The 59,471-nt window shown below is 39.7% G+C and overlaps 5 protein-coding genes, 1 long non-coding RNA gene and 1 pseudogene across 7 annotated transcripts in view; 1 reads left to right on the plus strand and 6 right to left on the minus strand.

Annotated features, from left to right (window-relative positions):
• The first annotated feature begins 406 nt into the window (after nucleotides 1-406).
• On the plus strand, nucleotides 407-3,598 carry LOC143848520 (cytochrome P450 71AU50-like). The gene is made up of 3 exons (XM_077357474.1): nucleotides 407-1,018; nucleotides 1,772-2,131; nucleotides 2,854-3,598. Exons 1-3 carry the CDS (start codon nucleotides 497-499, stop codon nucleotides 3,475-3,477), a joined length of 1,506 nt encoding a protein of 501 aa, XP_077213589.1. The 5' UTR covers nucleotides 407-496; the 3' UTR covers nucleotides 3,478-3,598.
• A 168-nt stretch (nucleotides 3,599-3,766) lies between these two features.
• On the minus strand, nucleotides 3,767-22,532 carry LOC143848521 (uncharacterized). 2 transcript variants are annotated; one of them, XR_013235406.1, is made up of 2 exons: nucleotides 21,887-22,532; nucleotides 3,767-4,143 (listed from the first exon to the last, which is right to left on the minus strand). It is a non-coding gene; the product is annotated as an uncharacterized LOC143848521 (long non-coding RNA). The 2 variants fall into 2 exon arrangements; XR_013235405.1 differs by having other exon boundaries at nucleotides 21,874-22,532.
• A 5,368-nt stretch (nucleotides 22,533-27,900) lies between these two features.
• Nucleotides 27,901-28,311, minus strand: LOC143847931 (UDP-glycosyltransferase 85A7 pseudogene; annotated as a pseudogene).
• Nucleotides 28,312-30,097: 1,786 nt separating this feature from the next.
• On the minus strand, nucleotides 30,098-30,595 carry LOC143847932 (uncharacterized). The gene has a single exon (XM_077356709.1). It carries the CDS (start codon nucleotides 30,593-30,595, stop codon nucleotides 30,098-30,100), a length of 498 nt encoding a protein of 165 aa, XP_077212824.1.
• Nucleotides 30,596-39,174: 8,579 nt separating this feature from the next.
• LOC143849053 (7-deoxyloganetin glucosyltransferase-like) lies at nucleotides 39,175-42,026 on the minus strand. The gene is made up of 2 exons (XM_077358103.1): nucleotides 41,384-42,026; nucleotides 39,175-40,242 (listed from the first exon to the last, which is right to left on the minus strand). Exons 1-2 carry the CDS (start codon nucleotides 41,889-41,891, stop codon nucleotides 39,317-39,319), a joined length of 1,434 nt encoding a protein of 477 aa, XP_077214218.1. The 5' UTR covers nucleotides 41,892-42,026; the 3' UTR covers nucleotides 39,175-39,316.
• Nucleotides 42,027-47,572: 5,546 nt separating this feature from the next.
• On the minus strand, nucleotides 47,573-51,212 carry LOC143848446 (phenylalanine N-monooxygenase-like). Its single transcript, XM_077357392.1, has 2 exons — nucleotides 50,097-51,212; nucleotides 47,573-48,338 (listed from the first exon to the last, which is right to left on the minus strand). The coding sequence occupies exons 1-2, from the start codon at nucleotides 51,132-51,134 to the stop codon at nucleotides 47,706-47,708; spliced, it is 1,671 nt and encodes a 556-aa protein (XP_077213507.1). The 5' UTR covers nucleotides 51,135-51,212; the 3' UTR covers nucleotides 47,573-47,705.
• Nucleotides 51,213-58,295: 7,083 nt separating this feature from the next.
• The window catches only part of LOC143848431 (tryptophan N-monooxygenase CYP79A68-like), a 3,126-nt gene continuing 1,950 nt past the window's right edge, over nucleotides 58,296-59,471 (minus strand). Inside the window, exon 2 of the mRNA XM_077357378.1 lies at nucleotides 58,296-59,017. Within this exon, the coding sequence (XP_077213493.1) occupies nucleotides 58,385-59,017 (633 nt within the window). The 3' untranslated portion in view covers nucleotides 58,296-58,384. The remainder of the gene's footprint in view (nucleotides 59,018-59,471) is intronic.

Here is a 59,471-nt window from a genome sequence, read left to right on the forward strand (position 1 = left end):
GTAATTCCCTCCACATATATATATATATATATATATATATATAGAGAGAGAGAGAGAGAGAGAGGATGTTGGCACTAGCATATTTTAATAATTGCACAACCTCGGCTTGCCGGCTTGCCTTGTCTGTTTTATTTGGCTTTGAGAGCATTTTGAAACCATAATAACTTTGACAGGCACTACCCTATTTTAATAACTGCACAAACTCAGCCTGTCTTGTCTTTCATATTTGGCTTTGAGAGCTTTTTGGAACCGTAACATTGACAGCTCTTTAAATAATAAAAGACAAGATTAGTTGGTGCAATTAATAAAACCTGGTAGTGTCAATATCACTATATCAGTAGCCATGTCAAAATCAAGCATGACTAGGTGGAAGGTGGAGAATACCCTTTAAATAGGCTTCTCCCTCTCTTCATTCCATATAAGAAGAGGAAGGAGGAAACAGAGAAGAAAAAAAATAGTCTGCGTGTAGAGTTTTTCTTTGCTTGGTTGTGAAACCATGGATACAATATTTCAGTGGCCCTCTCTTCTTCTCCTACCTTTAGGGCTCTTATCCTTTACCTATCTTCTTCGTGCCATTAGAAGGAGAGGAAAGACCCCTCTTCCTCTGGGTCCTCGAGGGATACCATTGTTAGGCAATCTACTAATGTTGGGTGACCTCCCTCATCGTAACCTTCAAAAGCTAGCCCAACAATATGGGCCCATCATGTACATGCAGTTTGGTTTCGTTCCAACCGTGGTGGTCTCGACCCCTAAAGCAGGCATACAATTTCTCAAGACTCATGACTCAGTCTTCGCGACTCGACCTATTACTGAGTTTGGGAAGTACCTCTTCTATGATCGGAAGGGACTCAGTTTCTCTGAGTTTGGCCCATATTGGAGAAATGCAAGGAAATTTTGTACACTTGAATTGCTTAGTAATACCAAAATTGAATCCTTCAAATCTATGCGAGGAGAAGAGTTGGGTCTCTTGGTCCAATCTCTCAAAGAAAAGCATGATATCGTTGACCTTACTGCCAAGGTATTGAGTAATGAGTTAATGAGTTTTAGCACTTAGCCCTTGTTTATTTTGGATTTTGATAATAGATTGTGAAATTAGAACTGATTATTGGGATCAAAATTAGAGGTTAATTTGAGTCCAATAATCTGTTACTCAGAATCGGTTCTAAAATTCCAAAACAAACAGAGCCTTAGGGCCTCTTTGGATTCCTCCTAAAGTTATTTGCATTTGATCTTAAATGGAAAATATGGTTACTTGCATCCAATGGTTCTGATAGTTTTAGATGAAATAGTTAGGCTAGTGATATTGGCACTATCATGTTTTGATAAATGTACAAACTCAGCTTATCTTATCTTTTTTTATTGTCTTCTGAGAGCTTTTTGGGGAACCCTAATAACCTTTGACAGCTGTTTAGCCACAATCATGTGTTTTACCAAACTTTTCTAGAAAAGTCCTGCAAACCAAACAGGGCCTAAAAGTTATTTGCATATATTCTTCTGTGCAAATGGTATAGTAAATGGCTTTCAAAGAGGCCCCCCCTTAATGTCTCATGTGCAAGATTAGTCTAAAATAACCTTATATGCAAACAAGAACCAAATTTCATGGCCCATAAACTAATACAAATGTAAGATTTAGGCCCCCTTTTTGTTTGAATTTTGAGAACCGATTGTAAGTACAAAACTGATTATCGGACTCAAATTTATCTTAGAGAGTCGTAATCTAATAATAATCAAGAGGGTCATCACAATATTTCCATGTTTCATTGTTTTTCAGGTGTCACAATTGATTGTTGACATGTCATGCCGAATGCTATTTGGGAGGAAGTACATGGACGAGACCATAGATAAGAGGGGTTTCAAAGCTGTGGTTGATGAAACAATGAATTTGGCTGGATCATTCAATGTGGCGGATTATATACCTTTTGTGAGTGGATTGGATCTTCAAGGATTGGAGACTAGAATGAAGAAACTTAGCAAGGTTTATGATAATTTCTTTGAGAAGATCATTGATGAACACATTAAGACTAAGGGGAATGGGCCTCCGAGGGACTTTGTTGATGCAATGCTAGCATTTATGGAGTCAAAGAACAGTGAATTTCAAGTGGATCGCAACGAAATCAAAGGGATCCTCCTGGTGAGGAAACATATAACAACTTCCTCTTCTTCTTTTTTTCCTCTAGTTATGATTTTTACATGGCAAATCATTACCATAGGATGATCCAAACCCTCTGATCTATAGAGGGACTGCACATTATGGAGACCTCTATGGAGAGGGCTAGAATCATGCTATGGAAATGATTTTTGGGGCACAACCTATTTGGGAAATGGGTTGTAGCCCAACAAATGAACGGTTCGGATCATCCCAAAAAGTTGGAAGTATAGTGCTTTTTAAAATATAGGTTACACCCTATAAAATCTCAGTAAGTGGGTGACTCCAAAATTGTAAAAAACATAAAGTGAGAAGTAGCGTGGGTATGAATGCCCTTAGCAGCTAAAAACACAAAAATAAAATAAAAAGGGTAATGATATTTACACCCACTTTTCTCGTCATTTTACTCCCTTTAATATCTCTTTTCCAAAAAAATGATTGCATATAATTAATATCATTTTCCACAGAATAAGAATATTAATAGGGAAGTGATATCAGCACAACCATGTTTTAATATTTGCACAAACCCAGCTTGTCTTTTATTTTTATTTACTTGGGAGTTGGGAGAGCTTTTTGGGAACTGTGATAACCTTTAACAGCTCTTTCAATAATAAAAGACAAGCTGCACTAGTGCAATTGTCAAAACATGGTCGTGCTGATATCATTGAGATTGACGAACTCAATTACTAGGGTTTCCTCCTTCGCAGGACATGCTCATTGGTGCTGTGAATACATCAGCAGCAACATCAGAGTGGGCCCTCTCTGAGCTCCTCCGAAACCCTAGCGTAATGCAAAAGCTCCAAAACGAGCTATCCAAAGTAGTGGGCATGGACCGGATGGTGGAAGAGTCCGACCTACCTAGCCTAGACTACTTGGACCTGGTCCTCAAAGAAAGCATGAGGTTGCACCCAGTGGCCCCACTACTCATCCCCCGTGAGGCGATGGAGGACATAACAATAGATGGGTACTTCATTCCTAGGAAGAGCAGAGTCATCATCAACGCGTGGGCCATATCGCAGGACCCCAATTCATGGCCTAACCCTGAAGAATTCAACCCTGAGAGGTTCAAAGGCAACAATGCCGACATGCGGGGGAGCGATTGCCTGTTCCTCTCGTTTGGTGCGGGCCGCCGGAGTTGCCCCGGCATCTCTTTGGGGCTGTTGGTCGTGCGGCTCATTGTGGCGCAGCTGGTACATTGCTTCAGATGGGAGCTTCCGGGTGGGGTCAAGCCAAGTGAGTTGGACATGATGGAGAGGTTCAGTTTGGTGGTTCCTAGGGCCAATTATCTTACGGCGATTCCATCTTATCGCCTAAGTAAGGATGTTTGGTAAAAGGTTTTCATACATGTGATCTTTGTTCTGCTAATTATGTTTATGAGTGTGGACGCTCTTTTTTTTTGTGGTTTGATTTGAATTATGGTTTATATAAATGTTAATTTAGTTTTTGCTTGTAGATATTGATGAGTGAAAAGTGTCATTCGAAATCGATCAGTCTAACTAATAACTATCTTAGCAAGGAAAATAAAAGAGAAACAACTACAATTGATAAGGGTGCCTACATGTGGCACGTGGCATGTCGCATGATGCACGGGTGCGAAGTTATTTCCTCTTGAAAAGAAACTGCCAGAAAATGCATATTATAAAATCAAGACAATTTGTGTTACAAGAGGTCCCATGATCTACAGTGATGGATAAAAAAGGGAGTCCAGATATTAGCATAATCATTACAGAAAATAACCCAACATTAGAAAAAAAAATGGAAAACCTTGATTCTAACTCTAACAATTTGTTCTCTCCTCTCTTGCCATCATCCAATTCTAACTACTGTCTGTGATTCCACGGCAATTCAGGATGATCGGGCACTCTCTGAGGGGCTATGGAGTGATTCTCTGCCACTTTGGAATCTACGAACCCTAGATCTTGGAACGATCGGCTCTGCGACCTCAATCACGGCATCAGGAGACAATTCTGAGACGGAAACTGGAGAAGAACTGTGGACTGAGAGAGAATCGAAAACAGTAACTGTGTGTTAGCCCTTTCTCTTAGGATTAATCACTGATTTATATTATACAATTACCATTAGAATTAGATTAGGAGACAAAATGCCTCTTTGAATACATCTAAAAGATATTTGCATATATGCAGATTCCTTTATGTAAATGGTTTTGAAATTAAATATGATTATTTTTTAAATAATCTCCTAGAAATTATATAGTTGGAGGCTTCCAAAGAGGGCTTAATGTACCACATGAAAGAAGATAATAATAAAATAAGGGAAATGATATTTACGCCCCTTTTATCACCAGGGACACCCATTTGCCAGTGTACTTTGCAATCAAAGCCACTGGATTTTTTGACATAAAGTACAACAACCCCCTTTTTGCCATTGATACACTGATGCTGGGTGTCCCTAGTGATCAAAAGGGGCGTAAATATCACTTCCCATAAAATAATCTTATTTGTAATTAGGAATTAATTTTAGTGGGCAGGAAAGAGGCACGTATTGTAGACACCCCATTTTGACCGTGCCCTTCACCTTCCAATTTTATGCAAAACCCCATCAAATGAATGAATTAGGGTCCCAAACTTCACCCTAAGTTAGGTTAGGGTCTCATCTAAGTCCCTGCAAAATTTTCGTCAGAATCCGAGCGCGTTTGCCTAGCGATTGAGCTGAGGCGGTGTCGTAGTGTAAACCAGAAAAGGGGGTGAATTTATCATGAAGGGGGGGCGAATTTATCCTGGAAAGGACGCGGCCTGGGGCAGAAAAGACACTATTTCTTCGTGCGCCCATCAACTTTTTACGCAACCGCCCGTTAATCAAAAATGGTAGTGCTAATATCGGTATACTCCCATTCTTATAAAAAGCAGAAAGCTCTCATTAAAGAAAGGGGGACAAAAAGAAAAAAAAGAGAAAAAAATTCGTTTGAGAGAGAGAGAGAGAGAGAGAGATTTTCCCCCAAATCCTAAACCCAATTTCTCTTTTCTGATCGAGATTTTCCTCTTCCGATCATCTTCTCCGGCGGATTCCGACCGGATTTTAATAACCTCTGGTAGCATGCTTACTTTTTTCTTTCTTTGATAGATTTTTCTGTTGATTTCTCTTTTCTTACAGCCATTAAATCTCATTTTTCAAGCATAAAACCCTAGGTTTAATCTTGTTTACTTAGAAAATCTTGTGTTAGAGGTTCTAATACTCAAATCCGAGCATCTCATTTTTGGATCTAGATTTTTCCTAATTTTCTAGAAAGAGAAGCTCTCGGTTTTCTAGAGAGAGAAACTAGATCTCATTTTTCATTTTTCCGATCGTTCTTCATTTTCTCCGGTCGAGCTCCGGTGAGATTCCGGCTAATATTCCGTTTGATCCTTTTTCTCCACTTGGATTTGTCTTTTTCTATTTCCTTTGAGCTCAAATCTCAAGCTTCTTCATCCAAACCCTAATTCCTTTGCTCTTTTCGTCGATCTTCTCTACAAGTTGATTCTCAGATCTTCTCTAGAAGCTGATTATTTGAGGTTAAATGCTTGATTCTATCTTGTTTTCCTCATCTGTAAACCCTAAATTCATGTCTCTAAGCTCTAGAACCGAATTCATAAGTGACAGCCCATAGATCTTAGGTTTAGCTTTAGCAATTTTATAGATCTGAAAAGGAGGAGCTGCAATTCCAATATAAGCTTTTGTCATTGGCAAGATCAGAGATCTCATTGTTGCTAAGAAGTGGATCGAGGAGCTCTAATTTTATCTGATCAAAACCCTTGCTGGAGAAACAAGATTTAATTTCTCTGATTTTGGAATTAAAAGAGCGAAGGTTGGAACAAAGGTGAGATTAGAAGTTCTACTTAAAAATCAGGTATTTTCTTTGTTTATCCTACTTTCTATTTATGTTATAGCTTTTTACTTTGAATATGCTTTCAATTCCTATGGTTTTAGTCCAAATTTAGTTAGTTGGTTTGGAGCTTTTATATTAATATCTTATATAGTGCTTTGGCTTAGGTTCTGATCTAATTTTTGATACAGATTTTTCTCTTGCATAATGATTTGGTATTTTCCCCTTGCTTTTTGGTTCAAATCAAATGAGAAAATTTCTCCTTTACATTTGAGAATGATGTTAGGATAATCCTATTTATCCGATGTATAAATTTGGTTTCATTTTTATTTTGTATCACTTAGTTTGAGTTTTCTTCAGTGATAGAGAAGACATTGTAGGATCTGTAGTGGTACTTGGAGAGTTTCTAAAGATGCTAAAACCTATCATGGCAAAGGCTCTTTTATATTTTTGTATAAGTGACTGAATTGGTTGAAATTTGTGTTGTATTTTATACATGCCCTGTATTTTAGCAACAAAAAGTTCTCTCTACATGATTAAGGCGCATGCATAGGGGTTCAAGTTAACTCCAAGGTGTAGTATGCTTAAGGTAATAACAACAGGGAGCCATTTTCAGACTATTCTTGGTTAAGTTTTCATCAGTTACACAACGCTTATCCGCGATTTGTTCATTCAGTGTCATAGCATGGGATGTGTTCTTATTATTTGATCTGTTGTGCTCAATGCCCCGACATCCTTTGGTTCATTACTCACCTCTGCCACGCAGTTCAGGTAATGTTCTACTTATCATTTGGTTTATGATTTGAGTGGGAAATATTTCATCTGTGGATAATCAATAGCAGCCCCCTCACCTTGATACGTGTAGCCCTCTTCTCACTTGGATTTTGGCAGCCCTATTCATTTTTCATTAGCATCATATTCTCTGGATATATACATCGATGGTTCAATGTGTAAGTGCATATGAATAGGTGTGTTTCAAGTCCATGGTTCAATCCCTGTTAGCACATTTCAATCTATGGTTTAGCACCCTATTTTATACACAATCCGGTCCATGTTGCTGCCCCAGGTTTGCACCCAATCCTGCCCCTGTTTTAGCATAGATGATGTCCATGTTGCTGCCCCAGGTTTGCACCCAATCCTGCCCCTGTTTTAGCATAGATGATGTCCATGTTGCTGCCCCAGGTTTGCACCCAATCCTGCCCCTGTTTTAGCATAGATTTTGTCCGTGTCACTGCCCTGTTTAGCACTTAAATTCAGCCCCTGAATCTGGCCCAGTTCTTCCACAGTGCAGTCCATGAATCAGCCCTCGTTAGCTCGATATTCCGCTCATATTTCTTTTAGCTCAGATTTAGATTTGAATTTTGTAAATGGATTTCATGGGTTATGAAAATTATGTTTGTGTCTGTGTGCAATTGATTACAAGGTAGCGGCATGTCCGTGTGTGCGTAAGAGTGTGTGAACTCTATGGATAGCAGTTTTAAGTGTTAGAAATTGGCATAGGACGGAATCCGGAAAATTTCTAACTTCTGTTGGTGGATGCTCTGCAGTGATGACTTCTCAAAGCAGATATCATGCTGCTGCTTAACTAGGGAAGTCATGTTTGAAAGATTATATTTTGGGTGAGGCGTTTCAGACTCTGCATTTGGAAATCAGTAAAAGTAGTTGAGCCTCTTTCCCTAGGCCAATAGCCTATATCTATCACCCTATCATGGGCTTAACCCAGAAAGTGAGTACTGGAGCTGCTATTTGATTGTAAGTTTACTAGTTATAGATTTATAGCTAGAGGAAGGAACCATTGCAAAGGCGATGAAGGCGCTAGCCCAAGCTCATCTTTAGGGGACTTGCTCAGTCCAAGTAGCACTCCCTTCCTTTGTATATAGGAGACTTGCCCAGTCTCATCAGAACCCTTGTTTACGTCATTTGTGTCTCAGAGACAAGCCTTGTCTCATATAGAGAGTTTCCCCTTTAAGAGGCTTACCTAGCCTCATGTTAGAGTGGCCTCCTCTTTTAGAGCGAGTCTTTAACTTGGTATTGTTATTAGAGAGTCTCTGACTCATTTGTACTCCCTCCCTAGTGTTTTTAGTTAGGAGTTTTTCCATTAGAGACTAACTCAGTCATATAGAGCCTTCCCTCCTTAGGATCTTAGATTGTTTTCTCTGTTCTTGGGGCACTAACTTTCTTGTTGTGGTTTGTCTCTTTGAGACGCTAGTTGCTTGTTCGGGGTTTCCCCTTTAGCTTTAGGGCTTTGGCCTAGTTTGTGGTTGTACTTGCGTATTCCCTTTAAGAGTGAAAACATTTAAACGTTCGAAACATTGGAAAAGCTTTAAAATCCAAAAACATTTGAAATATCTTAAAATTCAAAAACATATGAAAACTTTAAAAAATATCAAAAGCTTTAAATCATTTGGAGTGCTAAGTTTTTTAGTGGTAATTAGGAGAGTTCGTTTTCGAACTACGTTGGCTTGATCCTCTTCCATGAGGTATGTAGTGCAGCTTGGGATCCACATCCCAAGTCCAGCCAAACCTTTCAAAAATAAACATTTCAAACCTTCCAAAAATACAAAACTTCTTCAAAACCTTTTTTCAAAAAGATCTTCCCATAGAGTTAGGAGTCTGTCATAGCCGTTTGGGGTGTTTTAGAGTTAGGAGTCTGTTTTGTTTGTATTGATATGGTGTGTCCTGTCGTGTGAGTGTCCCTAGAGTTAGGAGGCCTCAAGTTGATCGGTTAGACATTTAGTCGAACTGATGGCTAGACTAGGAAGCATATAGTCAGCCCATGGTTTTCATTAGGTTGCACAGCCTAGTTATATATAGGATATAGGGCCCACCTGCATTAGCTTAAGGCTAATCAACTTGCATTAATTAGGGCATATAGAGAGTCCTAAAAATTACAATTCACATGAACTTAAGCAATCGTACAAAAAGCTTTAAAAATCAGCCGAGTCTAGGATAGCGGTTCTAGATGGTTAGGCATTTTAGTTTAGAATAGGTCATCGAACTACGTTGACTCCGATTCTTCCCGAGGCCGGGATACGTAGAGCAGCTGGGATGGACGGCCATCTTGGTTCGAGTCAAGTATTGCATTAGAGTTTTAGGATTTGTCTTGTCCAGTTATGTATAGAATTGATTTGTGTTTGTGTGTTTTGCTGTGTTTTCTTACTTTCATGTACAGACCTTATACCTTTAGCTGTAGCATGCATGTGTTTGTACACCAGAATTTAGACACCAATTAGGTATGACACTCATAACCTAGCTATTCTCAGGTGACACTTATTTCATTTCTTTTATGTGTGCTTATTATTCCTCCGAGACATGCATGATTAGATAGACGTCTTCTCGGAGATATGTGTTCCCATTTCACATGACTTTCGCCCAAAACTCTTCAAAATTAATAAGTAAATGGCATAAGAGACCAGGTGTTTGCACTTGGGCGGATGAGGTGCTCTTCGGACCTTCCAAATTCGTAACCAGGCACGAACATTTCTTTTATAATCTCTGGTTATCCGTTGCAACAGAGCATAGTATGGGATCTAGGGCCCACTTCCTTCGATGGCGACTCTTCTTTGTTTAAGGTACGCCTCGAATCTGGGCTAGTCTCCAAATCGAGAGGTATCTCACCTTTTATCGCCACTCATGCTGTGAGAGGCACTTCTTTTGAGAGTTCCTTGGTAGAGCTCTCCATTCACGTGGATGATCTGTAGAGAGATACTTCTCCGTAGGGGCTCGTCCCCCACCTCTCTCTCGGATCGGGGTCCACACGTATATACATATATCACTGTACTAAACATATAGTACAGTGAAATAAACAAGAGGGGGGTGAATTGATTTTAACACTTAATTAGCCCTTTTGAAAATTAATTATAAACCCTAATTTGAATTTTCTTCTCTTGATTGAATTTTTGGTTAGTGCAAGTAAGATTAAGAGACAAAGTGAAATTCTAAACCAAAAAGAATGAAAGTGCAAGATAATGGAAGAGACACACCGATGTATAGTGGTTCGGGCAAAGCCCTACTCCACTCTTCTTAAGATCGTCCTTAAGGATTTCCACTATGCGAGACCTCCACGATGCCCGGCTCCGACGCGGTTACACTTCCAAGGGATATTAAATGAGGATGCCCTTACACCTTTACAATGACTCTCCTTCTTTGCTGAGTTCTAAGCGGCTTCTCTCTAGGGAATTAAAATAGGATGCCCTTACACCTTTACAAGAAATGAAAGTTGAAAAGCTTAGCTTCTTCTTGAAAGCTTGATGCTCTTTGAAGTCCCTTGATTGCTCTTCAATGATGATTGCAAGTGAAAGCTCTAAACCCAAACTCAATAGATTTGCAAGTGCAAGGCAAGTTTGGAAAAATCAAAATCTTAAGCTTGAAAGGGTTGCAAGTTTGCTTGAATGCTTAAGAAGGTTTTTCAAATGATCAAGAGAGAGGAAATAATCATCTAGATGTTGTATAAATAGTCTCTCCTCAAAATATGACCGTTTGGGGGTGGAAATAACAAAAACCACAAATTAATTCAAATCCCAACGGCTCTTATTTGAGCTGTCGCAAGGTTCTCGGAGTTCCGAGAACCATTCTCGGAGTTCCGAGAAATTCTCGGAGTTTCGAGAAATATTCTCGGAGTTCCGAGAGAACGGCTAGAAAATGGAATTTTTCTACTGGACCATTTCTCGGAGTTCCGAGAAAATGGCCAGAAGCTACTGGACCATTTCTCGGAGTTCCGAGGGAACTCTCGGAGTTCCGAGCTCGGAGCTCCGAGAAAAATCTCGGAGTTCCGAGAAGCCTAAAAATCTGTATATTTTGAGATTTTATTTCTTGTTTGATTTTTGGCTTTTGGAACTCAACTCCTACGATAATTTTGGAATGTTTATGAGGGTCCCAACATGTTGGTCCACCACATAACCATTCACTAAACCTTTAAAGTTCTTTAAGTGTTTTTGAAAACTATTTTAAAAACACTTTGCCTTGACTTGGAAATCTAAAGAGACAGGATGTACAATGATACCTATGTAGCTTTTAACTTCTCTTTAGTCTTGGTCTTCCATCTTGTGTATGCTTGCTTGAGAGATGAGGTGAGCTTCACTTAGCTCCTTTGACTCTTGTATGGGATATCTCCAAGCATGACCATGTTGTGTGTTGGTTCCTTCAATGATCAATCCTATCTTAAACACAACACTTCAAAGCAAATTGATTAGTATTCAAAAACACAATCAATTATGTTTAGAATCATCAAAACAAGATAGGAGAGTAGACCTTTGGGCTTACAATCTCCCCCTTTTTTATGATGACAAACAAAATTGATTATGAGGTGTGTGTGGAGTGACATAGTAGGCAAGTGAATGCTAGAACTCCCCCTCAACATATGCACAAAAAAAATGATAGCAATTAAAAGCATATGGTGCATATAATCAATTGAATAGATAATCAATTTCAAACTTCTCCCCCTTTTGTCATCGACAGAAAAGGGTGTAAAAAATAAAGCAATTTAGGAGTAGATAAAGATTGAGTTAGGTACTCCCCCTAAATCAATGCTTATGGTATAAAAATATATAAAAATATATATAACCAAGTAATGCACATATACCTGTTCATGATCGAGATGTTGACATATATCAAAATGTTAGGTATTTTAATTAAAGTGAAAGTACCTCTCCAACTTAGAAAATTAAGAAGGCTAAGAGTACCAATTGAGTGATTTTTAAGATTAATATTTGACATCTCATTCATGCAGATACTACCAAACAAAGATGATATATATAAATACTATATAGATAAGCTGGTGAAAGGCACAAAGTATTTATTTGGCAATTTCTTTGACTTGATCCGCACTCCAAATGTTTAAGGCACTTCGGATATAACAAATTCTATCATCACTAAGGGGTTTTGTAAAGATATCCGCTAATTGATCTTCAGTGTTGATATATTTTAAGCAAATATCCCATTTTTGTGAGTGATCTCTAATGAAGTGGTGCCTAATCTCAATATGTTTTGTTCTTGAGTGTTGTATGGGGTTCTTTGTCAAGCTTATAGCACTAGTGTTGTCACATTGGATGGGAATATTTTCCATTTTAATTGCATAGTCCATCAATGTGCTTTTCATCCATAGGACTTGAGCACAGCAGGCTCCAACTGCCACATATTCTGCTTCTGTTGTGGACAGAGCTACTAAATTTTGCTTCTTGCTAAACCATGAAACAAGTGATTTACCCAAGAATTGACAAGTTCCACTAGTGCTTTTCCTATCTACTCTACATCCGGCGAAGTCTGCATCTGAATATCCGATGAGAGTAAAGGAAGATGATCTTTCATACCATAGTCCTAGACTTTGTGTTCCTCGTAACTACTTGAAGATCTTCTTGACTGCCGATAGGTGAGACTCCTTTGGATCCGATTGAAATCGAGCACAGAGACATACAGTAAACATAATGTCTGGTCTGCTGGCTGTCAAATAGAGTAAGCTACCTATCATACCCCTATACATCTTCTGATCCACAGATTTGCCAAATTCATCCTTTTCTAGCTTAGCAGTAGTACTCATGGGAATTCTTGATGTCTTACTGCTATCCATGCCATACTTCTTTAATAACTCCTTTGTATATTTTTCTTGATTTAAAAATATTCCATTTTTGTATTGTTTAATTTGGAGTCCTAAGAAATTGGTTAACTCACCCATCATGCTCATTTCAAATTCATTTTTCATTAAAGTTGCAAATTCATCACACAATTTTTGATTAGTTGAGCCACATAAGGTATCATCCACATATATCTGGACAAAGAGAATATCTTGATTTTCTCTTTTGATAAATAATGTTTTATCCACCTTTCCCATCTCAAATCCTTTTTCAACCAAGAAAGTGCAAAGCCTCTCATACCAAGCTCTAGGAGCTTGCTTTAACCCATACAAAGCTTTATCAAGCCTGAAGACATGATTTGGATGTTTGAAGTCTTCAAAACCTGGAGGTTGCTCAACATACACTTCCTCTTGGATATAGTCATTTAGGAAGACACTTTTGACATCCATTTGATATAATTTAAATCCTTTATGAGATGCATATGCCAAGAGTATCCTAATAGCCTCCATACGGGCAACAGGAGCAAATGTCTCATCATAGTCTATTCCCTCCTCCTGATTGTACCCTTGGGCTACAAGCCTAGCTTTATTTCTAGTGATAATTCCATTTTCATCCAATTTGTTTCTATACACCCATCTCGTGCCAATGACTGGATGATCACTAGGTCTAGGCACTAGCCTCCACACCTTGTTCCTTTCGAATTGACTTAGTTCTTCTTGCATAGCCATCAACCAATATTCATCCTTTTCGGCTTCCTTGATGGACTTAGGCTCTAATTCGGATAGGAACGCCAAGTTATTGCTCACACTACGATAGTATGATCTAGTTCTTACCGGCGATGTGGCATCACCTAAGATTTGGGATTCAGGATGATCTACCAATGTTCTCCTATCCCTAGGCAATGAGTCATCATTTTCATTTTCTACTTCCTCACTAGGTAATGTATGACTTGTAGATGCATGGGGAGGAGCACTTAATTTAGGTAAAAGATGGTCAATGGGTTCATCCTCATCATGTGGCATTTCTTGAGGTGTTGGCTCTCTCTCATCAAATGTCACGTGCATGGATTCTTCGACAACTAGGGTTCTTCTATTAAATACTCTATATGCCTTGCTATGTGAAGAGTACCCTAAGAATATTCCATCATCCGACTTCTTATCAAATTTGTGTAAATTATCTTTAATGTTTAAAATGAAACATTTACATCAAAACACTCTAAAATAGCTTATATTTGGTTTCAAGTTTTTCCAAAGCTCATAAAGTGTTTTCTTAGAAATTGGCCTTAAATATACCCTGTTTATGATATAGCAAGCGGTGCTAACCGCTTCCGCCCAAAAATATCTAGGGAGATCATTTTCATGCAACATAGTTCTAGCCATTTCTTGGAGAGTACGATTCTTTCTTTCTACAACTCCATTTTGTTGAGGTGTTCTAGGTGCGGAAAAATTATGTTTTATACCATGTTCATTACAGTAAGTGTCAAAATGTACATTTTCAAATTCCGTTCCATGATCACTTCTAATGTAAGAGATAGCAACACCTTTTTCATTTTGTATTTGATTGCACAATGTAAGGAAGTTTTCATAAGTTTCATCTTTGTGTGCTAGAAATATGACCCATGTAAATCGTGAGTAGTCATCCACAACTACAAACACGTACCTCTTTCCACCTAGGCTACTTGTCTTCATTGGTCCAAAAAGATCCATATGAAGTAGCTCCAAGGGGTAGGAAGTTGAAATCATATTTTTAGGTGCAAATGAGCTCTTCAATTGTTTTCCTAATTGACAAGTTCTACAAATGTGATCTTTGGTGTATTTGAACTTAGGCAATCCTCTAACAATTTCTTTTGAGGAGAGGGTCGAAATGAGTTTCATTCCGGCATGACCCAACCTCCTATGCCATAGCCAAGAATCCTCACTAATGGCATTAAGACAAGTCACATTTTGGAGTCTAAGATCATCTAGTCCAATTGTGTAAATGTTATTGTCTCTAGAACTTATGAATTTTACTTTTCCATCTATCTTATTTTTAACAATGCATTTATCGGGACTGAAGACTACTTCAAACCCATTATCACATAATTGACTAATGCTAATAAGATTATGGGACAAGCCATCAACAAATAGTACATCATGTATGGGAGAGGTAAAGTTACCTATGGTGCCTTCACCTTTGACTTTTCCTTTCTTATCATCTCCAAAGGTAACGTCTCCACCATCCTTGAGTGATAGGGATGCGAATTGAATAAGGTCTCCTGTCATGTGTCTAGAGCATCCACTATCAAGGTACCATGTGTTCTTCTTGTTATGGCTTTTAAGGCATACCTACATATGAATAGGCAAGTGAGATCCCTTAGGTACCCAAATCTTCCTAATCTTGCTATGTTCATTTATTTTCACTTTAGAGTTCAATTTGATTTTATCTTGTTTAGCATGCAAGCAAGAAACCTTGTAATGACCTTCTAGACCACAATAAAAACAAATCTTGGTACTACTAGAAGAAGCCTTTTCAAGTTTGTTTTTATAGTTAGATATTGTAGTATTCCATTTATGTCCAAGTCCACTTTTGTCACTTGACATTCTTTGTATATTAACAAGCTTATCCAATTTCAATGAACTATTTTCAAATTTTTCAAAAAGTTTCTTTAGTTCATCATATTCAAAAGATAGTTTACCATTTTCATGATGTAGCTTGTTGTTTTCATTAGAAAGTTTTTGTCGGTTTTCATTTAAGATTTTGATAGAAGCATTTAACTCATGAATTTCTACTTTGTATTTTTCATTTTTATCATCTAAAAATTCATGATCTTTCTTTAACCAACCAAATTCTTTTGTCATGTTAGCAAGAGAATTTTCAAGTGATGCAATTTTATCGAATTGAATTTCAAGTTCATCATTTGCATTTTGTAAGGAATCTAGAACTTCTTTTAAGACAATGACATCATTTAAAGTGTTTACCTCGTTATTGTCGTTTGTTGAGGCCATGAAGCACACGTTCCTTGCTATCAAGCAATCTTCGCCATCATTTTGTTCGCCTTCGCTTTCAATTTCCTCATCCCAAGTGGCGGTCATTCCTTTATTGCCTTCTCTTCTCTTGAAGCGGTTGGTTGAAGAAGGCTCATTGTTGAGTGGACAATCCGGGCGAATGTGTCCAAGCTTCTTGCAACCGTAGCATCGGGGTTGAGAAGATCCATCACCAAGTTCTTCTTTCTTCTTGAATGGAGGATTTGTCCTTCTATTTCTCATGCCTCCCATATTCCTTTGCAAGAATTTGATCCTTCTTGTTAAGAGGGCAACTTCATCTTCCATGTCTTCCTTTGTATCTTCATTTTCACCTGCATTACAAGCAAAAGAAACTCCTTTTCCTTTTTCAATTTTAGTTTCAATTTCGGGTGCTTTTGTTTTGAAAATCATCTCATGGGTGATCAAGGACCATATTAGTTCATCTAGGTTTAATGTATTCATGTCTTTGGCTTCCGTGATTGTGGAGGTTTTGGATTTCCATGACAAAGGTAGGGACCTAAGGATTTTGGTCACTAAATCTCTATTAGAAAATTGTTTTCCAAGACCTCTTAGTCCATTTACAAGGTTGGTGAATCTAGTGTGCATGTCGGCAATTGTTTCATCGGGTGTCATTTGAAAGAGTTCATATTGCCGAAAAAGATGATTCATTTTAGATTCTTTGACTTGATTGGTTCCTTCATGGGTGACCTCTAAGGTATCCCAAATTTTCTTAGCCGAATTCAAATTTGATACTCTATTGAATTCTAAGGGAATTCATAGCTTTGGCATTATAATTTGAAGCTTGTTGTTCGGCTTCGGTCCAATCATATAGATTTCTTGTGGGTAATGTGTATTCATTATTAATTGCTCTCCACATTTGATAATCTTGGGTTAAAAAGATTTTCATTTTAGTTTTCCAAAAACCATAGTTTGTTCCATCAAAATAGGGTGGCCTAGTGTTTGAGTAACCTTCATGGTGTTGAGGATGGTTTGCCATTTTATTTTATTTTTTGAATCTTTACTCTAGACCGGTTAGGGTTTTAAAAAATTAGAGACGAGGCTCTGATACCAATTGAAATAAACAAGAGGGGGGTGAATTGATTTTAACACTTAATTAGCCCTTTTGAAAATTAATTATAAACCCTAATTTGAATTTTCTTCTCTTGATTGAATTTTTGGTTAGTGCAAGTAAGATTAAGAGACAAAGTGAAATGTTAAACCAAAAAGAATGAAAGTGCAAGATAATGAAAGAGACACACCGATGTATAGTGGTTCGGGCAAAGCCCTACTCCACTCTTCTTAAGATCGTCCTTAAGGATTTCCACTATGCGAGACCTCCACGATGCCCGGCTCCGAGGCGGTTACACTTCCAAGGGATATTAAATGAGGATGCCCTTACACCTTTACAATGACTCTCCTTCTTCGCCGAGTTCTAAGCGGCTTCTCTCTAGGGAATTAAAATAGGATGCCCTTACACCTTTACAAGAAATGAAAGTTGAAAAGCTTAGCTTCTTCTTGAAAGCTTGATGCTCTTTGAAGTCCCTTGATTGCTCTTCAATGATGATTGCAAGTGAAAGCTCTAAACCCAAACTCAATAGATTTGCAAGTGCAGGCAAGTTTGGAAAAATCAAAATCTTAAGCTTGAAAGGGTTGCAAGTTTGCTCGAATGCTTAAGAATGTTTTTCAAATGATCAAGAGAGAGGAAATAATCCTCTAGATGTTGTATAAATAGTCTCTCCTCAAAATATGACCGTTTGGGGGTGGAAATAACAAAAACCACAAATTAATTCAAATCCCAACGGCTCTTTTTGAGATGTCGCAAGGTTCTCGGAGCTCCGAGAAATTCTCGGAGTTCCGAGAGAACGGCCAGAAAATGGAATTTTTCTACTGGACCATTTCTTGGAGTTCCGAGAAAATGGCCAGAAGCTACTGGACCATTTCTCGGAGTTCCGAGAAGCCTAAAAATCTGTATATTTTGAGATTTTATTTCTTGTTTGATTTTTGGCTTTTGGAACTCAACTCCTACGATAATTTTGAAATGTTTATGAGGGTCCCAACATGTTGGTCCACCACATAACCATTCACTAAACCTTTAAAGTTCCTTAAGTGTTTTTGAAAACTATTTTTAAAACACTTTGCCTTGACTTGGAAATCTAAAGAGACAGGATGTACAATGATACCTATGTAGCTTTTAACTTCTCTTTAGTCTTGGTCTTCCATCTTGTGTATGCTTGCTTGAGAGATGAGGTGAGCTTCACTTAGCTCCTTAGACTCTTGTATGGGATATCTCCAAGCATGACCATGTTGTGTGTTGGTTTCTTCAATGATCAATCCTATCTTAAACACAACACTTCAAAGCAAATTGATTAGTATTCAAAAACACAATCAATTATGTTTAGAATCATCAAAACAAGATAGGAGAGTAGACCCTTGGGCTTACATACAGTGATATATGTTTCTAAATCAGAAGCCTTTGTTTCTCTTTCAGCAACAATCTTTTCAACCTTTTCGAAAATGGGTTACTTGCAAATGCAAACACACCCCACCAAAAAATATACACGATCATCATTACATTATAGGCACTCAACAAAGAAAACCCAATTAAAATCAGCTTCCAAATCAACATAAAAAGGATCAAATAATAAATAAACTATTACAATTCTCAATTAGTTAAGTAACCAAAGCTTGCTATATGTAACAACTTCTAGAAAGGGTGAAGGGTCTGTTCGTCGGATTTTGAAAAGATGGAGCGGTTTTGGGCTCTTTTCTTTTTGAATTTTGAGAACAAAGTGCCTAGGACTCAAATCGGGTTTGGACCGTCTAGTTTACTCCCATATGGTTCTCAAAATCCAAAATGAACATGGCTTGCTTGTTCTACTCCCAATGAGTTTAGAGAGCAAATGAGTGATATGGGTTGAGAATGAGAGAGAGAGTGAGAGCATACCTTTGGGCCTTTGGCAACTTGCGCAAAAAGGGATAAAAATGTTGAGATGGATAAGAGAGAGACCTAAATTATAAAAAAAATGCAATTTAAAAACCTTAAATTTAAATTATGAGATTAATTTAACCTGCTAATCGGGATGAAGCCGAAAGGCAAGGTACAATATATAGAGAGGGAGTTAAAAGGGGGAGGGGAATCATTGAATCCTAATCTTTAGACATAAATTAATAGATTAATTAGCATGTAAAACCGTTTATTAACTATCATGTAAAGGGATTCTATGGTGTAAACCGGTTGCTATAGTGTAAAACGGTTGTGGACCCCGATCCGAGATAGAGGCGAGCGAGGGAACGGGTCTCTAGCACCCCCTGGATCATCCACGTGTGAAGGAGAGCTCTGCCAAGGAACTCTTAAAACGGATGCCACCCTCATAGCATAGCACGAGTGGCGATATAAAAAGAAAGAGATATGTCTCGATCCGGAGCCAAGGCTCGAATCGAAGACATACCTAAAATAAACTCAGAGTCGCCATCCATGGATATGCCATGGAACCCCAAAATCAAATCCTCTGTGCAATGGATAACCAGAAATATATATGGGTTCGTGCCTGGTTACGAATGGAGAAGGTTTGAGAGCACCTCCAATTCGTCCGAATGCAAGCACTTGGTCTCTTATGCCATTTATTATTAACTCCAAAGAAGTTTGGGTTAAAATCATGTGAAATGGGAACAATCCTCAGGAGTCGTCTACCTAAGCATGCATTTCCTGAGGATAAAGTAATAAGCACACATAAAATAAAATGAAAGATGTGTCATCTAAGCATAGCTAGGTTATGAGTGACATGCCTAATGGGTGTCTAAGTTCTGATGTGCAAACACATGCAAGCTATAGCTAAAGGTATAGGATCAGTACGAGAAAGTAAGAAAACATATCAAAACATATAATAACAACACGATAAATCCTAAAACTCTAAAACATTTGCCCGAATCTTCGGATGGTCTGGTATTCATCCAAAGAAGCATACGTATCCCCGCCTCCATGAGAATCAAGGCAACGTAGTTCTTCACGCCTATTCTAAGCTAGGATGCCTAAGACACCTAGACCTCTATCCTAGACTCGATCTAAAAGACCGGACTAGTTATTAAAATTTCTTGTTCGATTATTTAAATTCCCGTGAATGGTGGATTTTAGGACACCCTATATGCCCTAACTAAATGCAGATTAGCCCTAAGCTAATGCAGGTGATTCCTACAACCTATGTGTAACTAGGCTGTATTTCCTAAGAAAAAGCAAGGGTGGACTAGCGTATCCTACTCTAGTCATCACTTGGCGATGTGGATCGCCGACTGACCGGACGGATGCGCTCCTATAACTCTAGGACAAACCCCTAACTCTAAAACAAGCACACAACAAACAATCAAACAAACGACCTATCAAAAGAAAAGCCTAACTCTAAAACTCTTTATCTAGGAGAAACTCTTAACTCTAGAGGAAGATCTTTTGAAAATGAGGTTTTAAAGGTTTGCTTATTCAAAAAGATTTAAAATGTTATTTATAAAAGTTTGGCTGGACTTGGGATATAGATCCCAAGCTGCACTACGTACCTCGTGGAAGAGGATCAAGCCAACGTAGTTCGAATGGCGAACTCTCCTAATTAAAACCTAACAATCCAAAAGATTTAAGGTTTTTAATGTTTTTCAAATGTTTTTGATATTTTTAAAGTTTTCAATATTTTTGGATTTTAAAACTAACTTTTTCCAATGTTTTTGAAGTTTAAAGAGTTTTCATCCTTTTGGTCAAAGACCTAAGGGAATACACAGAGCAACACCCTAGGGCCAAACCCTAGGGTCAAAATAGGAGAAACTCCTAAACCAGGTAAACTAAAGTCAAAGATGAGGAAATGATCTAAGATCACAAATAAGAAAAAAAAACTCTAATGAGATTGTGCTAGTCTATAACAAAGAAGAACGACAACAATATTAAAGAGAAAATTCTAACTAAAAACACTGCCAAAAACGAAGGTAAATGAGCCAAAGACTCTCGAATAACACTCCTAAAAGGACAAATGAGTCAAGGACTCTCTAATAATACTACCAAAAGATGAATGAGTCAAAGACTCTCTAATAACATTGCTAAAGGACGAATGAGTCAAAGAATCCCTAATAAAGACAAATGAGTCAAAGACTCTCTAATAATACCAACTAAGAGACGAATGAGTCAAAGACTCTCTAATAATACCAACTGAGAAAATGAGTGAGTCAAAGACTCTCTAATAATATCAACTAAGAGACGAAAGCGTAAACAACTCTCTAATAATACCGACTAAGAGACGAAAGCGTCAAAGACGAATGAGTCAGAGACTCTCTAATAATACCGACTAAGAGACAAAAGCAGACTCTCTAAAGGGAGAGGCTCTAAGCAACGAGGCTTGTCCCCAGAGGAGAGCTGCCTAACGAGACAAAGCATGTCTTCTAAGCAAAGGAGGGGAGCGCTACTCGGACCGGAGAGGTCCCCTAAGGATGGGCTGCTACGGACACCATAATGTCTTATCATATATATATTTTTTTTATAATAGTAAAACAACCATGAAAATAAACAGCATGTCATGAACTTAGCTCCAAAACCTTTGCAAAATTAACACAAGAAATTTTTGTAGCCGCCCATAAAACAGAAATTGCAAATCGAACTGATGCAGAAAACTAATGCTATCATACTCATTCATGAAAAATTTTAAACTATGATGATGACCTACTCGGATAACAAAGAAACCATATCCTTATATAGCAGATTCACCTTGACCTGCTCTATTTTTTTCTTGAAAAACATTACGGCACCAAAATCCAAGATAAAAGGAGCTTAAACCAGCAAAGCAATTCAAACAAGAAATCACATCTTATTATCATAACATTTGAGATTAAGTATAGATGCATATGATCACAACTCACATGGGGATTATGGATAGCATCTCAATAATCGATTAACGAGCAATTAAGACTAAGGGAACAATAATAAAAGGAATGAGCAATATAACATTCAAGCTCTTTAGCTACAAAAGTGATCTAAACATTTTGGAAATTTTGCCACTGGATTTAGATATAGAAGGCAAAATGGAATGAACTTGCAACAGTTTTATGTCCGCACAACATTTATATCATCAACATAACCAAACACGGATTTCTATTAACCTCCAGATGCCAAGAAAGATGACGAAATCGATTAATTGAAAAGGAAACCATTGGATCAAAATAGGAATAAAGCAAGGACCAAAAGAAGAATTGCAGATCTATAAATTCCACATCGATTTGAAACCAGAATCAAAGCGTTAATCACGCACAAAGCATGTCAACAAAATCATCAACATGAATTTATAACAAGAAGATTAAAAGCAATTTTACCTCCGTGATTTACCTTTTCCCTTCGATTTCTAGCTTCCAGATTTATAATAAATTCCGACAAGATCGCCAAACTCCGGTCAGATCTGAGCTCTGGCGAGCTTAGCCGGATTTTGATCAGAAATATGATCAGAGAAGAAACAAAACGAAGTAGGGTTTGAAATTGGGGCTCTTCTCTCTCTCTCTCTCTCTCTCTCTCTCTCTCTCTCTCTCTCTCTCTCTGTGTGTGTGTGTATTTCTCCTCTTTTCTCAGATCTGAGATCTCAGATCTGAGATTTCTCTGTATTTCAGATCTAAAAACAAAATCAGATCTGAAAACCTACATGAAAATAAATAAAGGTTTTAATGGAGAAGGAATGGTGGATATGGTTGTAAAGCAGAGGGCGATTGAGATGGTAGTAATAGGGGTGATTGACGAAGAAAATGATCGGATTTGGTTCGGGTTGGCCGGAGATAGGCCGGAGAAGAAGGGCAGAGAATATGGGTTTTCTGGTTCGGGGTGGGTTTGATGGATGTGGTGATCGGAGGTGGTTGGGCAGTGATGGGGACAGTAATGGCCTCTCCTCCCCCTCTATGTCTTCTCCAAAATTGAAGAGAAAACCTCTCTTCCTGCAACTCTCTCGTTCTCCCTCTGCTCTCTTTCTCGAACGAAAAAATGAGAATCCTCCCTTTCTCTGTTCTTCATTTTTTTTTATATTAAAAATCTGGATGCTGATATCCGCACTACCCATTCGATGGGCGCACAAATGTTGATGGGCGTGCGAATCAAGCGCGGCCCGGACGGGATCATGTACCCCCCTTTTACATATAACTGATATATTTACCTCTTTTTTCCATTGGACAACCCTCTTTTCAGATGAATTCACTCCCCTTTTTGGTCTGCATTGCGCTCACTCTCCTGGCTCGTTCACTGAGCAAACGCGCTCGGATCTTGGCAAAATTTTATGGAGACCTACAGGGGACCTTAAGCTATGCTGGGGTTAAATTTGGGACACCCATTCACTCTTTGGACGGGGCTTCGCACAAATACAGCGAACTTGGGTCCGGTCAAAATGAGGTGTCTACAACGGTATATTAAGCATCGTGTAAAACGGGATGCAGTGAATCTGCAAGAAGATATTAATGCTGATTTTAAGGGATATTCTTTAAATACGAAAGGAAGTAATAACGTGGTGGGATACGAAAAGTCAGGAGAGACGTGGGGTGTATCTGCTAATTTAAAGGGGTGTTACTGCCCATTTAATTTAATCGATACGTAGAAGAAAGAGAAAGAAACGTATTTTTTTATTAAAGTTTTGAAGATTTAATAGCTTCCTTATTGGAGATTTATTTGGTGAGAGAGATTTATGAGAGGGAAAGAGATATTATAGGAGATTTAATAGCTTTAAAATAGCTATATGCAGGAGATTTAATAGCTTCCTTATTGGAGATTTATTTGGTGAGAGAGATTTATGAGAGGGAAAGAGATATTATAGGAGATTTAATAGCTTTAAAATAGCTATACGCTGAACTTGGGAGTATAGTAGGGTGCCACGTGGCACAACCACAGCTTAGAGGATTCTGCTTTACTTTTATATATATATATATATATATATATATGATGGGTGGCTCTCAAGTTGTTTGTGGGTACAAATGTACAATCAAATTAGGAAACTGATATTTTGAACGGTTTTAAAAACATTGTGACTAATCTCTATTAATTTTCTAGATTAACATGGAGAAATAGAAGGGGAAAAATGTAGTCCTCATATAAGAGGAGACAAGCACTGGATTTGCCTGGAATTACCTCATAGAGTGAAGAGTAGTGGCAAGTAGTGTTTGGTTGTGCTAGAGAGTACGTAATGGAATAAGTACGGGGTGTCATTACCAATATAGGTAGAGGAGAGAGGGGGATGGGAAGAGAGAAAGAAAAAAAACACTATTCCCATGAATTTTATAATCTGGATTGTAAAATCCTGAATTTACAACCTGAAACCTGGTTTTTACAACCCTATATTGAAAAGCGTTGTTTTAGCTTATAAAATCCAGAATTTTGCAAACTTGAATTATAAAATCCATGTATCCAAATGGCACCAGAGTGTTTTGAACTATTTTACCATGAGGCTTGTCTATTGTAAATTTTAGATTAAAGAGTAAAATTGAAATTTACGGCAAAAGCAAATATGTTGGAAATTTTAAATCAAAATCAATGTTTATTGTTTTATGAAAAGACTTTGTGATATTCTAGGATAGTTATAGTGTGTTGAAAATGCAACAGTACCCTTGTATGTTTTCTAGAGCTCTTAATGTCTAAGCTTGAATTTAGAAGAGTCAATGAAGAGTTTCTATATGTAGGATGCTTATAAGACTCATGGGGACTGTCACGCCCCGAACCCAGAATTTTAGGTATGGCGCACGTGACAGCCGCCGCACGCCCATAGGGTCGCCCCCACAAGCATGCAAGGCTCCTTACAATCAACTATTCTCAACATTCAGAGCGACTAATAATTGTGGAAATTTTAGTCTCAATTAAGGCTCAAAGGAAATACATATATAGGTCCATAAGTCTAAATCCAAACAATTCTTATTCGACGACAATCTCCTTAATAAAGTAACAAAAGTCTCTAACTGGAATAATGAAAGAAAGCAAGAAATTTCTTAAACTCCAATCCAAGTGCCTGAACTCAGTAAGTCTATTGCCGCTCGTCTGTATCTGAAAATTGTTAAACCACATAATGAGCTAACAGCCCAGCCGGTTTTCCAAATCTAAGCTAGCTAATAGGAAAACAAAAACAATGCTAGTGCGGAAAAGAAGTAACATGCCATAAAATTTTAGTCTATACAGAAATTGATAAGAAGCAAGAAAATCATTTCTACATAAGCTATATAAGAAAAATACATGCTTTTACAAAAACGGTTCCAATCGCTCGGTTATGCAGTTTTCCACTTTGGAAAAAATGACAAGAATATATATTTTCAACCACTTGGTTTTGCAGTTTTCCATTTAGAAAACAAATACTTAACAGTCTTCTCTATGGCGAATTTCCAACCTTATTGGCAAGTAGCGTAACTCAAGGAGAACACTCGTTCGCAGGACTCACAGGTCCTAAAGCGCGCAATGTAATATTATCAATAGCCAGAGGACTCCCTACTGGCCGCCCGAGATCAACCTTACGGGCAAATAAACTCGACCGGTCAACGTGATCACATCCAGTGTACTCACCCACTGGCAGGTTGAGCACTAGATCCCCACCAGAGATCAACCTTATTGGCAGCATCCATTCAATACTAAGACTGTATACAAATATAGAGAAAAGCAATTTAATGTTTTCAATACCATGCCATAAATTTTGAAGACGTTTCAAACAATTGGGGGCCCCCCCGTTCCAAACCATTGAAACCATATCATATGTAGAATGCTTTTCAATAGTGTTTCATGAATTTGAGTTTCCTAAATCATGTTAGTCACAAAGATCTTTTTTTGTATAAATAAGGAAGCATGTTAAGACTAAAGCATTTCATGGATAATGACAATTCAACCATTAGTATGACATGCTAAAAGAGATCAGTGAGAAACCTTTCCAAAACAAGTTCCATATAATGGACTGCAAATAAAGCTTGCAACAAATCTAAGTATATGGAATATATGTAATACACTGACATAGCGTAGGATCACCTACCTTATGCACTATCTCCAGAAATTTCCTTTGCAAGGTCAAGTCCCACGAAGATCTTCCTAGAGCGTAGAGAGATGTGATGTAAAGTAAGTGGCTGAAATGAAAGAAAAGCTTAGAGTTATATAGGACTGTTGGGGTAGAAGGTTACTCACCTCTCGTTACAAAGACCAAGCAATAGAAGGCTTTCTCCCGGTTGAGAAGGAACGACGACAACCAATTGTAGTCGTGTCAAAGGCGACTACAAGTATTTTATGGAGGGTCCCGAGACAACGAGCTTCCTCTTGCACTTTCCACCAAAGACGACACAGAACTTCCAAGGTATTTCAAAAGCCCAAGAAAGGAGGCTAAACGATGCAAATGAAGGGTGGATCGGGGCTGAAACAACTAGCAGTAATGGCTGTTTGTATTGAATTAGAATCCATTGGCATTGATTTTAGGGGATGATGTAGATGAGGGCACAAATACAAAGGATGGCTGCTGTCATTCAAGGAAGAGGAAAAATGATGCCTTCAAAGAGAACCGATCTAGTCTCTGATATAACCTTCACTTGAGGGAAAAGACCAACAATGGTCTCTCCACCAAATCCACCCCCTTCTAATAGATGATAAGAAAATGACTTATTTTCCATAAAGGCTTGATTTGTAAGAAAAGCTTGCCTTGATCGACCATGCAACAATTAAATTTGATTTGGCAAAATTTCCTTGCTTGTATATGACAAAAAGGTAAGCAATTTACTTGGTTTAGGTAACTTGCCTTCCTTGCCGATGGCCAACCCAACACACCAATCCAAATTGCCTTGCTTGCCCACCTTGCTATATTTAGTTAAGAAAATAATTGGCTAATCTTATTGCAACAAATCATGGCCATCCAAAATTCAAAGAAGGCACTAACGAATTTGGTCATTCTCTCCTACTTTCCCTTTATAAACAAGATTGATATGGGAATATCATTCTTCACACTTTCCTTTAAGAACTTCTATTTAGGATCGTACAGTACCTTACTAGTCCAATAATCATCATGGCCTAAAGAGCACAAAAAAATCTTATTCTTACTTTATTCAAGGCCTTTGCTTAAAAGCATAGCTACTTTTAGTAAAACATCAAATACCGGATTTTGATAATGACACCCTACTAAAAAAAATAACACTTTTAAAATTACCCTATTTTAGAGGCATGAGTTTTGGAAGGGACACTCATTTCCAAGCAAATATTCCTAATTTAGATTTTGGAACCGACGCTCATTCCAAAGACATTTCCAAGCAAATATTCCTAATTTCGATTTTGGTAACGACACTCATTCCAAGGAAATTAATCATAAGTCCATTTGATAATAACACCCATTACAAGTAGTTAAAACATGTTCAAGCATTGGGGCTGGGTGTTACAGGGACTACAACACAAAGCATTTAATATATTTTTAGAAAACTAGAATTAGTAGAATTCCCCATAAGGAAACAAGATCCTCTGAGAGAAAGACCGCCGGCAAATACGATTCGATCTTGCACAAATTAACAGAAAAGTAAAACATTAAAACAAGCTATAAGATGAACACCAGGATCTTCCGTGGGTCGGCCAAGCCTACATCCATTTCATCTTTCCGATGTGGGATTATTGCTTTTGCGTGGAACCCCCAACAATATCCCCTTCCACGCGGAAGCAATATTGTGGACAATCTCCCATATCCACGCTGCGGCGGGAACCACGAGATCTTCTCTAAGGGAACTTCACCCTCCTCAAAGGTACACTGGGGTTGCCGAGATCTTCCCCAAAGGACTTTTCTTTTCCATCCCCTGAGGAAACACCAGGGTTACTATGCCCTAGGTCTAATGCCACTTGTTAGGACTAGGTGAGAACTCCCCCTTGAAAGCTAGCGTTTAACCCATCCACATCCATTTCATCTTTCTGATGTGGGATATATGCTTTTGCGTGGAACCCCAACATTTTATTTGATGTATCATGATTCGTGAAGTCCAGTAGCATGTATAGTGGAGCACACTTCTTAGGATGATCCACACCGTTAATTTGATAGGCACAACATAAATAGGCTGTACCGTCCGAGCTGTAGAGGTTTCTATAATGTACATCCGGTCCCTCTACAGATCAGAAGGTTAGGATCATCCTATAAAGATGATTTAGGTGTACGGCCTATTTACATTTTAGCCCATCAAATGAACGTTTTGGATATCCAAATTAGTGATCGTCTATTTCACAGATCTAACAATTGGAATGAGAATAGAAAAACCAAAAAAGCATATTTATTATCACTCATCCAATACAACTCCAATACAATTAGGGCTACAAAAGGACTAGAAAGAGGCTTAAATTATAGGGAAATGATTTCCCCCCCTTCATTGCACACTTAATAATCTTATTTTTTAGAGACGTAACTCTTTGATCAGATTCTCCAAGTTCATGTAAGAAGAGCCTCCTTTCTTTGTAGCTCTCTCTGCACTCTCCTTCCACTCCCTAGCCTTCTTCCTCATCTCCTTCCCCTTCTCTCCTTGCATCAACTCCCTAACAAGACAGTCCACTTGCTCCCTCTTAACCTCTTGGCTAACCTCCATTCCAATCCCCCACTCACAGCAAGCGAATCGGCAATTCGTCGGTTGCTCCCCACAAAATGTCCAACAAATCATCGGCACCCTGCCACATATACTCTCTAGCAAAGAATTCCACCCACAATGCGTTAGAAACCCTCCAATTGAAGGGTGGGCAAGCACTTGCTCTTGTGGGCACCAACCCGGGAAGAAGCCCCTCCCTTCGACCTCCTTAAAGAAATCCTCCATTAGGACCGCGGATTCCCCCCTCACAAGATCAGGCCTAATGACCCACAAGAAGGATTGCTTACTTTTTTTTTTGAAGAAGGCAACAGAATATGAATATATAGATGAATAAGCAGAACCGAGATGGTCCTGAAGGAACAATGAGAAAAGAAAATAGCAATACAAGAATTCAAGGGGGGAGATAGTCAAAGCACTCCAACTCGGCCCGAGAAACACCGCTCTTAGCCAGGGAGTCGGCTGCCACATTGGCTGATCTCCGGACATGCTGAAAGACCATGGAGAAGCCCTTAACTCTATCCTCTATCTCCTCAAAGAAAGGCACAAGTCGCCAAGGGGGAGAAGCGGCTCCCGAAAGCCAGCGAATAACATTTACAGAGTCGCCTTCGACTATAAGTCTGTCGCACTCCAAGCACGGCATGGAGAGAATCCCGCTGTGTACGGCTCTAACCTCCGCCTCAGTCGAGTCTGCAAATCCAATAGGCCCCGAATAGGCCCAAATGATTTCCCCTTTGTAATTCCGACATAACCCCCCCACTCCTGCCGCTCCTGGATTGCCGATAGAGGAACCATCAAAATTGAGCTTCAGGGATCCCGGCGGAGGGGGAGACCAGGAAGGTCGAGTTTTCACTTTGGTAACTGATTCCATACAGATGGTTGGCCACCCTTCCCAGAGGGCATAAGCAGAAACAAACCGAAAAAGAGGAAGAGAACGGGCCCAGGAGATGACCGCTGCTACCACCTGAATATAAATCCAATATGGGGACCTGACCTTCCCTTCGAAGACACGCGCATTCCGCTCTTTCCACAAGAACCACCAGGAGGCTAATAGACACATCTTCCACAGAATTCTGCCTTTCCTCTTCCACGGAGCCCAGTCCCAACTCCGAATAAATTCAGCCATAGAATTGGAAGGAACCCAACTGACTCCGAACCGAGTAAAGAGAAGACCCCAAATATATGAAGCAAACTTGCAATGTATAAAGAGGTGGTCAATGGATTCTCCGGCGGAGAGACATAGAGGGCAGTGATCCACCAGCCACATTCCTCTCTTCCGCAAGAAATCCATCGTCTGAATTCGGCCCCAGCTTACCGACCACCCAAAGAAAGCAACTCTCGGAGGGCACGCTTGGCGCCAAACCGCGGAGGACGCATGTTCCACTAGATGGGGGATCAGATGGTGGTAAAAAGATTTGACGGAGAAAATCCCCGACGGATTCCAAATCCAAATTCGACGATCTACGCCCGAAGACTTGATGAAGCAAGAGTCCAATAAGGAGATGAGGGCGTTGTAAGCGCTTAACTCTCGAACAAAGAAGGCTCTTCGGAACTTAGGAGCCCACGCCACTTGCCCTTGGACCCGATCAAAACATTCTGATACCCAAGCCTCTTTCTGAGATGAAACAATAAATAAGTCAGGAAACAAAACTAGGAGAGAATCAGCCGAACACCAAGGGTCCTGCCAAAACCGAATTCGATCCCCCCTATAAACTCTGAAGCGAACTCCAGGGGCAAATAAAGACTTCAACTGCAAGATGTCCCTCCATACCGTGATCCCTTTGCTTTTAAAATTATCAACGGATTCCCAATTCCCAAGAGATGAACCATACTTACTGGCTATGACCCGGACCCACAAAGAGGAGTGTTCTTCGCCATATCTCCATAGCCACTTGCCCATAAGGGCCTGATTAAAGAGCTGGACCCTCCTGATACCCAAACCTCCATTTTTAATTGGCGAGCAGACTAGACTCCATTTAAGCAGGGAGACCCCCTTGGAAGACCTTGAACCACCTCACAGAAATCGTCTCTGAATTTGCTCTATGCGCTTAGCAACAGAAGCGGGACAGTGAAAAAGGGATAGAAAATAAATCGGCATATTAGAGAGAATGGCCTTTATTAGCACCAATCTACCTCCTTTGGAAACCAACCGGCGCTTCCAGGTGGCCAACCGACGCTCAATCCTTTGTATAATAGGAGCCCATAGGTTGTGCCTCGGACGGCCCACTCCGAGAGGAAGACCCAAATAGGTAGCGGGAAAGACATCTAGCCCACAGCCCATAATTCTGGCGAAGGAGGATGCATCGCTCTCAGAGACATTAATCGCATACAACCGAGATTTGCCAAAATTGGATCGTTGACCCGAGACCATCTCATAACAACGAAGCATGGCTTTAAGGTTGAGAAGCTGGGAGATGACCGGAGAACATAATAGAAGGGTGTCATCCGCAAACTGAAGTAGCGAGACTTCCACCTTACTATCTCCAATAAGGAACTCTTTATAGAGCCCCATGGCACTACCTTTTTTCAGTAAACTGCACAGGGATTCGGCCACGATCAGGAAAAGAAAAGGAGAGAGAGGGTCACCTTGCCGCAAGCCTCTAGAGGATTTGAAAAATCCTTTTGCTTAGCCGTTGATGAGAACAGAAAACCATGCGGATGATAAACAATTCCGGATCCACCCTCTCCACCTTGCCCCAAAACCCATTCGACCCATAAGATAATCTAAAGCGGCCCAATCCACACAGTCATATGCTTTCTCCATATCAAGCTTGCATAAGATGCCGCCTTCCCCTATCCTCCGGTAATAGTCAATGGCTTCATTTGCTGTTAATGAACAATCAAGAATTTGACGATTGCCTAGAAAAGCACTCTGATTTACCGAGATAATAGATGGAAGAACCACTTTGATACGGTCCGCCAGCACCTTCGCAAGCACTTTGTAGAGGCTGCCCACCAAGCTAATCGGGCGAAAATCTGATACTTTTGTGGCGCCATCAACTTTTGGAATAAGGACTAGAAAAGTTGCCCCCGTCCCTTTGTCGAGAAGAGCACCCTCAAAAAATTCTAGAAAAAAACGAACAAGATCCGATTTGACTGTTTCCCAACATGTCTGAAAGAATGCCAAGCAGAAACCGTCAGGGCCAGGGGCTTTATCCTGAGCCAGAGAGGACAGAGCGATTCGGATTTCCTCCTCAGAGAAGGGGATTTCCAATCCGGCAGAGGCTTCCAGGCTCAAACTTGTAAAACAAATGTCTTGGGGAATTGGGCGAACAAGCCCATCAGCGGAGTATAATGATCGATAGAAGGCAATAGTTTCTCCAATAATCCTCTCCCGGTCAGATACAACCGCCCCCTCCACTTCTAAAGACTCAATTCGGTTCCTTCGTCTGCGAGCACTGGCTATGGCATGGAAGAAGGCTGTATTTTTATCCCCCTCCAACAACCACTTGACTCGGGATTTTTGCCGCCAAGAGATTTCTTCAAGCATTAACAACTCTTTATGTTCTTGGCGGAATCTTCCTTGTTGCTCCCCTCCGCCGAGGCCAATCCACTATCAGCCAATGAATGAATCTCCATCAACCGGTCCTCAAGAATCTGCTTCCTGCCGAGTGCAATCTCTTTCTGCTCCTTAGCCCATGCTTTTAATTTCCCTTTGATGAACCTTAATTTTTTGCCAATAACGACATCACTGGGTCCCGTGAAGACACATTCCGACCACCATCGGACTAACTGAGCCTCCAAGAGGGGATTTTCCAGCCAAGCCAATTCAAACCGGAAGGGTGGGGGGGCCCAGGACTCCATTTTCGGGGACAAAAGAATAGGGCAATGGTCGGAGACAGAATGGGGTAATGCCTGCTGGTAAACTTCGGAGATAGCTGCCAACCAGTCGCCCGATAAAAGAAACCTGTCAAGCTGGCTCCGGTTCGAACCTCTTGCCCACGTGAAAGATGAACCACCCAAAGGTATATCAGCTAGCTCATTGATCGCGATAAAATCAGCAAAAGTTCTCATACCCACATTAATGCGCTGACCCCCAAGTCGATCTCTTGAATCTAGAACTTCATTGAAGTCCCCCCCAATGCACCAAGGAGCGGAACATAGGCCACGTATCTGATTTAATTCTTCCCAAAAAGAACACTTCTCAGAAGGGGACAAAGGACCATAGACTCCTGAGAATAACCAGACTGAATTATCATTACATTTTCGGAAGGCTACAGAGAGAGAGAAGACTCCTCGCCAAACATCCGAACTGGCCCACAAGACTGTATTCCATGCCACCAAGATACCCCCTGAAGCTCCTTTGGATGCTACGAAAGCAAAATTCCAATCAGAGTTGAACCCCATGCTTCTCATATCTATGGTACTGATTTGCTCCATCTTAGTTTCCTGAATACACACCACCTCGGGTCGCCGATGTTTAACTAATGCTTTTATTTGAATCTGTTTCTCCCGAGAGCCCAAGCCATTGAATTCGTTTCTCCCGAGAGCCCAAGCCTAGGATTGCTTACTTTTGGCCAGGCCCCACGCGAATTCTATCAACTGTTTGCCTGTCATAATCACAATGCTCCCAAAATTCACATAAATTACCGATCTTGGCGCTCTTTGATCCAACCAATCCAGACATTCTGTGTCTTCTTTCCATAAATTTGAACCGATGGATTTGGATCGACTGTCAGACATCTGATGATAGAGGTCCACAAGAGGGCCTATGGTAAAAATGTCAAGGGAAAACTTATTTTGGATTCCGTCGACAACTTTCCATTCCAAATCCTCGAATGTGTTGACAATCATACCCTTGGCTCTAAACGCATTCTTCGAATTCTCCAAATCATAATTAAGCATGATGTCGTCGTGATTTGTTGTTCTAATGAAAGTAGGAAGGTCCTTTAATCTAAAGCCTTCCATTCCTGGGATGAAGTCAATTGTGGTGTCCAGATATCCATTTGTGAAGCAATTTTCATCTGCAAAAACATGGCATTAGTGTATGAGAAAACGCATAAATTACTCATACAAACTGTAGAATTGAGCCAAATCAAACTAAGTTACAAATAAGATTACATGTTGCTATTATATCATGTGAAATTATATGTCCACCCCATATGTTTGTATTTTCTCTAACATGACTTGAACTTTCCCATCTCTGCTACTTTCAAGACATAGTTACCAAAACGTTGTTGGAACAAATGCACAAAATAAACAAATAAACCCTCATTTTGGGCATGTGGCGTTTAAAGCAATGAAGTGCCAAAAATGCGTTTAATGAAAGAAAACGATTAAAACGTCTAAAATCCTTTCCAGAGGTTGTTCCTAACCCCCTCTGATCTATTGATGGACTGAATATTAGAGTGTTGATCCGCACTTCTCACTTTATTAAATAGTATCGTATGGTCCGCACCATAGGATGATCCAAACAGTCCATTAGATGGGCCGCAGCTTAAATAGGTTGTGCCCTAAAATCATTTCCATAGGTTGTTCCTAACCCTCCGATCTATAGATGGACTGAATATTATAGGGTTAATCCTAAGGGTTTGGATCAACCTATGGAAATGGTTTTTGGGGCACAACCTATTTAAACTGTGGCCCATCTAATGGACGGTTTGGATCATCCTATGGTGCGGGCCATACCGTACTTTTTAATAAAGTGAGGAGTGCGGTCATCAGAACACCGTAGTGGTGAAATCATTTCCCTATTTGAAATTCTCATATTTGTCCATGATAAATTCCAAACAAAAAACAAAAGAAATAAAGATCCTTTCACCGGAAGTTAGATCTGCTCTATGTACCCCTCTTCACAGATATGGGAGAGGTTAATAAAAAAGATAAGACAATGAGAGTTCAGCCCATTATTAAAACTTAGTAGTGCGTAGTGGCAATATGAGTAGCATTCATGATTTCTCATTTAAACTAGCTTCTATATTTAGCTGGTAAAAGACCACAAAGTTTCTTTTTGAAAATTTCCAAACTCTTCCCAAAGAAACTGACTTTTGTGGATATATGCCCATTTCAAGACCCTCTTATTAAACATTTCTAACTATTGAAAACCAAAATTCCCTACAAATCTGAATGTCAGAGGCAATCCTTCTCTTGCAATATCCTTATCATCTTCAAACCATCGGGTTTGGAAAGAAGCTCAAGGTAATGGCCAAAGGAAATCGAAAAATTCTGAAATTAGCTACTTCATCAGGTAATTTAAACATGTTTACTTTTACATATCTCTAGCATTCCATTTTGATCTTATGATAGAAAATCTTCAGTTAAAGACTTGTTTGATTTTTCCTCTGTGTGAATTCACACCTTTAATATGAGCTGATGTTTAAGCTTAGCGATTTTGTGCAAAATAGGGCAGTGATATGGTGTGAGTGTATCTGTATAGGTGTGTGTATGTAGATGAACGAACATATGTGTGCATATGAATATATGTATCTGTTTGTGCTCAACAATTGAGATTTTTGGTTTCGTTTGAAGCACTTAGTTGCTGATTTTGTGGATATATGCACTCACAGTTATGGATTTTACCTGATTGAAAGCACCTAGCTGCTATCTTATTGATGTATACACTGGTTTGGTTCTTCATAGATTCAGTCCTTCACTATTTTAGTTTCACTGGTTTATGCAATTCATACATTGGTTTGGTCCCTCAATGATTCAGCTTTTAATTGGTTCAGTTTCTCGCTGATTTGTATGGTTTACACTGTTTTGGTTAGTATCTGTTGGTTCAAGCATCATTAGAATCTTGGCAATCTGATGGTCAATGGACATGTTATTACCTGCTTGTTTTGTTTGTAATCGTCAAGCGTTATATCCTTTGGATTGCACCTTTGTTGTTACCATCATGTTAATCAGGTACTTTAGCACGGTTCATATCAGATTTTGTACCTTTGCATCTTAAGTGTCACTTTAGTAACCTGTTGGTTTGTATATCTCCTATTCTTCTCTTATGGTCTTCCCATACCCAACTTCTGTAGCTATATTTGTTTTTCTGCAATGTTCTAAAATAAGTACAGATAAGCTGGGTTTAAATATAGCATTCATTTGGCATATGAAAAGAATATCAGATTGAGCATGCTGGGCTATATATAATGATTATCTCGATTTTTCTTCTTTATTGATGAATGAGAAAGGATGATAGGTAGAACATGCTTGAATGTACAACTTATGTCTCAATGGAAAGGTCAATCCTTTAGGAGACTATCTTGGTCTCATTAGAGAAGTCCACTCCTAGGAGACAGGCTTTGTCTCTAGAAATTCCCCCTCTTGGGAGGCTTGTATAGCCTCATTTGTGGGGCGCCCTTATAGGTAGAAGACTAACATAGTCTTTTTAGTCGCCCTGTCCTTGCCTATCATTGCTAGGGCGATGAAGGTGCTAGCCCAAGCCCATCCTTAGGAGACTTGCTCAGTCCAAGTAGCGCTCCCCTGCTTTGTATATAGGAGACTTGCCCAGTCTCATCAGAACCCTTGTTTACGTCATTTGTGTCTCAGAGACAAGCCTTGTCTCATATAGAGAGTTTCCCCTTTAGGAGGCTTACCTAGCCTCATGTTAGAGTGGCCTCCTCTTTTAGAGCGAGTCTTTGACTTGGTAGTGTTATTAGAGAGTCTCTGACTCATTTGTACTCCCTCCCTAGTGTTATTAGTTATGAGTTTTTCCATTAGAGACTAACTCAGTCATATAGAGCCTTCCCTGCTTGGGATCTTAGATTGTTTTCTCTGTTCTTTGGACACTAACTTTCTTGTTCTGGTTTGTCTCTTTGAGACGCTAGTTGCTTGTTCGGGGTTTCCCCCTTAGCTTTAGGGCTTTGTCCTAGTTTGTGGTCGTACTTGCGTGTTCCTTTTAAGAGTGAAAACATTTAAAGGTCCAAAAGTATTAGAATATTTGAAAACTCAAAAACATTAGAAATTTAAAACATCAAAAACATTTGAAAACATAAAAAACCTTAAAAAAATCTAAAGTGTTGAGTGTTTTTAGTAGTGTAGTTAGAAAGTTTGTTTCGAACTATGTTGGCTTGATCCTCTTCCACGAGGTACGTAGTGCAGCTTGGAATCTTCATCCCAAGTCCTGCCAAACTTTATAAATAAATACTTTAACCCTTTTTCAAAACCTTGTTTTCAACAAGATCTTCCTTTAGAGTTAGGAGTTTGTCCTAGATAGAGAGTTTTAGAGTTAGGAGTTTGTCTTTGATTTGTTGTGTGATTGTTTGTGTTTGTTTTAGAGTTAGGGGTTTGTCCTAGAGTTATGGGAGCGCCTCCGTCCAGTCAGTCGGTGATCCACATCGCTGAGTGATGACTAGAGTAGGATACATTAGTCCACCATTTGTTTTTTTAGGGCATACAGCCTAGTTACGCATAGGTTGTAGGAACCACCTGCATTAGCTTAGGGCTAACCTGCATTTAGTTAGGGCATATAGGGTGTCCTAAAATTCACAATTCACTGAAATCTAAATGATCGCTCAAGAAGCTTTAAGAACTAGTCCGGTCTTTTAGGTCGAGTATATGATAGAGGTTTAGGTGTCTGGAGCATCCTAGCTTAGAATAGGCACGAAGAACTACGTTGCTCTGATTCTCGTGGAGGCGAGGATACGTAGGCTTCTTTGGATGAATATCAGACCATCTGAGGACTCAGGCTAAATCGTTTAGAGTCTTAGGATTTGTTGTTTTGTTATGTTGTGTGTTTTGCTATGTTTTCTTACTTTCATGCGCAGACCTTATGCCTTTAGCTGTAGCATGCATGTGTTTGCCCACCAGAACTTAGACACCCATTAGGCATGTCACACATAACCTAGCGATGCTTAGGTGACACACTTCTTTCATTTATGTTGTGTATGCTTATTATTTCATCCCCGAGTCATGCATGATTAGTCAGACGTCCACTCGGGGATATTTGTTCTCATTTCACATGATTTTCGCCCAAAACTCTTCGAGGTTAATAATAAATGGCATAAGAGATTAAGTGCTTGCACTCGGACGAATTTGGGGTGCTCTTCGGACCTTCCCCATTAGTAATCAGGCACGGACCTTTTGTATCTCTGGTTATCCGTTGCAGACAGAGCATTTGTTTTGGTTCCATGGCGTATCCATGGATGGCGACTCTGAGTTATTTTTAGGTACATCTTGGTTTCGAGCCCTGGCTCCGGATCAGGATGTATCTCATTCGTTATGTATCGCCACTCATGCTATGCTGTGAGAGTGGCACTTATTTTGAGAGTTCCTTGGTAGAGCTCTCCTTCACATGTGGAGATCTTTGAGGATTGCAGGGGGATCTCGCATCCCTCGCCGCACTCGTCCTCTCAGGATCGGGGTCCACAGCTACCCGAGCCGAACAGGCGGAGCAAGAAAGAAAAAGAAAAAGGGAGAGAAAGCGAGAGTAAAAGTGAAATGTGAAAAGTGAAAACTCCCTTTTATAAGCCTTGGCTTAAGGCGGTTCGCATTTACGGAAGGCACGCACTTCGAGGGCCCTTGTATGGTGCCACGTGTCTTTCATTAATGACAGACACACACTTCGAGGCAAGGGCATGAGTAAATACGCGCGTATCTCCAAGGGGCCAAGCAACATCCGTAACGTGCTCGTGTACGGGATAATTTTTAAAGCGATTGTGCCCGTCAAGAAAATCTGTCCGGCCCAAGCCGGACATAATATGGCGCATCCGCTAAGCGACAAAAAACTGTCTGGCCCAAGCCGGACAGAATATGGCGCATCCGCTACGCGACAAATATCTGTCCGGCCCAAGCCGAACAGAATATGGCGCATTCGCTAAACGACAAAAATCTGTCCGGCTCAAGTCGGACAGAATATGGCGCATCCGCTGCGCGACAAAAATCTGTCTGGCCCAAGCCGGACAGAATATGACGCATTTGCTAAACGACAAAAATCTGTCCGGCTCAAGCCGGACAGAATATGGCGCATCCGCTACGCGACAAAAAATTGTCTGGCCCAAGCCGGACAGAATATGGCACATTCGCTACGAGACAAAAATCTGTCCGGCCCAAACCGGACAGAATATGGCGCATCCGTTACGCGACAAAAATCTGTCCGACTTGGGCCGGACAGAATATGGCGCATCCACTAAGCGACAAAAATCTGTCCGGCCCAAGCCGGACAGAATATGGCGCATCCGTTACGCGACAAAAATCTGTCCGGCCCAAGCCAGACAGAATATGGCGCATTCGCTACGCGACAAAAATCTGTCCGGCCCAAGCCGGACAGAATATGGCGCATCCGCTACGCGACAAAAATCTGTCCGGCCCAAGCCGGACAGAATATGGCGCATCCACTACGCGACAAAAAGCTGTCCGGCCCAAGCCGGACAGACAGACAGAATTTCCGGACTGATTTCTTGGCCGGACAGACAGAATTTCCAGACTGATTTCCAGGCCGGCCGGACAGAATTTCCGAACTGATTCCCAGGCCGGACAGACAGAATTTCCGGACTGATTTCCAGGCCGGACAGACAGAATTTCCGGATAGACTCCTCCCGTTCAGGAATATAACTCATCACACTTCCCCAAATCACTACAATGACTTGGAGAACTGGGGGGCAACTGATGGGGTATGAAAAACAGCAGCTAATTGGCTGTCGACACGTGGCCCCAGGATGGCCCACCACAAATCCAGCGTCGGCCCAGGGGTAGTCTGGTAATTACCTAAGAATATGTAAACTTAAACCCGTAAGAGGCCGACACCTGTCCTGAGGTAGGTAATCCAACCACCCCAGGTTTCCCTCTATAAAAGGCCTTTCAGGGCTCAGACCGAAGGGTAATAACTTCTCAATCAACACTCTTAAAAACTCGCTCTTCACTCCTGCTAGTACTGACTTGAGTGTCGAAGGGCCTGTCCGGAGTAACGACTCCGGGTTGGTCTTCTGACCTCGTTTGCTCCTATGCAGGGCTCACCTCCTTCACTTCGGCTCCTCGGGTCCTCCAGCTCAGCTCTTACGTCACTGCCGTATCTGTTACCGATGTTAGGCCTAACAGTGGATCATCCTATAAAGATGATTTAGGTGTACGGCCTATTTACATTTTAGCCCATCAAATGAACGTTTTGGATATCCAAATTAGTGATTGTCTATTTCACATATCTAATAATTGGAAAGAGAATAGAAAAACCACAAAAGCATATTTATTATCACTCATCCAATACAACTCCAATACAATTAGGACTACAAAAAGACTAGAAAGAGGCTTAAATTATAGGGAAATGATTTCTTCCCCTTCATTGCACACTTAATAATCTTATTTTTTAGAGACGTAACTCTTTGATCAGATTCTCCAAGTTCATGTAAGAAGAGCCTCCTTTCTTTGTAGCTCTCTCTGCACTCTCCTTCCACTCCCTAGCCTTCTTCCTCATCTCCTTCCCCTTCTCTCCTTCCATCAACTCCCTAACAAGACAGTCCACTTGCTCCCTCTTAACCTCTTGGCTAACCTCCATTCCAATCCCCCACTCACGGCAAGCGAATCGGCAATTCGTCGGTTGCTCCCCACAAAATGTCCAACAAATCATCGGCACCCTGCCACATATACTCTCTAGCAAAGAATTCCACCCACAATGCGTTAGAAACCCTCCAATTGAAGGGTGGGCAAGCACTTGCTCTTGTGGGCACCAACCCGGGAAGAAGCCCCTCCCTTCGACCTCCTTAAAGAAATCCTCCATTAGGACCGCGGATTCCCCCCTCACAAGATCAGGCCTAATGACCCACAAGAAGGATTGCTTACTTTTGGCCAGGCCCCACGCGAATTCTATCAACTGTTTGGCTGTCATAATCACAATGCTCCCAAAATTCACATAAATTACCGATCTTTGTGCTCTTTGATCCAACCAATCCAGACATTCTGTGTCTTCTTTCCATAAATTTGAACCGATGGATTTGGATCGACTGTCAGACATCTGATGATAGAGGTCCACAAGAGGGCCTATGGTAAAAATGTCAAGGGAAAACTTATTTCGGATTCCGTCGACAACTTTCCATTCCAAATCCTCGAATGTGTTGAGAATCATACCCTTAGCTCTAAACGCATTCTTCGAATTCTCCAAATCATAATTAAGCATGATGTCGTCGTGATTTGTTGTTCTAATGAAAGTAGGAAGGTCCTTTAATCTAAAGCCTTCCATTCCTGGGATGAAGTCAATTGTGGTGTCCAGATATCCATTTGTGAAGCAATTTTCATCTGCAAAAACATGGCATAAGTGTATGAGAAAACGCATAAATTACTCATACAAACTGTAGAATTGAGCCAAATCAAACTAAGTTACAAATAAGATTACATGTTGCTATTATATATATCATGTGAAATTATATGTCCACCCCATATGTTTGTATTTTCTCTAACATGACTTAACTTTCCCATCTCTGCTACTTTCAAGACATAGTTAGCAAAACGTTGTTGGAACAAATGCACAAAATAAAATAAAAAGCCTCATTTTGGGCATGTGGCGTTTAAAGCAATGAAGTGCCAAAATGCGTTTAATGAAAGAAAACGATTAAAACGTCTAAAATCCTTTCCAGAGGCTGTTCCTAACCCTCTGATCTATGGATGGACTGAATATTAGAGTGTTGATACGCACTTCTCACTTTATTAAAATGTATCGTATGGCCCGCACCATAGGATGATCCAAACCGTCCATTAGATGGGCCGCAGCTTAAATAGGTTGTGCCCTAAAAATCATTTCCTTAGGTTGTTCCTAACCCTCCGATCTATAGATGGACTGAATATTAGAGGGTTAATCCTAAGGGTTTGGATCAACCTATGGAAATGATTTTTGGGGCACAACCTATTTAAACTGTGGCCCATCTAATGGACGGTTTGGATCATCCTATGGTGCAGGCTATACAGTACTTTTTAATAAAGTGAGGAGTGCGGTCATCAAAACACCGTAGTGGTGAAATCATTTCCCTATTTGAAATTCTCATATTTGTCCATGATAAATTCCAAACAAAAAACAAAAGAAATAAAGATCCTTTCACCGGAAGTTAGATCTGCTATATGTACCCCTCTTCACAGATATGGGAGAGGTTAATAAAAAAAGATAAAACAATGAGAGTTCAGCCCATTATTAAAACTTAGTAGTGCGTAGTGGCAATATGAGTAGCATTCATGATTTCTCATTTAAACTAGCTTCTATATTTAGCTGGTAAAAGACCACAAAGTTTCTTTTTGAAAATTTCCTAACTCTTCCCAAAGAAACTGACTTTTGTGGAGCATGTGTTACAGATTTTACCCCATTCCAAACAGTATAGTTGAGAGAGAGAGAGAGAGAGAGAGAGAGAGAGAGAGAGAGAGAGAGACAGAGAGAGAGAGAGAGCTTTACCTTTCAATGGTATGTAACCTTTGTCAACGAGCTCTCTATAATGAAAATATCCAGCCACACCGCAGGCACTCGGTGTGTAGAACACAAACTCCGGAATTCCAAGCTCTTCTGAAGCCTTCATGGTAAAACCCATAGCCCCATCAGCAATTACACAAGTCACATGGGGTCGGGAATCCAAACCATTGAGTTTCTTCAATAACTCAAGAAAATAAAGGTGGGAATTCCTCAGCATTGAATTGCAGACCGCTGGAAGGTCCTGGGTCCGGTCGAAGTCCTTCGAATCTAACCCGTCGGAGATTGTCTCGAACCGGAAATCATCCAATCCCTTCACGGCCTCCTGCCCTCTTGAACTTACCAGACGTTGATGGTTGTATTCTGTATTGACAAAGGTTATGTAAAAACCATTTGAATGGAGGATTTTTGCTAGTTGAAATAAAGGGTTTATGTGTCCCTGTGAAGGGAATGGAACGAATACTATATGAGGTTTCTCTGCAACTAAGGACCCCATGTCTTTTGTCTCACAATCTCAGTGTTTAGAAGCTTGTAGGGTTTGGCTTGGTTTCTTATTCTTGGTTGGCTCTTTACTTCTTTTTATAGTCAGCTGAGCGGCGAAAGTGTAATGATTAAGTGATAGAGGGGTGGTTGTACTGAACCAATCCCACGGATGATTTGTGTTTTAAGCACTTAATTTGTAAGGGTCATGATGGACTGATTTTTCTTACATGTTCAGAATTTTTAGGGCACGGACTTCTCGTGGATGGCCATGTAGCACTTTTTGGCTGGCGAATCGTTTTTTGGTAAGTGTTTTTGCTGGCGAATCACATGAGGAAAATGATTGCGAGCATGAAGCTCAAATAGCTTTTATGAGCTTGAGGGCCCAAACATATGGGTCCTACATTTTTTGTGGTGATCCAAATCACTCATTTGTAAGGCTCCATCATAGATAGGGTGTGCACCAAAAATCAGCTCAATTGGATCATCCTAACCCCTCCAAAAGCGAAGGACATAAATGGGCAAATTTGTAGCAAACGGTGTCTGTCCATTTTGCCCTCCACATTTGGATGGGTTAGGATGATCATATGGAGCTGATTCTTTGTACACACCTTATCTATGTGAGGGCCTTTCAAATGAATGCTTTGGATCATCCTAACAATGTGGGCCCACATGTGTTTGGGCCCTCAAGCTCATATAAGCTATATGTGCTTCAAGCTCACAATCATTTTCCTCATATATATACATGTGGTTTTGTATACATGGCATTGATAAATACGCCGATTCTTTTAGGGAAATGATATTAACACAAGTGTGCACACGTTGTTTTAATAATTGCACAAACTGAGCTTGTCTTTTTTTTTTCTTTTAAATCGGCTTGTGTTGTGAGAGCATTTTGAGAACTACAATTACCTTTGACAGCTCTTTAAATGCTAAAAGACAGGAAGGGTAAGTGCAAATATCAAACATTGTTGTGCTGATATCATTACCCTTTTTTTATAATGGCACTCCACAATTTTGAAATTGAACATTGACGGCATCATGGGAATTATATAAATGCGGTGTCAAGGGGCCCAGTGGGCCAAGACGGTTCAATGAATCCATAGGATCCTAATGTTAATGGAGAGGATTTGGGCATAGTAGCAGGATTTGATCGTATCCATTGGATCTATACTCTAAGGTTTAATATAATTTTGCATTTTAACACAAAAATAGCAACAAAATCCGATAGAGTGTCTTTGATCCCAACGGTGGGCTTCAATGTACAAAAAATACCATTAATATTTTCATTCATTTATTAGATGCGCAACTCGGGCCAAGGAGCATTACCTCAATCCCAATCGACCCAAACATGAGTTTCAATTCAAGCCCAACCCGTCTAACCCAATTTTCCAAATCAGGTTACTGGAGCTTCGTGAAAAAGCCCTTTATCGGATTTGAACCGATGACTTACACCCTACCATGGCGTTACTCTACCACTGAGCTAAAAGGGCCCATTTTCTTCAATTCATGAATTAGTCACTAGTCACTCTGAGTTTAGTGCATGTACTTATGTATATACTATATGTACATATATACATAGGAGCAAATGAAGATGCAATTGGTTCGAATTTGACCATGGGGTATCTGGAAACAATATTTGATTATTTCTTTCATTTGAAATGGGCCCTTATTTTTTCATTTCATTTTTATTTGATTCTATTTCTATATTCTTTCCAGATCCAAGGACTAAACAATGAAAATACAATAATTATTTTTTTGAAATATTTTTTAAAATACCTTTCCGCATTCTGGATCTTAAAAATACAATAATTATGATCCTACGATTTTAAAAATTGCAATTAAATGACTACAAAATTAGGGGGACGCTGCAGGGTTAGGTTGCTCATGGCCTCAACCCTAACCCAACCCGAAATTAAATAAAAGCCAACCTTAACCAAAGCAAACCAAGCCAAAATCAGGTTTAATATGTCGGTTTCGTGCTTTGTCCGACCCAAGTTGCTCTTCTATTATTTATGTATATTCATTAGATGTATTTTTGTAATATTTAAAATCCATACTTAAAATCACAAACAACATTTCCTTTTCCTGCCTTTGGTCTCAAAGACAATTTCTCTGGCTCTCAGAGTTTTTTTTTTTTTTCTCTTTACTTCCTGGGCACATTTCATTTTCTTGCATTTTGTCACAATGATACAATTTTCCTGTTTCTCAAAATTTTCTTCTCTCTTTTCTTCCTGGCCCTAATTACGTACATGGTTTTAAATTTCAACCGAAATCCGAAATTTCAGACCGAAATTAGCCGAAACTGAAACTTTTGAAATTTCGTTAAAATGCTTTTTTTAATTTTTTTCCAAGATTTTTTATTTCAGACCGAAATCAGCCGAAATCGAAATTTCGTTACAAAAAAAATGAAATTTCATTTTTTTACCGAATTTCGGCCGAAATTTTGATTTGTCAGCCAAAATTTCAGTTTCGGCTGAGTCTGAAACTGAAACTGAGATTTAAAACCATGATTACGTATAAAATATGTAGGACCTAATACATTCTTATAAACTATTCAACTCGAAATAGATCATGACCCAGACTCAAAAAATACTATTTGAAAAACACTCTTAAGTATGATAAAATTTGTAAGTTATCCGATAAGATTCCGATAAGATCGAGACCAAGACACATGTGGACAGGATCCAAAGTGGATATATTGAAACACCTATTTAAAAGCAAATTAGTGCAGCATGTCAAAACCTGGATGTGGTTCAAAATGGTGTCGAAGGAAAACTTAGTAAACTCGGCAGACGCGGCCGAGTACTCGTAAAAAAGCATGTCGAGTGTAAGGGCCTTTATAAAGTCTCTTCTTCAAGAGAATATATTTCACTAATAAATACCTTCTTGGACACGAGATTTCATACTAAAAAACCAATTTAAATGTTTTGTGATAATTGCATTGCTAGTGATATTTCTAGTAATCCTATTTTTCATGAGCGGACAACACATAGAAGTCGATTGTCATTTTGTATGCCAGAAGCTTTAATAAAGAATTATGAGCACTCTATATATTTGAATTGAAAAACAACTTATAAACATATTCACAAAAGCAGTTTTAAAATCAAGATTTCAACAAATTCTTTCCAAGTTTTGCTACGCTGACATCTTTGCACCAAGTTGAGGGGGGCTGTTGGAGGGTGCGAGCCTTTGATCTGTGAACCGGGCTTGCTATGCAACACAGACATTCTCGTTTGGGTCTCACCTTTGACTGCGAAAATGTGCACGTGATGGACCTCACCATGGCATCACCCACTAGGCTTCTGGGTCACACTGACCCACAATCATAATATCTAATAATGTGTGTTTATTGAATGTGAACAATTGCCTATCCTGTGTTGTTTGAACTTTCATTTTCAACAACAAAAAATTACATTGTACGCCCACGAGAATCCCGTGGTTCAGTGTGACACGAGAATAACGAGACCCGGCCGAGTGGGAATGAATGCACATCTACCTAATAAATGCGAGTCTGATAATGAGGGAAAAATTGCCATTGGAGTACATCAAAATACGATAATTGCCAACCGGGGACACACTTTTGAAAAATTGTTAGAGAGGGACGAAATGGGGTTATCAAACTCTCAAAAGGTGGTTATCAAACTCTCAGAAAAGGTGTTGATAATCAACCCTCCTTAACAATTTTTCAAAAGTGTGTCCTCTGTTAGTAATTCTCGTATTTTGATGTCCCCAGTGGCAATTTTTCCCAATAATAAGGCTACTGATATTTGCACTACCGTGTTTTGATAATGACACCAGTCACCTTCGCCTTTCCTTCTAAGTGGCTGCTGAGATTTTTTGGGAGAATTGTAATTTGTAATAGGTTCTGCAGCTGGTTAAATTATAAAAGACAAGCTGATTTGTGTCGTCATCAAAACGTGATAGTGCGAATGTCAATAGCCCAATAATAAATTTACCTATGGTAACGACACCCCATATTAGTAACCACGAAACAAGTAGATTGATGGAATAAGTGCATCTCGTGCCTTGTTACCATCCAGATCAAACGGCTGAGAAGATATCTCACCACGCCCCTAACTCGATAGACGATAGCAAAACTAAAATCAGTTTCAAAAAAAGGACAGATGATTTACTATCCACAAGACGAAACATTGTGCATGTGAATGGTCCACATTACATGTGTGTTGTGTGTGTGTCCCGGGTTGTGTGTGTGTGTGTGAATGGTCCACGTTACATTGTGCGTGTTGAATGGTCCATGAAACATTGTGCATGTGAATGGTCCAACGGCATTCTCGTGTGTCCCCGGCTGATCATTTCTTATAAAAGAAACGTCTTTTCGTATTAGAATCTTTACTTTTTTTTATTGCCCACGAGAATCCCGTGGCATTCTCGTGTGTCCCCGGCTGATCATTTCTTATAAAAGAAACGTCTTTTCGTATTAGAATCTTTACTTTTTTTTATTGCCCACGAGAATCCCGTGGTTCAGTGTGAAAGTTCACGGGAGAACGAGACCCCATGGTTCAGTCGAGAATGAATACACATCTACCTAATAAATAATAGCCCCATGATGAGGCTCTGTTCACTTCTTTTCCCTGGTACAGCCTCTCTTTTTCCTGACAAGATCTTGACAAGACTACAGAAGTTTTATGTCCACCTCTTTTCAAGGGAAAAATATTATCATATGTGAAATTTCTTATTTAAAAGCTGAAAATGACTTGAAAATTGACTTTTTTCCTGTTACTCGAGATTTAGTTTCCGATTAAATATATCGGAAAGAGGCTTTCCAAGGAAAATGAAATCTTTTCCTTGACAGTTTACCTGGATTCCTTTTCCTTCTACCATGTCACTTGGAAAGGAAAGAAAAACGAAATCCTTTCCTTTTGTTTCCGGGGAAAAGTTGCCAATAGAGTACATTAAAATACTAGAATTGATGTCCTTCATTTAACAATTTTTCAAAAGTGTGTCCCCTGTTGCCAATTCTTGTATTTTGATGTCCCCAGTTGGCAATTATTCCCAATAATGAGGCTACTGATATTTGTACTACCGTGTTTTGATAAGTGATAACGATACCACTCACCTTCGCCTTTCCTTCTAAGTGGCTGTTGAGATTTTTTGGGGGAATTGTAATTTGAAATAGGTTTTGACAGCTGGTTAAATTATAAAAGACAAGCTGATTTGTGTCGTCATCAAAACATGATGTCGAATGTCAATAGCCCAATACTAAATTTACATGGTAATGACACCCATATTAGTAACCACGAAACAAGTAGATTGATGGACGAAGTGCATCTCGTGCCTTGTTACCATCGAGATCAAACGGCTGAGAATATATCTCACCACACCCCAAACTCGATGGACGATAGTAAAACCAAAATCCGTTTCGAAAAAAGAACAGAGGATTTACTATCCACAAGATGAAACATTGTGCATGTGAATGGTCCACGTTACATGTGTGTTGTGTGTGTGGGGCGGGGGCACAGAATCCCACAAAACTACCAATTACTCCAAAAGCTTAGGCGTTATTTATTCTTTTATACTTTAACACCCGCCTCACGTGTCACCCCTCTTTCTTTGGGTTAGCCTACACGTTGGCATATGTGACCACTCTTTTGGGTTTGGCCATTGCATGTGGATTTTTGCTATCAACGAGTTTTGAACTCGGGACCTTTGGCTCTGATACTATGTGAAACTACCAATTAATTACTCCAAAAGCATAAGCTCTTGTAGAAAGGCGCTATTTGTTCTTTTATACTTTTATACACGGTCATCGACATATTAAGATACTAATAATATGTTGAAATAAACGCAAATTTTGTTGGGCCTGGTACTAATTTAATGGATATACATGTGTGGGCATTCGCGGCTTAGCATTGGCCCGGAGAGGCTTAGCCAGAAAGAGATCTTGTGTTCCCTCACTAAGGTCGATACTCGACTCGCCACTTGGCACTCTCCAGCTAAATCCTTGAAGTAGTCTAGCCAATAGCATAACTGTCATTGCAGTTCCAAGTGGGGCCCCAATGCACCCACGCCGACCTGTGCTGAACGAGATGAAACGCAGCTCCGGTTCACCCAACTCGACCTCAGTCGAACCGTCCTTCAAGTGGCGCTCCGGCTTGAATTTGAATGGCTCGACCCAAACTTTAGGGTTTCGGCCGAGCCCGCTCCGGCTCAAAAGTACATGTCTACCTTTCGGGATGGAGTACCCGGCTACTGTGGCCTCGGCTGTGGACACATGTGGGAGGTTGAAGGGGGCAATTGGGTGGAGCCTAAAAGCTTCTCTAGCGCAGGCCTTGATGTAATTAAGCTGGGGAATGTCTTCCTCTTGAACTAATCTCAAATTTCCAACCACTCTATCCAATTCCTCTACTGCTTTTTTGAGAATGTGAGGTTCATTGATCATCTCCGCCATCGCCCATTCCACTGCATTTGCTGGGTTGTCTACTGATGCATAGATCAAATCCTGCAAAATTACAATTCATAACACATTTTCTCTTAATTACATTAAGTTCATTTACAGAGGGCTTCTATTGCCAGCCATTGGAATTGGATACCTCCACCTATGTAAGTTGGTTGTACCATAGTTAGCCGAATGTGACACGGCAAAAAAAATAATAATAATAATTTATGGACTCGAAAAATCAAATTTAATAAGGTATTGGCTCAAGAAAACCAAGAAAGGTTAAAACATGAAAAAATCATATTCAAGAGAAATTATACAGTGGCTGACCGTCAAGTCCCTTGTAGGTGGTACGATGGAAGTACCATCCTTGATATTTGATCCAACAGCAGCCTCTTAGAAAGTGGTCTGCTGTTGGATCAAATATCAAGGGTGTTATGGCTAGCACGGTACATGACGGTGGGCACCATATAAAAACTCTAAATTTGATAGGTTTAAAATTTGGGAAGTGATATTTACGCCCCTTTTGATCACCAGGGACACCCAACGTCAGTGTATCAATGGCAAAAAAGGAGATGCTGTACTTTATGTCAAAAAAATCCAGTGGCTTTGATTGCAAAGTAAAAATGCATGTAAAACATTTAAAATACAATTTTGAATTTCTTCTTCCATAAAAAATCTTAAATGAAGTATTAGACGAATGATAGACTGAAGGGCTCACTTGCAAAATGGCAGTTACAAGGGTGTCATCATTGGTCCTTGCCAAGAAAGTGCATTTAATTCTATATACGTTAACGTCATTTCTATATTTTTCTGTGCTCTTATAAATTCAATTTCTTGGCAAGGACCAATGGGGCGCTCTTGTAATTGTTTTTGCAAGGGCGCCCTTCAGTCTATCCTTCCTCGAAGTATCAAATGGCGAACCTATAAGTAACGCATTTTAAACGAAGTTCGGCTAACTATGTGTTGTGGGGTGAAATGGCCAATGACCAATTTGAGGGCCCGAAGTTGGTCCTCTATCAGTAAAGATTAGTTTATTTTAATCTTGTTTGCATTAGCAACATTGAAGCATCTTAGGAAGCTGTTTAACTCAAACAAATACAAACGTTGTTTGCAATGGGGAGTGATATTTCCAACCTCCCTTCGTAGTTTGTATCATTTCCACTCATCTTTAATTGAGCTGTCATTCCCATTATTTTCAACAATAAGGGAACAAGGGGTGGGAATGGACTTATTTTTAGTAAAAGACGAATGAAACAAAGTTCAAACTTTTTTCTTTTTTTTTGAACAATGAATAGTAAAGAATTGCATTAGAAAAAACTCGGGGGCGCCTGGGCGATAGAAGATCAAGATAGTCCAAAGAAACAAGTTCAAACTTCCATCAGTAAAGATTATCCTATTTGAAATAGTGACATGGAGGCCTCATTGGAAACCGTTAACTATGTAGCTAGGAATGATATTTTTATTTTAATCTTAGTCACCATAGTGACAATGAGGAATCATTGGCCTAAAAATTAAATTATTTTAATCTTATTTTCAATAGTGACACTGAGGCCTCTTGGAAGCCGCATCTCGGCCGGTAAAACCCAGTTTTGTTGTAATGAATTAATTAGGGAAATGTTATCAGCACTACTGTATTTTGATGAGGGCACTCCTCACTTTATTAAAAGTACAGTATGGGCCACACAATAAGATGATCCAAAGTACATAATTAAATTTTTCGTAAACTTACAGCGATTCAGCTGGAGGTATCCTAAGTACTACTTCAAGGATTCAGCTGGAGGTATCCTAAGTACATAATTAATTTTTTCGTAAACTTACAGCGATCTGTGCCTTGATCTCTTCTGGGGTTAGTAACGGCTTCCCATTACTGTCCTTCACCGAGATTAGAACATCGAGGAGGTCCTCCGGCTCCTTGAAGCACCCATCTTCCCCACCTCTCCATTGCTTGATTCGCTCGTCGATTATTGGCTCATGATACTTGTTAACAACCTTAATCGCCTTTTTCATAATCTTCTCATGCCCATTCAAATCCAACCATCGTAAGCGAGGCATATAATCCGAAACACAAAAGGCATAAAGAAGAGTGAGCACAGAGAATATTGCCTCAATGTGTTCTTCTTCTTCTGCTCCTGGGCCTCCATCTTTACACCCTTCACCAAAGTACCTCTTGTTGAAAATCATCTTCCTAACCACATTCCCACTGTATTGCCTAACCGCACATCTTAGATCCACAATTGCACCAGGATCAGGGCCACTGCATTGGTTGTATATGTACCGAACGACGTTATCTGCTTCTTCTTCTCTCTTGCAAAGGAGCCAACATAGTCTTGAAGGTGTTAAAACTTCAGATGCCACAACCCTCCTCATCTTCTTCCATTGATCGCCGCATGGTGCAACGGCGATCGATAGAAAGCCACGGCTTGAGTACTCAGTGCCCATGGTGATTGGCCTAGTTGCGAAGAGTGCATCATTCTTCTTCAAGAATTCACGAGCTATTTTTGGGCACCGGACCGGAATTACGTGGACATTGCCTAGGCGGATACATGCGATACCGGTGTTCATTTCTTTCATGAGGCCTAGGATCCATCGGAATGCCGGCTTGTTCATGAGAAGTTCCGGCAGATTCCCAACGACGGGCCATGGGGTTGGGCCTGGAGGGAGGGAGAGCTTCTCACGTTTGTCAAGGGTTTCGTATAGGAATTGTAAGAAGAAAAGAGAGGTTAAGAGAAGGAGAGCAGTGGTGGCTATGGCGGGGTATAGAAAGATCCCTGCTAGACCACTTGTGGAAACATCATGTACACCCCAACGTAGACAGAGAAAGGAAGAGGAGAGACTGGTGGTAGTATAGTTAATCATGGCAAAGTTTGTTTGTTTTTTCTTGAAGATATGAGTGTTGGGGAGAAATTGGGCTGGACAAGAGCAGGATGGCGCATCTCCTTAAATAGAGCATGATTATGACCAAGGGATTATTCTTCCAACTATTTTTTAATAAAATAATCCTAGGTGCTAAGCTGTCACTAAGCAGTTTATTATCAATTTCCATGCCACACGATTTCTTTTCCACCACCCATAGAAATGATATTGTTGTCTCTCCCACTATGTGATATCCCCATTTATTGTCTTTATCACAAGAAGTCATCTCAAAGATTTAAGTAATAAACGTAGTTCATTACATACGGATCTCATAACATAACCCCATTTAGTGTCTTTATCACAACAAGTCATCTCAAAGATTTAAGTGCTAAAACAGTAAAACGTAGTCCATTACTTACCGATCTCATAACTGATATACGATAACGATGTATACCAACAGTTTAGGCTACCAAAACTTTGGGCAATTAATCATGTCGTTGATTTGAGTTTAGGCATTCACATAATGAATGATTCCTATCAATCCAGCCTCTTCTAGGTTTCTAGGGCTGGCAACTGGGCGGGTCAAGGCCGGATGTTGGGGTCCCCGACCCCTTCCCCGCTGCGGGGAATTTTCCCTCTCCCCGCCCCCTCCCCACTATGGGGATGGTGGGGAATCCCCCTCCCCTCCCCGTGGGGAATATCTAATCCTCATCCCCTCCCCGCATCCGTTGGGGACAGAATCCCCGCCCCGTCCCCACCCCAACATCAGCCCCTCTTTTGTCCTTAAGACCGTACTGCTGGGTGTCCCTAATCAAAAGGGGCAGATATATCACTTCCCATAGACACTGTTGCTGTTTCTCTTCCTAATTTAACAAATGAAATTTAAATGAAAATATAACCAGGAGATGCATGAACATCAATGATACAAAAAGAGAGTTTCCAATACAACAAAAAAGTTCAAAACATAATTCAATGCCGCATATTAAGCAAGTGACCAAGCTAAAAAAGCCCTAAGATGATGTTGGCACTCCCATGTTTTGATATCTTTTCCTAACTCATCTTGTCTAGTTGTCTGTTAATTTTTAATTAGACAGACTTTGTGCAATTATCAAAATATGGTGGTTCCAAAATCACTTGCCTAAAAGAAAGAAATGCAAATGTGAAAATGAAATGTTTAATATTATATTCCAAAGAAAGTTCTCACAAAAAAAAAAAAAAATTAATGGGGCCAAGGCGGGGCGGGGCCAACTACATCCCCGTTTCCGCACCAGGGAATTTTTTAAACCCTCGTCCCCATCCCATCCCCACTCAAATCGGAGAATCCCCACCCCAAGCGGGGCGGGGCGGATCCCCGCTTTGGGTTTCCTTTTAATTACTACTCCGTCGATGTTCATTTTGAAATCCCGCTCTGGCCACGTAATCTTGACATTCCTTGTGGCATTCCAACAACGGACTTCAATATTTAAGTGCTCCAAGGCTTGGTGGTGAAGAATGATCATTTTCTTTTGTTCATTTGACTTAATCTCAAATATCTAAAATCATTCACAGTTCGATTGTTCTAATGCTCAAAAAAGAAAAAACGGAAAAAAAATTAATATTTCAGACCTATAAGCCTTTATAATTTTGTTAGAAAATCATTGCAAAAATTATGACTACGCATCTTACACTGATTCTCCCTAAAATTATGACTAGAAAATCAATAAAGTTAAGAGTTGTTTCATAGTTTCAAATTAAAAAGCCTATTGCAAGTAGGGGTGGCAACGGTTCGGTTTCGGTTCGGTTTGACCCCCAAACCGAAATTTGAATCGGTTTGGTTCTACATAACCGAAATTTGAATTTTCGGTTCGGTTTCGAATCGGTTCGGCCAATTTCGCAACCCCTTACTCATAATCATGGGAAATCGGGGGCAACGGTTTGGTTTCGGTTCGGTTTGAAATTTGAATCGGTTCGGTTCTACCAAACCGAAACCGAATTTTCGGTTCGGTTTCGGTTCGGTATCGGTTCGGTTTCGGTTGCATTACCACCCCTAATTGCAAGGAAAAATATCATTAAGAGCACCATTGGATTCAACTTAAAAGATCTTCCTTTTAATTACCTAGGGGCTCTTATCTATAATGGTAGAATGAAAATAAGTTACTTCAATAATATCATTGAGGTCCCAATTGGATACACCTTGAATTTGGATTTGTACTTGAATTTGAATTTTTAAATTCAAATCTGTCATTTCGCAAGCATTTTTGGCATTTGGATTTGGATTTGAGCCAATTCCACGTTAATTCCAAATTCTTGAAGTTAGTATAAATTTTTGAATCTATAAATTCATTTTGAGAGGGGTTATGTAAAAATCTAAATCTGACATCTGATTGGTCAGAATGACCAAAATATCCCCAAGATGTGGAAAATGACTAAAATACCCATATGATGTAAAAATGATCAAAATACGCAGCATTGTGTACAAAAGAATAAAATACCCAAACGCCATGAAAAATGACCAAAATACCCCTATATCGGGTGAAAATGACCATAATAAAACTAAGTCATGAAAAGTGACTAAAATACCCTTATAACATAAAAAAGGTCAAAATACCCACATGATACAAAATTGATTGAAATACGCCATACCGGGTAAAAAATGACCAGAATACCCTGTGTGATGGAAAATGAACAAAAAATGACCAAAATACCCACATGACATAAAAAATGATCAAAATACATTGTACTAGGTAAAAATGACCAAAATACCCCTGCAACATGGAAAATGACCGAAATACCCATATATCTGGTGATTATGACCAAAATACCTCTGAGTCTTGAAAATGACTAAAATGCCCTTATGACATAAAAATGTTTAACCTACCACATACAAGGTAAAAATGACTAGAAGAATACCCCCAAGTGATGGAAAAAAAAATGAAATACTCCCTATATTGGGTAAAATGACTAGCATACTCCCGAGTCATGAAAAATGACTAAAATATCCACATAACATAACAAGTTATCAAAATACATCGTATTAGGAAAAAATGACCAGAATACACCTATGTCATGGAAAATGATAGAAATACCATTTTATCTTGTGAAAATGGCTAAAATATCACCATGACATAAAAAATGATCAAAATACCCACATATAGCATAAAATAGCTAGAATACCCTTGGGTCTGGAAAATAATTGAAATACCCATATATCAGGTAAAAATGACCAAGATACCATCGAGTAATAGAAAATAAATAAAATATCCCAATGATATAAAAATGATCAAAGCACCTAATATCGGGTAAAAATGGCAAGAATAGCCTTGAGGGGTATTCTGGTAATTTTTACTAGATATTAGTTATTTTGATCATTTTTTTATATTGAGGGTATGAGTCATTCTCCACAACTGAACGGTACCTGATATAAGGGGAATTTCTGTCACTTCCACGACTCATGGTTATTCTGATCATTTTTACGCAAAAGCAGTATTTGGATCATTTTTATGTTATGGGGGTGTTTATCATTTTCTATTACTAGGTGTGTTCTGGTCATTTTTTATAACAGTGATATTCTAATCATTTTTACACTACATGGGGAATTTTGATCATTTTATATCATGGGGGTATTTTAGTCATTTTTCATGAATCAGGGGTATTATGGTCATGTTTACTCGATATATGGGTATTTCAGTTGTTTTCCATGACTTGGGTGTATTCTTGTCATTTACCCTATATGGGTGTATTTTGATCATTTTTATGTCATAAAGGTATTTAAGTCATTTTCCATGACTTAGGCGTATTTTGGTCATTTTCAATTAATATACGAGTATTTCGATAATTTTCCATGGCGCATGGCTATTCTTGTCATGATATGGGGTAATTTGATCATTTTTATCTCATGGAGGTATTTTAGACATTTTTCACAACTCAAGGGTATTCTGGTCATTTTACGTGATATAGGGGTATTTCAGTCCTTTTCCATGACTCGGGAGTGCTCTAGTCACTTTACCCAGGGGTACTTTGATCATTTTAATGTCATAAGGGTATTTTAGTCATTTTCTACAACATAATGGTATTTTGGTCATTTTTGTCATATATATGGGTATTTCGGTCATTTTCCATGATGCTGGTATCTTGGTCGTTTTTACCCAATATGGGGGTATTTTCTATCCTTCTTGTGTCATAAGGGTATGTTAGCCTGTTAGGGTATTTTGGTTTTTCAAAATTTCATATAGAAGTCCAAAGAGCATCCACACAAGAGATTTTTTTAATTCAGATTTGAAATCCAAATCTTTACATAGTCATTGAAACGACACTATTTATAAATTTGTGAATTTTAAAATTCTATATTTCAAATCCACAGATTTTTGAAATCCAAATTTTACACCAAATCCAAATCCAAATCCAAGGTTTATACAAACGGGCTCTTAAAGAATTCAAAAGAAAGTGGAATAATGGAAATGTAAACTCTTATCCACTACTCACTAGTGCCAAGTTCAAGCTTATTAACCATGTGTTAGCTGGCATGCCCATTTACATATTATTTATTCTTAGCCCCCAAAGATGATTGTCATTAAAAGATTTAAACTACATTCTACAATTTTTGGAACGGAAATAATCATCACTAGACCACTTAAGACAGAATTTGTAGGAAGAAAGAATAAGGGGCCGGGCGAGGTATTCGATCCCTCCATGATGTTAGTCAAGCTTTTGGACTCAAAATTTTTGGGCACAACCTATTTATGTTATGGCTCATCACATGGACAATTTGGATCATCCTATTAGAGTGTGGGAACAAAAAAAATGGGTGACCTGCGGGTCCACTCGGCCCATACAGGTGGGGTTCAAGTTCACAAAAAAAAGTGACCAGTAAGATTCCGTGTCATTTTTTACCCGGCACGTACCACCTGGGCCCATACGAGTTGGGAGAAACCCGGCCCGGCCCTGCCCACCCGTTTGCCAGATCTACTAATGAGCCCAATATCATGCAATTTTGGCGTGATTTGAGGAAGTTTTGGGCAGTTTACGAACGTAATGCATATCTGTCAGGTGATTTCTATTTTGGGGTTATTTTAGTTATGTCTCTAACTTTTATTTGTGTTGCTTTAGATAGACGATTGAGATTAGTTATTTAGGCTTTAAGTTAACTTATAGGTTTTCTTTTGGGAAATGATTTCTCCGCTCCGGTGTTTTGATAAACATGTGCTCCAGTTGTTTGTCGTGTAGTATTTAAAGGGATGTTAGAGGATATTACGGTTCTCAAAAAGCTCTTAAAACTAGGGCTGCAACTCGAGCCGGGTTTTACCCGACCCGCATCGACCCGACCCGAAAATAGCCTGGGTTGGGTTCAGGTTTCATGGGTTTCGGGTCGAGCTGGGTTGAGCATTTAAAAGCCCGCATGAATCTCAGGTCGAGCCAGGTTTGAAGGGGCCCGACCCGACCCGACCCGAGTTACATAAGTTATAGTATGTACATTTTTTTCTATTGTTAGTTAAAAGTTAAAAGTGAAAACCCACGCACCCACTGTTACTGTATGTGAGTGTAATTTCTGCTTCTATGAGTTGAGTTGATTCAAGTGTTTGATTCAGTATTGTTTGATTGTAATTACAACATTGTTTGATTACAGCATTGTTTGATTCAAGTGTAATGTGAGTGTAATTACATCATTGTTTGATTCAAGTGTAATGTGAGTGTAATTTCTGCTTCTATGAGTTGAGTTGCCTTGCCAAACAAGAATTTTCTTGCGTCAACGTGAAAAAACCCGACCCGACCCGAACCGACCTGAGATTTATCATGGGTAGGGCCGGGTTTGGGAATCGTGGGTTTTTCAAAAAAAAACCCGGCCCGACCCGAGATATTTCTCGGGTAGGGTTGGGTTCTCCAAAACCCGACCCACCCGACCCGAGTTGCAGCCCTACTTAAAACCCTTTAAATACTAAATGACAAACAAGTGAACGCATGTTTATCAAAACATTGGAGCGCTGAAATCATTTCCCTTTCTTTTTTCTTTTCTTTTTTTGAATTTTGGTCATCTATATAATATAATAAAATAAAATGAGGAAGGAAAAAGATATATTTGACTAGGTAGATTTTTGGAACATCCTTAATTTGTGATCAAGAGAGCATTGACTCTTTACCTTAATTTGTGATCAAGAGAGCATTGACTCTTTATCGTCGTTGAAGGAGCTTGGCTCCTTTACATGTCATATTGGAGTTTTTCCCCAAAACCATGATACAGGTTTTTCATATCAAGATGATTTAGTTGCTCATTGTGTGATCTCCATTTTGTATTGTTGCTCAGCGCTGCATCAACATCAAACTTAACTTTTTCCTTCTGATTTTATGCCTAAAGTTGTCATATATTTTGTACATTGTCATAGTGAAAGGAGGTTGACTTATATTGGAGTTTTTATCCAAAATCATGGTGGGAGTTTTTAGTTGCTTTTTGTGTGATCTCATTTCAGTGTTGCTGTCCAATGGTCCTACATCACTATCAAACCTTTTCCTTTTGATTTTATGATTTACTCTGTGATAGGTTTTGTTCACTTACTTACTATTATATTGGATTCCATATGATTAATTAATATGCAATCGAGAAGTGGTTCAACATTCTCAAGAATATGCTTGTTCAAATCCGCATATAGAAGGATATAAAAAGAGATTACTATTTGGAGTTACCAGATAAGGACCAGGTAGTCCTAGTATTTGGGTCTATTAGTACGGCCCACAAACTTCCACTAGTACTTGAATCCATTAGTAGAGCTTATAAATCCCGAGGATGCTGTTAAAAGATGGAGGAAGGCTAGACAAGCCCCTTGCAAAAAAAGGAGTAAAGGGCGCCCCCATCGGTCAATATACATTTTTCACTTTACCCCTTTTTTGAAGTGAGGGTAGCATTCCTCAAAAAAATTGGATGTTAAAATTAAGACTTCAAAGTTGCCAATGTGCATTCATAAAGCTCACAAGAACTTAGATCTCTGTGCATTCAACATCCAAGTCCCCGATCGTAATAGACAGACGGCTACGGTCCCTGACTATCATCATGCACCGCAAAAATATCAGAAATGAACTACAAATTACTAAAAATATTTGAAAACATTGAAGCTTGCCAAAACCCAATGTCATTGACCATTGAAATAAGCGTGATTGTAGATCACCTGTAGAAGATTAGTCCACACATTTGTGAAAGAGAAAAACAAATTTTCGAATTCATTCAATTATTTAACGTACTAATAGTTTGTTGAAATGAAAAAAACAAAGCCGGAGAGCAAGACACACTAATTTGCAGGGTAAACATGTGTGGGAAGGCGTGGCTTAGCATTGGCCCGGAGGGGCTTAGCCAAGAAGAGATCATGGGTCCCCTCTTTCAGATCGATGCTCGATTGACCACTTGGCAGGCTCCAGCTGAATCCCTGAAGAAGCCTAGCCAATAACATCACGGTCATTGTAGTCCCAAGTGGGGCCCCCATGCACCCGCGTCGACCCGTGCTGAACGAGATGAAGCGAAGCTCCGGTTCAGCGAGCTCGACCTCGGTCGAACCATCCTTCAAGTGGCGCTCGGGATTGAATCTGAGTGGATCGTCCCAAACTCTAGGGTTTCGACCGAGCCCGATCCTGCTCAACAACACATGGCTTCCTTTCGGGATGAAGTACCCGGCCACCGTGGCGTCGGCAGTTGACACGTGTGGGAGGTTGAAGGGGGCAATTGGGTGGAGCCTAAATGCCTCTCTAGCACAGGCCTTGACGTAATTGAGGTGGGGAATGTCATTCTCTTCAACTAATCTTTCCTTTCCAACAATTCTATCCAATTCCTCGATGGCTTTCTTGAGAATGCGAGGTTGATTGATCATTTCAGCTATTGCCCATTCCACTGCATTTGCTGGGTTGTCTACTGATGCATAGATCAAATCCTGCAAATTTAAATTGTTTTCAGTCTTTTGCACTCTTCTTTTGTAAAATTCGTTGCAAATAACAAAATTTTGCCATGGTCCGATCAACGAATAACATCCTTTGAGGGCAAACAAATGACTTGAAAAAAGGCAGGGTCCACAATATTTTTTTTAATATGGGAAGTGATGTATTTGCCCAAAGATTTTTTACTTAGGACAGTCCTCTCTACTGCATTTATGAACTCTCTTTTACACTAGAGGGGCGGTTTATGTACCATTCCTCCAAGTGGGGACACCGTATGAAACTCCTGTCATGGCATCCACTACTAGAGACTGAATATGCTTTATGAGGTATGCTAAACTCAAGGGCGCCCCCATTGGGGGCAAGTCTTGCATTTAATCCTAATTAACTTGCAACCATTGCAAATGCACAATGGTGACGTGCAGCCCATTTTTGCAAGGGCGCCCCTGAGTT

Source organism: Tasmannia lanceolata, unplaced genomic scaffold (genome assembly GCF_043159265.1).
Source record: "Tasmannia lanceolata isolate RefF3 unplaced genomic scaffold, GAP_Taslan_0.1 ptg000016l, whole genome shotgun sequence".
NCBI lineage: Eukaryota > Viridiplantae > Streptophyta > Magnoliopsida > Canellales > Winteraceae > Tasmannia > Tasmannia lanceolata.

Bases quoted from the DNA above. Each gene is read 5' to 3' on its own strand.
- LOC143849053 (XM_077358103.1), bottom strand. From the start codon at position 41,891: ATGGGGTCCTTAGTTGCAGAGAAACCTCATATAGTATTCGTTCCATTC. The intron at 40,243-41,383 runs GTAAAGCTCTCT...ATGTTTTTGCAG, and splicing joins AGGTTACATACCATTGAAAG to ATGAAAATTGCTTCACAAAT.
- LOC143847932 (XM_077356709.1), bottom strand. From the start codon at position 30,595: ATGGGGCTCTATAAAGAGTTCCTTATTGGAGATAGTAAGGTGGAAGTC.
- LOC143848520 (XM_077357474.1), top strand. From the start codon at position 497: ATGGATACAATATTTCAGTGGCCCTCTCTTCTTCTCCTACCTTTAGGG. The intron at 1,019-1,771 runs GTATTGAGTAAT...ATTGTTTTTCAG, and splicing joins TCGTTGACCTTACTGCCAAG to GTGTCACAATTGATTGTTGA. The intron at 2,132-2,853 runs GTGAGGAAACAT...CCTCCTTCGCAG, and splicing joins AAATCAAAGGGATCCTCCTG to GACATGCTCATTGGTGCTGT.
- LOC143848446 (XM_077357392.1), bottom strand. From the start codon at position 51,134: ATGATTAACTATACTACCACCAGTCTCTCCTCTTCCTTTCTCTGTCTA. The intron at 48,339-50,096 runs GTAAGTTTACGA...GTAATTTTGCAG, and splicing joins AGATCAAGGCACAGATCGCT to GATTTGATCTATGCATCAGT.